This window comes from Ascaphus truei (assembly GCF_040206685.1).
Source record: "Ascaphus truei isolate aAscTru1 chromosome 12 unlocalized genomic scaffold, aAscTru1.hap1 SUPER_12_unloc_1, whole genome shotgun sequence".
NCBI lineage: Eukaryota > Metazoa > Chordata > Amphibia > Anura > Ascaphidae > Ascaphus > Ascaphus truei.
Genome location: NW_027453837.1, coordinates 830891 through 902979, shown reverse-complemented (window position 1 = coordinate 902979; position 72089 = coordinate 830891). Strand labels below are relative to the sequence as shown.

General features: G+C 38.9%; 14 non-coding genes across 14 annotated transcripts; 11 read left to right on the top strand and 3 right to left on the bottom strand.

The window, feature by feature from the left end:
- The first annotated feature begins 5418 nt into the window (after nt 1-5418).
- TRNAS-UGA (transfer RNA serine (anticodon UGA)) lies at nt 5419-5500 on the top strand. Its single transcript has one exon. It is a non-coding gene; the product is annotated as a tRNA-Ser (tRNA).
- Nucleotides 5501-26007: 20507 nt separating this feature from the next.
- Nucleotides 26008-26089, top strand: TRNAS-AGA (transfer RNA serine (anticodon AGA)). The gene has a single exon. It is a non-coding gene; the product is annotated as a tRNA-Ser (tRNA).
- Nucleotides 26090-29073: 2984 nt separating this feature from the next.
- Nucleotides 29074-29155, top strand: TRNAS-UGA (transfer RNA serine (anticodon UGA)). The gene has a single exon. It is a non-coding gene; the product is annotated as a tRNA-Ser (tRNA).
- Nucleotides 29156-31596: 2441 nt separating this feature from the next.
- Nucleotides 31597-31689, bottom strand: TRNAI-UAU (transfer RNA isoleucine (anticodon UAU)). The gene is given in 2 exon segments: nt 31597-31632; nt 31652-31689. It is a non-coding gene; the product is annotated as a tRNA-Ile (tRNA).
- A 379-nt stretch (nt 31690-32068) lies between these two features.
- Nucleotides 32069-32150, top strand: TRNAS-UGA (transfer RNA serine (anticodon UGA)). Its single transcript has one exon. It is a non-coding gene; the product is annotated as a tRNA-Ser (tRNA).
- A 2990-nt stretch (nt 32151-35140) lies between these two features.
- On the top strand, nt 35141-35222 carry TRNAS-UGA (transfer RNA serine (anticodon UGA)). Its single transcript has one exon. It is a non-coding gene; the product is annotated as a tRNA-Ser (tRNA).
- An 8931-nt stretch (nt 35223-44153) lies between these two features.
- TRNAS-AGA (transfer RNA serine (anticodon AGA)) lies at nt 44154-44235 on the top strand. Its single transcript has one exon. It is a non-coding gene; the product is annotated as a tRNA-Ser (tRNA).
- An 11515-nt stretch (nt 44236-55750) lies between these two features.
- On the top strand, nt 55751-55832 carry TRNAS-AGA (transfer RNA serine (anticodon AGA)). Its single transcript has one exon. It is a non-coding gene; the product is annotated as a tRNA-Ser (tRNA).
- Nucleotides 55833-58816: 2984 nt separating this feature from the next.
- On the top strand, nt 58817-58898 carry TRNAS-UGA (transfer RNA serine (anticodon UGA)). Its single transcript has one exon. It is a non-coding gene; the product is annotated as a tRNA-Ser (tRNA).
- Nucleotides 58899-61339: 2441 nt separating this feature from the next.
- TRNAI-UAU (transfer RNA isoleucine (anticodon UAU)) lies at nt 61340-61432 on the bottom strand. The gene is given in 2 exon segments: nt 61340-61375; nt 61395-61432. It is a non-coding gene; the product is annotated as a tRNA-Ile (tRNA).
- Nucleotides 61433-61811: 379 nt separating this feature from the next.
- TRNAS-UGA (transfer RNA serine (anticodon UGA)) lies at nt 61812-61893 on the top strand. The gene has a single exon. It is a non-coding gene; the product is annotated as a tRNA-Ser (tRNA).
- A 2990-nt stretch (nt 61894-64883) lies between these two features.
- Nucleotides 64884-64965, top strand: TRNAS-UGA (transfer RNA serine (anticodon UGA)). Its single transcript has one exon. It is a non-coding gene; the product is annotated as a tRNA-Ser (tRNA).
- Nucleotides 64966-67406: 2441 nt separating this feature from the next.
- Nucleotides 67407-67499, bottom strand: TRNAI-UAU (transfer RNA isoleucine (anticodon UAU)). Its single transcript is given in 2 exon segments — nt 67407-67442; nt 67462-67499. It is a non-coding gene; the product is annotated as a tRNA-Ile (tRNA).
- Nucleotides 67500-67877: 378 nt separating this feature from the next.
- Nucleotides 67878-67959, top strand: TRNAS-UGA (transfer RNA serine (anticodon UGA)). The gene has a single exon. It is a non-coding gene; the product is annotated as a tRNA-Ser (tRNA).
- The last annotated feature ends 4130 nt before the right edge of the window (nt 67960-72089 follow it).

Below are 72089 nucleotides of genomic sequence, written 5' to 3'. Positions count from 1 at the left end.
TCCGTACACACCCAAGGTTATGGGTGTTGGATTAGCGCTACTGCGCAATCGCAGAGAAAGTTCGTTCACGTCCAGTGAACACACAAATCCAGGCTATGTTAGTCACCTGGATTACCCTATATATGTTGTTTTATTTTTGATGTTTACATGTTTGAATGTTGTCATTACTGTACGAGGTGCAAAGATACCCTCCGGGCCGACCCTCAAGGGACACCAGAAAACGAATCCACTAGAGGAGAAGACCTCACACCCAGGTAAATACAAATGACACTAACACTAATATCACATAACACCAAGGGATTGAACAATGTGGTAAAAAGGAAGCTAGCCATGACAGAATATAAGAGACTTTCAGGGGACATAATATTCCTACAAGAAACGCACTTCACTGCTGGCTCCACCCCCACGTATTGGGACAAATTATACCCCCAGACATACACAGCTTCGGCAAAGGACGAAAAGAAAAGAGGGGTGGCCATACTCCTAACAAGGAACTCTCCATTCAAGGTAGACAGGGTAAAAAGGGATCCAGAAGGACGATACCTAATAATCACGGGGAGCATAGAAGATACACAAATAACCCTAGTTAATGTCTATGCACCAAATGAAAATAAGAGAATATTTTTCACAAAATTGTTTCGATTGCTGGGCACAACCTCCCGGGGCCGCCTGGTCATGGCGGGAGACTTTAATATAGCCTTAAATGAAAAACAAGACAGATCTAAACCTGCCCTAGCTAAGACAATGGCTGCCCGAAAGGGGGAGAGAAAAACCCTCAGAGAGGGACTTAAAGAGTTTGATTTAAGGGATGCATGGAAGGAGATGAATCCGCAGAAAAGGGACTTCTCTTTCTATTCAGCCCCCCACAAAGTATACACAAGGATAGACTACATATTTGTAGATTCCTTACTGATCCCAAAAATTACAAAGGCTACAATACACCCTATTACTTGGTCAGATCATGGTCCTGTTGAAGTGCACATTGTCGACATACACAAACAAACAAGTAAAGGGACATGGAGACTAAACGAGTCTCTATTAAGGATGCCAGAAGTCATAGCTGAGATCAGTGACGAGGCCTCCAACTACTTCCAAATAAACGAAGGTAGCGTGAACTCACCCTATATCCTTTGGGAGGCCCATAAGGCGGTGGTGAGAGGAAAGCTTATCAGTGTCGCTTCGCATAGAAAGAGGGAGAGACAGAAACAAACAACAAGCCTGCAAGAAAAGATAACGACCCTAGAGGAGGCACATAAAGTAGACCATAGTATAGCCAGGGAGACTGAATTGCGGGACCTCAGAGGGAAACTAAATTTACTACTTACGGATAAAGCTGAGAAGGCCATAGCATGGACAAAACAAAAATTCTACGAGAAGGCCAATAAGGCCGACACAATGCTGGCCACAAGATTAAGGAAGGATAGAATTCAATCTAGAATACATAGCATCAGAAGAAAAGACGGAGTGTGCACAACAAACCCACAGACAATAGCTAATGAATTCACCACATATTACAAAGAGCTATACAATGGAGACAAAGTAGAAAAAGGGAACTCCACCATGAAAAAACAGAGAGCATTTCTCAGAAAAATAAATTTGCCTAAACTCACAGAACAGGATATAACAAAACTATCCCAGCCAATTACGTCGACAGAGGTATTAGATACAATAAAGGGGTTGAAGAACTCCAAGGCCCCGGGACCAGATGGCCTATCCAACATTTACTATAAAAAATTAGCCCACATATTAGTTCCCCAACTACTAAAGATATTTAACAAAGCTCTTGAGGGAGAGCAGTTTCCTCAAACGATGCTGGAATCAAAAATAATATTAATACATAAAGAGGGAAAAGACCCCACCCAATGCAAAAGCTACAGACCGATATCCTTGATCAATAACGATCTCAAAATATTTTCCAAAATATTAGCCACAAGATTGAATACGTATCTTCCGCAACTGATAGACGCAGACCAGGCAGGATTCATACGAGGTCGTCAGGCAGTGGATAACACACGAAGAACAATTGACTTAATCCAGATAGCCAAACACAATAAAACGCCTTCGATGCTACTATCTTTAGACGCGGAGAAGGCTTTTGATCGTGTTGACTGGGGATATATGTTTGAGACACTTCGAGCATTTGGGGTAAAAGGCAAATTTATGAATGCTGTTACATCACTATACGGCACACCCACAGCTAAAGTATCCTATATTAATATGCAGTCTGAGACAATCCACATAAGGAATGGCACAAGACAAGGATGCCCGCTGTCGCCCCTATTGTTCGCATTGGCGATAGAACCGCTAGCAGCCCAAATCAGGGCAAACCCAGATATCGGGGGGATTAAGGTCAAACAAAAAGAATACAAACTGGCATTGTTTGCCGATGACATATTGTTAACCATTTCAAAACCCTTCACCTCACTCCCAAACTTATTTAGTAACTTGTCAGAGTTCCAGAAACTATCGGGATTTAAAATAAACAACGAAAAATCCGAAGCCCCAAATATAAACCTCCCTCAGGAACAACTAAAGCTAATAAAAATAAACTTTGATTTCGCTTGGAAGACACAGGCCATAAAGTACTTGGGAATATGGTTGACTAACTCACCCGACACTATATACGAGACCAACTACCCATCACTAATAAAAACGCTGAAAAAAGAATTAGAAGAATGGTCCAGATATCATATATCATGGTTGGGTAGAATAAATGCCATAAAAATGAACTTACTGCCAAGAATATTGTACCTTTTCCACACACTTCCAGTACAGGTCAGAGCCAGGGACATGCATGAGCTGCAGAAAGCTATCACAAAATTTATATGGAATAACAAAAAAGCGAGAATACAGCTGCCCACATTATATAGATCCAAACAGTCAGGAGGGCTAGCTTTGCCACACTTGTGGCAATATTACCAAGCGGCGCATGTAGGCCAACTGGTTCACTGGCATGCACACAAACAGAGGAAAAAGTGGGTGGAAATTGAGTCCGATGTGATATCTGGGTCATCCATAGAAATGATACTGTGGTTAACAAAAAAAGAAAGACCAGCTCTGAGGGTGCCCCTGGAATCGATCACGCACTCGCTAACCATGTGGGATTCATTGAAACTTAAACACGGGCTAACCACCTACAAATCTCAGATGGCACCACTATTTGAAAATATTAGCTTTACCCCGGGCACGGAACCAACAGCGTTTAAAGACTGGAGCAAGGCAGATATCATAAGGGTAAAAGATCTATGGGCAAACAACGCTATAAAGACGTTTGAGGTAGTAAAGAGAGACTATGGCCTCCCTGACTCGGCCTTTTTTAGGTATCTCCAATTGAGAGATCACATACAGAGGTCAGGTCCGTATAGCGACTTCACAACATTTGAGGATTTGTGCCTCATGGGGGAGGACAAAAAGGGCCTAATCTCTAAAGTATACAGCATACTTGCAGAAGGCAAACAGGAATTGGGGATACAGACCAAATGGAGGACGAGGTGGGAAGAAGAGCTGGGAGAACTAGATCAAGAGCAGTGGGATAACATATTTGAAGGAATAGCAAAGAGCTCCACATGTGTATCAATAAAAGAAAATGCATATAAAATGCTCCACCAATGGTACTACACCCCACTACGATTGTCCAAATTTTTCAGCAACATGTCCCCAGTGTGTACAAGGGGGTGTGGCCAGCAGGGATCGTTTATACATATGTGGTGGACGTGCCCAAAGGTAACAAAGCTATGGAGGGCCACACATGATATGGCGCAGACAATTCTTGGGTATGACTTCCCCCTGGACCCCTGGAAGGTACTGCTATGCAGGCCAATTGAAAACATAGAAAAAACTGATGACAAACTCCTGACACACATATACACAGCTGCCAGATGCGAAATAGCCAAAGCCTGGAAACAGGAACAGCAGCCGGCCATACACGCTGTAAAAGCAAGATTATGGAGGATCTGTCTTATGGAAAAACTGACGGGGATACAAAACGACACAGTACAGAAATACATAGATGTCTGGGAACCGTGGAGAACCTATATAGGAAATAGATATCTTTCAAGGGCTACTCTCCAGTCCTGAAAATCAAGAAATGGGTGAGGCAAAAACACACTAGCTAGGGAAATTATAAAAAAAAAAAAAAAATATATAAAAAAAAAAAAAAAAAAAGAATCAAGAGCTTCGCTACTGAGACAACCTTGGTGTGATGGGAGTCGTAATGGTGTAGATTGCAGTGGTGGGCCTGGAGGGTATCCAGTATCCAGTATCCAGTGTCGGATGCTCTACAAATGCATGGAGGTTAAGCTGGTATGACAACAAAAGAAATGAATATTATAAAAGCAATGACAATTCCTTCTTTTTCTTTTTCCCCTTTTAAGTCTTTTGAGTTAATTTTCTGTATTCATTACTTTAAACACTGTAATAACAGTGATGTCATTATTGTCTCCCCATTGAATGTGTTATCCATATGATACAACTGTATGTGACTCGCAAGTAACATGTTCCCCTTTTTGTGTTTTGTACCCCACTCCCACTTTTCTTAACAAAACAAAAAAAAAAACAAATAAAGAATAAGTTTACAAAAAAAAAAGATTGCCTTTTTAGGATATATAAATCTGGAAATATATGTATCCTCTAGACCCAAATAATGAGTAACATTGGCTCCACTGGTGTATTTTGATTTGAAAAAAGGAAGAATGTGCTTGGACAGCTCTCATTTTTTTATTTTTTTAAATCATACATCATCAATTACCAATATCTTCTTACCCACATTGAGACACCTATTGAATTTGACTGCTTTACATGCGCTCCAATGTAAGCCAAATAGCAAAATGCGGAAATGTTGTTTTTAATGTAAAAGATTACATTTTACAATTTACATCCATAGGCCTTTTATTTAACATTGTATACATTCAAACAATGCTATTGGTTGATGAAACAAAAAAAGGGTTTGCTTCAGGTGAGGCTTGAACTCACAACTTCGGCATAGCTTAGCATATACTGACATATAAGTACCGTGCGCTAACCGATTACGCCACTGGAGCATGTTCCTGTAATGATCCATCTTCTCTTGCCCCAATTGCCCTCCACCTCTGCTCTTTTAATCTCTGACATCCAAGTTAGATCATTTTCCCATTACTCCTTTTAATCCCTTTTCTTTTTTTTCTGCCTCAGATCTGTTTCATTCTGTACATTGAATGTGGTTAACAAAAAGTATTTCTCGTCATTGTTCAAAAACCCAATAGAAGCAACATTTTACAAAGATAATGTTGTTTAAACAATGTGTACAAACAAGTCATGTATTTCTCTTTATGAAAATGTTCTCATGGTTATTTAGTTCATATTGGTCATCATTCATTAGTGAGTGTTACCCATATCCGCTCAAGAGCTATCTGTGTGACTGTATTCAGTACTACCAGCTATGTTGTCATGGCCGAGTGGTTAAGGCGATGGACTTGAAATCCATTGGGGTTTCCCCGCGCAGGTTCAAATCCTGCTGACTACGTTGACTTTTTCAGTGGTAACGTGTTATTAAAAACTTCACTGCGCTTTGCATTTTGTTTGTATCTGCTTGGCAAAGCAATCTTTACTTACTGGAATATGTGGCACACTAAAGAAGAAAACACTCTGAATTCTTCAAACATTTTCCAAGTTATACATTTTAGGGTGCTGCTGGCTGTAAAACATTTAATAAAGAACTCAATTTCAATAAATGCATTGTCTTCTATTGATAAGTATCTCTATGCTGCAACATAGTGCTAAGAGGTCATTTGTGTGCAATACTTTGCACAACATAAAATAGAGGAGAAACGGCTTACCCCTACAGAAATAACTTAAGGTGACAAAGGATAATGAGCACTTTAGTGTGAGAGTGAGGGAATTCTTCCACTTTATAATTACAGATAATATTTGAATTCTTCTTAAGGACTGTGCTAAGTACTGCATGTATTGAGATTTGTACATTCTTTACAGTCTGCCAAAACTATATTGTTTAAATATAATGGGAATAATCAATGTTATAGTTCAACTGCTTATCACACTTCAGCACAAATAGCTTTTTTGTTATGAAAAAGCATTTGTAATGTTTTATTGTTATCATTCACAAAAGATAAGCAGTGCTTTCTAAACCTGTTGAAGAAATAAACAACTTAGCTTGAATTTTACTGAAAAATTGTCATTAATGTACTGTAATAATTGTACTGTAACTTCCTGAAGTTTACAGAAAATTAAGAAATTAATCAAATGTAAACTTTATGGAATCTTTTGTGAAACAGAATGATTCTCATTAAGAACAAATGTACTTTGTACTTTGATATTAAATTCAGAGACAGAACATTTTATATTAAAATCAGATTTAATTTTTGGGGGGGTTCAATATGATCTTATAGGGGTTCTGTATGTTTTTGTCTTGCAGATTAACAAAATTGAATACCTAATTCTTGGACATGTTTATTTTGTTGATACTTTTGCCATAGTCTGCATATTGATAGTTCCCTCTAGATACCCAAGAGATCAATGTTGGTATCCCTCCACCCTTTGTATGTCAAAATTGATCAAAAGCAGAAAAAAACAAGATAAATGCTGCACACCAAAAACTGAAAACTGTAACTGATACTTGTTGTTACTGGTGCTCTTGATCCAGGGGAGTCCCTGTGAATGACAGACTCCAAAGTCAGCAAAAAAAACCAGAGGGTTCAGGGATCTAGGGATTTAAAGAATTTATTAAATCAAATACACAACGTTTCAACCATCAAAAAGTGGTCTTTCTCACTTGAGAAAGACCACTTTTTGATGGTTGAAACGTTGTGTATTTGATATAATAAATTCTTTAAATCCGTAGAGCCCTGAACCCTCTGTTTAAAATTGATCAAAAGACATGATTTTTTGAGTGAGTTGCAAAGTTCAAATGTGTTGGAATATTTTATTCTATGCTTAAGGCATTTAAAATATCTTTAATATTAACATCAAGCCTTGTTCCTTCATATTTACTTTAACTGTGTTACTCAAATCTTCAATGTGGTTTTAGCATGTTTTCCTTTAGCTTGCTATGTAATTGGCAAAAAAAAGAAGATTCTTTATTCCTCTTCTATGTTGTCATTTATGATTGCCCACTCTGATAAAGCATAAAGCATAAAGCAAGTAAAACTGAAAGAAAAGGTGGTCGTACATGCAAAACTTCTTTCAGCACTCTTGATTTCTACCACATACAAGATCCACTCTGCTATAGCAGTAAGAGAATTTATTCAATTGAAGACTCTGGTGAAATAGCATGGGGTTGTACTACAGTGAGGATTAACTCTTAAGAGGGATTTAAAAACAAAACGTAGAAAGCTTTTGTTCCAGCACCGCTATTCAGGTGCAAATTGTGTTTGAAAAAAAATTTCAGGCTTGATTGAAAGGTAGAATGTCACTTTGCTAGGGTGAATTTTAACTCTTAATGAGGTTTTGTATTGAGTTTAGATTTGTTTATTAATCATTCTCAGGCGGTAGGTGGAGGAAATGTAATAACAACAGATTATGAGAGAGGTGAGAAGTGGTTTACATATGGTGAGCAAGATACGAATGTGAGAGGTGAATAGTTGGGTTAAGAAGGGGGGATAGGCTGACCCCTACTTAGTACAGATAGACAGGATGCTCATTAAAGATTGCCTTTTTAGGATATATACATCTGGAAATATATGTATCCTCTAGACCCAAATAATGGGTAGCATTGGCTCCACTGGTGTATTTTGGTTTGAAAAAAGGAAGAATTTGCTTGGACAGCTCTCATTTTTTATTTTTTTAAATCATACATCATCAATTACCAATATCTTCTTGCCCACATTGAGACACCTATTGAATTTAAAAAACAATGGGATGTGGGGAAAGGTGAAGGGGATGGGTGGGGAAGTGGATTGGGCGCTCCCAAGTGAACCAATAATGTTGTTGGGAATACAACTAATATCACACAATAAACACCAATAGTGAAAAATAAATAAGTGTAAAGTGCAGCTCAACTTCCTCTGATGGGACAGTTCCGGGTCCCAGAAGGGTAGATTGTTTCTTGGAGATGAGGAGGAGCGCAGGCAGGTGTAGCAAAATATGCACAAGAAAATAACATATATAGTGCAGATGGTAAACACTGTGCAGATAGGTGTAATCTATAGTATAGAACTCACATAGATCGCAGAAAATATCACATGTCAGAGATCCTTCTCTCTCTGACTGGAGCCCTTTGAATGGTAGCAGGGAAATCCCTCAAGGCACGGATATGTATGGATAAGAAGAAAAGCCACAATAGTGCATACTATTCCAATATTGTATTATTCAAACAAATAACACGAGTATATTACACTCACATTCGCCATGTAAAAATCAGGTGGAGGAGAGAACCGCAGCTCGTTGTATGGTGGTGCAGGTGTAGGCAGCTTCACAGTATCCAGGATTCTCTTCCGCGTGTGTCACAGCCGTCGCGTCACTTCCGCTATCGCGTCACGGCTGAGGGCGGAAGTTCCCAATGGAAGAGACCTTAGATCGAGTTCTGCCAGTCCTTCAGAGCTTGTTCCCTCACTGTAAACTCTACGTGTTTCGCCAGATGCTTCGTCAGGAGTTCTAATTAGATGGGGGATGTCTCTAGGGTATTTATAGGGCCATCAATTACGGAATATCACAGTTTTAACCCCCTCAGCGCTCACACATAGCGCGAGGTGCAAAAAACCCAGTGCTGTTCACAGACAGACATATACAAAACATTCATCTTTATTAAACATAATTATTAAGTTAAAATCAATGTATCTCTATACAACATATAATATAATATAATGCAATATTGGCTAACATATAAATAATTAATAATTAATATAAATAATTAATTAATTCAAAGGAGAAGAAATTCAAAGGAGAAGAAATTGTGGACTGGAGGAAGAGAGGAGATAAAAAAACGTTAATTACTAGTAAAATAATGGTTCATAATTAAATCTAAGATTACAGAAATTAGTAATAGATAATGGTATTATAATATAATGGTATAATAGCCAACATAAGAACTGACTGTGCAATAAAAACACAAATGTGCAGTATAAAGTTAAAAGGTTAAAAAGCAGAAAGAAAACAGTACTAGAAATCTAAGATGAAAAGGCACCAATATCAATATCTATATTAAGTCCTAGGGGGCCGAGAGTTTGCATTTTGTGAATCCAATAGGTCTCTCTTTTGGCTAAACTATTTATTCTATTGCCCCCCCTCCAATGTCTGGATACCTGTTCTATAGCCATATACCTTAATGATTTTGGGTCTGAATTATGATAATTTAAAAAATGCTTTGATAAATTGTGTGTTAAAAGACCCTTTTTTATATTCCGTATATGTTCTAAAATTCTAATGTTCAATGGTCTTGAGGTGCGCCCTATGTACTGCAATCCACACGAGCATTGTAATAGATATATGGTAAAATCTGATTTACAATTAATAAAATGTTCTACCTTAAAAGCCTCGCCTGTTGTTTTACTTTTAAAATTCAGTTTTTCAGTCATTTTATATTTACAAGCAGTACATGAGTAGCACCCATAAAACCCTACAGGTTTTTCCAGCCATGTAGTGGGTTTCTCTTTGGGACTAACTTTAAATGTCGTAGGTGCCAGTTTACTTTTGAGATTAGGTGCTTTTTTAAATAAAACATTAGGGGTGTCAGGGATGTGGTCTTTTAAAATGGGGTCGTTCTTTAAAATATGCCAATGTTTACATATAACATTCCTAATTTCATTGGCATCTTTATTGTACGGAGTGAGGAACGACATATTAAAATTAGTATTATTATTTGAATTTTTATTTTTATTTACCAATAGATCTTTTCTCGGGACAGAGTGTGTTTTATCAATGGCTCTTTTAAGTGTGTTTTCATTATAGTTTCTATCTTTAAATCTGTTGATTAAAATTTCAGACTGTTCTTGGAACATTGATTCATCGCTACAGTTCCGTTTTATCCTTCTTAGTTGTCCATAGGGAATATTTTTTATCCATTGAGGATGGTGACAGCTATCTTGTAGTATAAAATTATTGCTGTCCACCTTTTTAAAAAAGGTTTTTGTTTTTAAAACCATGTCCTCAATAAAAATAACTAAATCTAAAAATTCAATTTCATGCCTACTCCATTTATGAGTGAATTTAATGTTAAGATTGTTATCCTCCAAGGCATTTAAAAATTGTATTAGTTGTTCTTCATTCCCCTTCCAAATGAACAGCACATCATCGATGAATCTATGCCAGGAGACAAGATTTGCACCCAGTCCATGGGGGGGTTCTATGAACTCCTCCTCCCAAATCCCCATGAAGATGTTTGCATAACTGGGTGCAAATCTCGTCCCCATGGCAGTACCACACTTCTGTAAATAAAATTTGTCATTGAACCAAAAATAATTTTTCTCTAAAATAAATCTTATAGCTTCTAATATAAAATCCGTCTGTTCTTTTTCTATATCTGTATCCCTTTCCAGGACTTTTCGAACCGATTCTATCCCATCCTGATGGTTTATTGAAGTATATAAGGCCGAGACATCAGCCGTGACCAAAATATAATGTTCTTCCCATGTGATATCATTTAAAATTTTTAAAATATCAGTTGTGTCTTTAATATAGCTCTTAAAAGATGGCACATATTTAGATAAAAAACAATCTATATATTGGGAAAGATTATTGGTCAGCGAGTCTATGCCCGATATGATGGGTCTGCCTGGGGGGTTTAAAATATCCTTATGGATCTTTGGTAAAAAATAAAACAATGGTAATTTAGAATTCTCTTTGCATAAAAATTTGAATTCATTATAATTTAAAATACCTAAAATTTTCCCTTTTAAAAGAAGTTCTTGTAGCTGTTTAAAAAAGGGATTAGTGGGATTGTGGTCAAGGATCTGGTATGTCTTATCATCATTTAATATTCTATTAGCTTCTGTCAAATACCAGGAACGGTCCATGACCACCACCCCACTAATCCCTTTTTTAAACAGCTACAAGAACTTCTTTTAAAAGGGAAAATTTTAGGTATTTTAAATGATAATGAATTCAAATTTTTATGCAAAGAGAATTCTAAATTACCATTGTTTTATTTTTTACCAAAGATCCATAAGGATATTTTTAACCCCCCAGGCAGACCCATCATATCGGGCATAGACTCGCTGACCAATAATCTTTCCCAATTTATAGATTGTTTTTTATCTAAATATGTGCCATCTTTTAAGAGCTATATTAAAGACACAACTGATATTTTAAAAATTTTAAATGATATCACATGGGAAGAACATTATATTTTGGTCACGGCTGATGTCTCGGCCTTATATACTTCAATAAACCATCAGGATGGGATAGAATCGGTTCGAAAAGTCCTGGAAAGGGATACAGATATAGAAAAAGAACAGACGGATTTTATATTAGAAGCTATAAGATTTATTTTAGTGAAAAATTATTTTTGGTTCAATGACAAATTTTATTTACAGAAGTGTGGTACTGCCATGGGGACGAGATTTGCACCCAGTTATGCAAACATCTTCATGGGGATTTGGGAGGAGGAGTTCATAGAACCCCCCCATGGACTGGGTGCAAATCTTGTCTCCTGGCATAGATTCATCGATGATGTGCTGTTCATTTGGAAGGGGAATGAAGAACAACTAATACAATTTTTAAATGCCTTGGAGGATAACAATCTTAACATTAAATTCACTCATAAATGGAGTAGGCATGAAATTGAATTTTTAGATTTAGTTATTTTTATTGAGGACATGGTTTTAAAAACAAAAACCTTTTTTAAAAAGGTGGACAGCAATAATTTTATACTACAAGATAGCTGTCACCATCCTCAATGGATAAAAAATATTCCCTATGGACAACTAAGAAGGATAAAACGGAACTGTAGCGATGAATCAATGTTCCAAGAACAGTCTGAAATTTTAATCAACAGATTTAAAGATAGAAACTATAATGAAAACACACTTAAAAGAGCCATTGATAAAACACACTCTGTCCCGAGAAAAGATCTATTGGTAAATAAAAATAAAAATAAAAATTCAAATAATAATACTAATTTTAATATGTCGTTCCTCACTCCGTACAATAAAGATGCCAATGAAATTAGGAATGTTATATGTAAACATTGGCATATTTTAAAGAACGACCCCATTTTAAAAGACCACATCCCTGACACCCCTAATGTTTTATTTTAAAAAGCACCTAATCTCAAAAGTAAACTGGCACCTACGACATTTAAAGTTAGTCCCAAAGAGAAACCCACTACATGGCTGGAAAAACCTGTAGGGTTTTATGGGTGCTACTCATGTACTGCTTGTAAATATAAAATGACTGAAAAACTGAATTTTAAAAGTAAAACAACAGGCGAGGCTTTTAAGGTAGAACATTTTATTAATTGTAAATCAGATTTTACCATATATCTATTACAATGCTCGTGTGGATTGCAGTACATAGGGCGCACCTCAAGACCATTGAACATTAGAATTTTAGAACATATACGGAATATAAAAAAGGGGCTTTTAACACACAATTTATCAAAGCATTTTTTAAATTATCATAATTCAGACCCAAAATCATTAAGGTATATGGCTATAGAACAGGTATCCAGACATTGGAGGGGGGGCAATAGAATAAATAGTTTAGCCAAAAGAGAGACCTATTGGATTCACAAAATGCAAACTCTCGCCCCCCTAGGACTTAATATAGATATTGATATTGGTGCCTTTTTATCTTAGATTTCTAGTACTGTTTTCTTTCTGCTTTTTAACCTTTTAACTTTATACTGCACATTTGTGTTTTTATTGCACAGTCAGTTCTTATGTTGGCTATTATACCATTATATTATAATACCATTATCTATTACTAATTTCTGTAATCTTAGATTTAATTATGAACCATTATTTTACTAGTAATTAACGTTTTTTATTTTCTCTCTTCCTCCAGTCCACAATTTCTTCTCCTTTGAATTTCTTCTCCTTTGAATTAATTAATTATTTATATTAATTATTAATTATTTATATGTTAGCCAATATTGCATTATATTATATTATATGTTGTATAGAGATACATTGATTTTAACTTAATAATTATGTTTAATAAAGATGAATGTTTTGTATATGTCTGTCTGTGAACAGCACTGGGTTTTTTGCACCTCGCGCTATGTGTGAGCGCTGAGGGGGTTAAAACTGTGATATTCCGTAATTGATGGCCCTATAAATACCCTAGAGACATCCCCCATCTAATTAGAACTCCTGACGAAGCATCTGGCGAAACGCGTAGAGTTTACAGTGAGGGAACAAGCTCTGAAGGACTGGCAGAACTCGATCTAAGGTCTCTTCCATTGGGAACTTCCGCCCTCAGCCGTGACGCGATAGCGGAAGTGACGCGACGGCTGTGACACACGCGGAAGAGAATCCTGGATACTGTGAAGCTGCCTACACCTGCACCACCATACAACGAGCTGCGGTTCTCTCCTCCACCTGATTTTTACATGGCGAATGTGAGTGTAATATACTCGTGTTATTTGTTTGAATAATACAATATTGGAATAGTATGCACTATTGTGGCTTTTCTTCTTATCCATACATATCCGTGCCTTGAGGGATTTCCCTGCTACCATTCAAAGGGCTCTAGTCAGAGAGAGAAGGATCTCTGACATGTGATATTTTCTGCGATCTATGTGAGTTCTATACTATAGATTACACCTATCTGCACAGTGTTTACCATCTGCACTATATATGTTATTTTCTTTTGCATATTTTGCTACACCTGCCTGCGCTCCTCCTCATCTCCAAGAAACAACCTTTTGAATTTGACTGCTTTACATGCGCTCCAATGTAAGCCAAATAGCAAAATGCGGAAATGTTGTTTTTAATGTAAAAGATTACATTTTACAATTTACATCCATAGGCCTTTTATTTAACATTGTATACATTCAAACAATGCTATTGGTTGATGAAACAAAAAAAGGGTTTGTTTCAGGTGAGGCTTGAACTCACAACCTCAGCATAGCTTAGCATATACTGACATATAAGTACCGTGCGCTAACCGATTACGCCACTGGAGCATGTTCCTGTAATGATCCATCTTCTTCTTGCCCCAATTGCCCTCCAACTCTGCTCTTTTAATCTCTGACATCCAAGTTAGATCATTTTCCCATTACTCCTTTTAACACCTTTTCTTTTTTTTCTGCCTCAGATCTGTTTCATACTGTACATTGAATGTGGTTAACAAAAATTATTTCTCGTCATTGTGCAAAAACCCAATAGAAGCAACATTTTACAAAGATAATGTTGTTTAAACAATGTGTACAAACAAGTCATGTATTTCTCTTTATGAAAATGTTCTCATGGTTATTTAGTTCATATTGGTCATCATTCATTAGTGAGTGTTACCCATATCCGCTCAAGAGCTATCTGTGTGACTGTATTCAGTCTTACCAGCTATGTAGTCATGGCCGAGTGGTTAAGGCGATGGACTAGAAATCCCCGCGCAGGTTCGAATCCTGCTGACAACATAGACTTTTTCAGTGGTAACGTGTTATTAAAAACTTCACTGCACTTTGCATTTTGTTAGTATCTGCTTGGCAAAGCAATCTTTACTTACTGGAATATGTGGCACACTAAAGAAGAAAACACTCTGAATTCTTCAAACATTTTCCAAGTTATACATTTTAGGGTGCTGCTGGCTATAAAACATTTAATAAAGAACTCCATTTCAATAAATGCATTGTCTTCTATTGATAAGTATCTCTATGCTGCAACATAGTGCTAAGAGGTCGTTTGTGTGCAATACTTTGCACAACATAAAATAGAGGAGAAACGGCTTACCCCTACAGAAATAACTTAAGGTGACAAAGGATAATGAGCACTTTAGTGTGAGAGTGAGGGAATTCTTCCACTTTATAATTACAGATAATATTTGAATTCTTCTTAATGACTGTGCTAAGTACTGCATGTATTGAGATGTGTACATTCTTTACAGTCTGCCAAAACTATATTGTTTAAATATAATGGGAATAATCAATGTTATAGTTCAACTGCTTATCACACTTCAGCACAAATAGCTTTTTGTTATGAAAAAGCATTTGTAATGTTTTATTGTTATCATTCACAAAAGCTAAGCAGGGCTTTCTAAACCTGTTGAAGAAATAAACAACTTAGCTTGAATTTTACTGAAAAATGGTCATTAATGTACTGTAATAATTGTACTGTAACTTCCTGAAGTTTACAGAAAATTAAGAAATTAATCAAATGTAAACTTTATGGAATCTTTTTTGAAACAGAATGATTCGCATTAAGAACAAATGTACTTTGTACTTTGATATTAAATTCAGAGACAGAACATGTTATATTAAAATCAGATTTATTTTTTGGGGGGGTTCAATATGATCTTATAGGGGTTCTGTATGTTTTTGTCTTGCAGATTAACAATATTGAATACCTAATTCTTGGACATGTTTATTTTGTTGATACTTTTGCCATAGTCTGCATATTGATAGTTCCCTCTAGATACCCAAGAGATCAATGTTGGTATCCCTCCACCCTTTGTATGTCAAAATTGATCAAAAGCCGAAAAAAACAAGATAAATGCTTCACACCAAAAACTGAAAACTCTAACTGATACTTGCTGTTACTGGTGCTCCTGATCCAGGGGAGTCCCTGTGAATGACAGACTCCAAAGTCAGCAAAAGAAACGGAGGATTCAGGGCTCTACGGATTTAAAGAATTTATTATATCAAATGCACAACGTTTCAACCATCAAAAAGTGGTCTTTCTCAAGTGAGAACCCTCTGTTTAAAATTGATCAAAAGACATGATTTTTTGAGTGAGTTGCAATGTTCAAATGTGTTGGAATATTTTATTCTATGCTTAAGGCATTTAAAATCTCTTTAATATTAACATCAAGCTTTGTTCCTTCATATTTACTTTAACTGTGTTACTCAAATCTTCAATGTGGTTTTAGCATGTTTTCCTTTAGCTTGCTATGTAATTGGCAAAAAAAGAAGATTCTTTATTCCTCTTCTATGTTGTCATTTATGATTGCCCACTCTGATAAAGCATAAAGCATAAAGCAAGTAAAACTGAAAGAAAAGGTGGTCGTACATGCAAAACTTCTTTCAGCACTCTTGGTTTCTACCACATATAAGATCCACTCGCCTTTAGCAATAAGATAATTTATTAAATTGAAGACTGGTGAAATAGCATGGGGTTGTGCTACAGTGAGGATTAACACTTAAGAGGGATTTATACTTGTTTGGATTTAAAAGCAAAACATAGAAAGCTTTTGTTCCACCACCGCCATTCAGGTGCAAATTGTGTTTTAGGCTTGATTGAAAGGTAGAATGTGGCTTTGCTAGGGTGAATTTTAACTCTTAATGGGGTTTTGTATTGAGTTTAAATTTGTTTATTAATCATTCTCAGGAGGTAGGTGGAGGTAATGTAATAACAACCGATTATGAGAGAGGTGACATGTGGTTTACATATGATGAGCAAGATACGAATGTGAGAGGTGAATAGTTGGGTTAAGAAGGGGGGATATGCTGACCCTTACATAGTACAGATTGACAGGATGCTCATTAAAGATTGCCTTTTTAGGATATATAAATCTGGAAATATATGTATCCTCTAGACCCAAATAATGGGTAGCATTGGCTCCACTGGTGTATTTTGGTTTGAAAAAAGGAAGAATGTGCTTGGACAGCTCTCATTTTTTTATTTTTTTAAATCATACATCATCAATTACCAATATCTTCTTGTCCACATTGAGACACCTATTGAATTTGACTGCTTTACATGCGCTCCAATGTAAGCCAAATAGGAATATGAGGAAATGTTTTTTTTTTTTTTTTTTTTTTTTATAACTTTGGTTTTATTGAGTTTTTCAGCAAAGAACATGTACAACAAAATCTTCACCATACATTGTACAAAGAAATTGTGTTACAAACTGACATTTCTCACAAACAGGTATTGGGATACAGCTAACAGAAAAATAAAAATAAAAAAAAAAAGGGGGGGGGTGTAGGGGAGAGAGGGGATAGGGAAGGGGGGGGAGGGTGGTGTTGTGCGGGAGTCAATCCCACTAGAACCAATAGAATCGTGTAGTTTCAACTCCTAAGGGTTGTTATATCCTTAGCACCTCCAGGTGAACCTATCCACCCGAAGCCTTAGGTACCCACTTCGCGAGCCTGCCGAGGATATTCTTGGCACTATGTGTTCTGCGTGATTCTTACGCTCAGCGTTATTCAAGGGAAAACGCATCTATTACTATCAAAGCAGGATAGTATCTCTTCCTACTCCCGGGATGTCCCTCTGGTCCAACCAAGGTGTCCAGGTTTTTAGATAAATTTCGCCAGTGTCATTAACTAGACTTGTTAATTTCTCCATCTGGCATACAAACCAAATTCTGTTCCGAATCTTGGGAATTAGGGGAATTTCGGGTTGCTTCCATAGTGCTGCGATCTCGCACCGAGTAGCTGTTGCGAAATAAGCAACTAGTTTATTACTTGATTTAGTCCACCCCAAGGACGGTCTGTTCAGCAGAAACCGCCACGGGTCCATGGAAATTTTAAGATTTAGAATCTTCTCAAGCCAATCTCTGATTTTTCGCCAAAGCGGTTTAATCCTCGGGCAAGACCACAGCATATGTAGCAAATCAGCCGTTGCTCCGCACTGCCTAGGGCACAGGGGGGAGTACCCTGGTACGAATTTAGATAATTTCAAGGGAGTGTGATACCATCGCATTAAAACGTATATGCGTTTTCCCTTAAAGTTGTGCATATAGAGCTCTTGGCAGATGCCATAATTATTCTATTCCACTCTTCAGTCTCTAGGACTTCACCCAGATCTCTCTCCCACTGATCCATGTACCTCAGTTTGTGGCCAGCTTGTACTCCTGAACCGATCACCTCTTTGTACAACAGCGATATGAGTCTCCTGGTATCCGTCTCAACTAGACAGAGCTTTTCAAACTTGGTTAGTGGGGGTCGTGGGGTAACGCTAATGTAAAATGCTCGCAATTGGAGAAATCTAAATATTTCTGAGGGGGGGACATTTGATTCCTCTCTAATTTGTGCAAAGGGCTTTATATCTTTGCTCCCCTCTAGATCTCGGAGTCTATGTATGCCTAATTGCTTCCAAATTGAAAATTCCTTTCTGTACAAGCCTGGAGCAAAATCTGGGTTGCCCCACAATGGAGTCATCAGAGATCCTTTAGATAGCAGATTACATTTACTTTTATTGGCCTCCCAGATAGCCAGCGAGTTCGCCACTGAGGCCAGCGGCTTCTTCAGCAGCTTCAAGGCTGTTTTGGGTAACCATATCAAGCTTTTTAACTCGATTGGGGAGCAAGCTTCACTTTCCAATACAACCCACCTTTTCGAATCCGGGTTTACATGCCATTGGGAGATTTGGCTTAATTGTGCCGCTTTGTAATAAGATAACAGACAAGGTACCGCCAGACCCCCTTCCAATGTTGGCTTTTTTAGAATCATACCCTTTACTCTCGGTTTTTTTCCTTCCCATATGAATTTGGATATAGCAGACTGAAGTGAGAGTATATCCGTCAGTCTGAGTGGCACCGGTAATGTCTGGAACAAATATAGTATACGTGAGAGGAGATTCATCTTTATACTATGTATCCGTCCGATCCATGAGATTTTAAAAGACGCCCACTTTCTCAGCTCTTCCTTCAGATCGCGGATCAGTTTGGGGAAGTTTGCCTGGTAGATACTATTGTAATCTTTGGGGACTATAACCCCTAGGTATTTCACCCCTTTTTTCGGCCAATTAAAGTTGAAATTGAGCTGTATCAACTTTTCTGTCTCTTTCAGGAGGCTTATATTCAGGGCTTCAGACTTAGATTGGTTGATCTTAAAGCCTGATATATCATTAAATTTCCCTAGCAAGTTGAATAGGTTCGGCAAGGAAGTGAGCGGCCTTGAGATTGTGAGCAAGACATCGTCTGCGTAAAGAGCTATTTTATGCGTTTGTGTGCCCGTCTCTATGCCTCCCACATCTGGATTATTTCTAATCTGTGCTGCTAAGGGCTCTATACACATTGCGAATAGAAGGGGGGATAATGGGCACCCCTGTCTGGTGCCGCTTCTGATTTGGAGCGGGTCCGACGGAAATCCCTGGTGGATCACCCTGGCTGCCGGTCCCTGGTATAGTGACAGGATAGCATTGATCACCCGCGCTCCCATCCCAAACTCTCCAAGCATGGCCCTCAGATATGGCCAGTCAATCCTGTCGAAGGCTTTTTCAGCATCCAGACTCAACATCATAACTGGGATCTTACGTGTATTGGCTATATCTATCAGATCAATGATCCGTCGGGTGTTATCTGCAGCTTGTCGACCCATAATAAACCCGACTTGATCTGGATGTATGAGTCTGGGCAGGATGTGACTTAATCGGTTGGCCAGCAATTTAGCATATATTTTGATATCGGTGTTAATGAGCGAAATGGGCCTGTAACTTGAGCAGTCTAATGGGTCTCTCCCAGGCTTATAGATTACTGAGATGGACGCTTGGAGCATCTGTTCCGGGAATGCAGCCCCGTCTAGCACCGCATTGAACATTCTGAGGAGGTGAGGCCCCAGGAGCTCAATGTATTTTTTATAATAAAGGTTGGAGAACCCGTCAGGTCCAGGTGCCTTGGCGGGTTTGAGGCTCTGAATAACCTGGGTAAGTTCCTGTAAAGTAAAATCTGCTCCTAAAACTTCCCTTTCCGAACCACTCAATCTTGGTAGGTGTGCGCCCTTCAGGAAGTCCTTCATGGCCCTTTTGGTTTTACCATTATGTGCCACCTTTTCACCATTATAGAGGTTCTCATAGAAACTCCTGAATTCCTCCACTATCAGTTTTGGGTTGGCTGTTTTGGCTCCTGTTTTTAGCCGTAACTCCCGGATACTATAATTTGGCTGTCTATTCCTCAATTTGTTGGCCAGTAAGGTATCTGGTTTGTTTGACTTATCATAGAATAGCCTTTTGGACCAACTCACCGTGTTATCTGCCTGGGAGGTCAAGACTAAGTTAAGCTCGACTCTAGTGTCTTGAATTTCTTTGAGAAGGGCCGAACTCTGGTCTCGTTTATGTTTGAGTAGTAATTCTCTAAGCTTATTTTGTAAGGTATTGATTTTCCAATTCCTTTCTCTTTTTTTTTAGCCGCTAATTTAATTAGGGTCCCCCTCAAGGTTGCCTTGTGTGCTTCCCACGGTACAAGGTGGGATTGAACACTACCCGTATTAATTTGGAAAAATTGATCTATTTCTTTACTAATTATTTGTTCGGACCCTGGGACCTTCAACAGTGCCTCATTAAGTTTCCAATTTGCTCCCGGCCTGTCCAGAAATTTTTGTGTGCACCGTAGCTCTATAGGTGCGTGATCCGACCATGAAATATCATGGATCCCTGAGTGGGGGATCTTCGGGACCAGTCTGCTAGAGACAAAGAAGTAATCGATTCTGCTATAGGATAAATGGGGGTGCGAGAAAAAGGTGTAATCTCTTTCTAACGGGTGCATCTCCCTCCAAATGTCTATTAGTTGGCTATCCCTAAGACCTTTCAGGAGGGCATCTATATATGACTTTTTGTTAGCCTTCTGGGGGCCTGACCTGTCCATCCCTGGGTTGATCGCTACATTGAAATCCCCTGCCACAATTAAATCCCCCTTGGCTACTGATCTCAGTGTGTCAAAGAACCCGTTAATGAATGAGGGGTCTTGCTCACATGGAGCGTATATTGTAGCCAGCGTTATAGGCTGGGTTTGTATAGTGCCTACTAAGACTAGGTATCTACCTTCTTTATCTCTCTTAACTACCTCTTCTATAAATGGGACGTTGTTATGAAGCAAGATTGCCACTCCTCTCTTCTTTTCCGTCCTTGCAGAGGAAAGGTAAAACCGCTTGAAGCTCTTATCCCAGAATTTGGGGGCGCTTTTGCCGCTAAAGTGCGTCTCTTGTAGAAACACTACGTCGGCCCGCTTGCGTTTGTAATCCGCTATAGCTATTCGGCGTTTGCCCGGGCTATTTAAACCTTTAGTGTTGTGGGATATCATAGTCAACGACATGGTGTAGTGGGGTTGTTGTTATCGCTGTAAGTGCTGTCTATATTGTAGGCCCCTTTAGCCTCTGAGCTCTCTGGTCCATCTACTTCAGTCGGGGGTTGCGCCCGCACCACAGGGGAAGGGGGTGGAAGGGGGGGGGTGGAAGGGGGGGTGGGGACGGGTAGGGGGTAACAAAACAATTGAGAGGCCGAAGCTGACCTTGGTCAGCAATGGTCCCTTGGCCCTCAGGCGAACCTTGCGCCCTGGAATGCCCGGTGGGGGCTTCCTAACTCCCAACCACATCTCGTGGCCGGGTGCCCGAGGGACTTGTCTGTGCATGATGGAGTGACCCATTCGTGCACAGCTTGAGTCGCAGGTGGCCGGCCCAGGTGGTCCCGAACCCGGCACCATCTACACATTATATGTAAACAATATAGAGAGAGAAAGAGAAAAAAGGAAGCAATGCTTCTCCCCCTCCTCTCCCTCTCCCTTAGGCATACATTGTGTGTCATAGCAAACCGACGTGTAAATCACAAAAACTATTTACAGTGAAACAGTAGAACTAGTTAAGTCCTTTTCGTCTTCCCCAGCCTTCTTTGTGTCGTCTCCCAATACGACTGGTGGCGATCATAGTGTCCCAATAGAGTGTGCAGTGTGTGGCCCCCTCTCCTCCCATCCGTGGGCTAAACCCGGGGGGGTCTCCCCCTTACGCTAAGTGTGACCTAGGGTTAACATTTATGAGAGACAGAGTAGTGAAAAGTCTCGGACTGTAGCCTCCATCATCTCTCCTGTGCGTATCGTTTATTCACGTCATCCCTCCCCCCCCCTCCCCTCCCTTCCCTTGCTACCGGGCTCTTTGACTCCATAAAGGGGGTGCTGATTGTTCTGGAGTCCTCGGGTAAATGGTGTCCGGTCTCGGAGCAGCGACCATGTGTGGCGATGTCCACCTTGATGCTACCCCTCTCGTCGAAACAGCCCCGAACTCCCCGCTCCTCCTCTCAGGAGCTCCCGACTGTAAGGGTTGGAGAGAGATGTTAATTATATGACAATGGATAGTGGCATTCCACCCTGAGAGGGAACCACCTTCAGCCTATTCTTTCTATCTCACCTACATCCAAGCTCTCTCACCTGAGATTATCATCCTCCCTCCCTCTCCTACCTCCCTTCCAGAAGCAGGGCCCTTTCTCTTGTTTACGAGGGTGTTCTCTCGTCTTTGCAGATCCCCTTTCTAGATTCTCTATTCGTTCTCTCCCTCTTCCCTCTCCCGCTCTTTCTTACCCCCCTCCTGCTTATCCTCTCCCTGTTCTCTCCTCCTTCCTCCATACTCTTCGTCCCTTCTACCTGTCATCCTTCACCTCTCTGACCCCTTCTTGCTCTCTCTGAATGCCTTACCAACCTCCCTCCTCATTCCTCTTGCCACCTTCTGCACTTCCCTCTGGTCCCCCCTACCCCCCTCCCTTCCCCCTTCTTGCTCTCTCTGAATGCCTTACCAACCTCCCTCCTCATTCCTCTTGCCACCTTCTGCACTTCCCTCTGGTCCCCCCTACCCCCCTCCCTTCCCCCCCCTTTCCCCACCCCTCCCTACTATAGAGATCAACTTATGTCGTGCTGCTGGAGTCTGTGTTGCTCATCCTCCCGAACCAGTCCGGCTTCTGCTTCCTCCGTCGCCAAGGTTCCTTCTGTTAGATGGGTCCCCCGGATCTGTTCGCTGCTTTAGGTCATCTTTTCACCACACGGGGGTGCCCTCCGCCAGTCTATCGATCGACTAACCTTCAGTCGAAATACCGCCGTCATCCCCTAGGTATCTCTCTCCGGTCGGACCCCCAATGCCAGAAGCAAGATAGCCGCGACTCCAGATCCCCCTACCAGAGGATCCCTGTGACAGCCTTCTTAACTAGCTTTAAGAACATGGCCGCATCACTCTCTTCTCGTCACCCGAGGGGATCAGATCACAAAGTACTTCTCTCTGTTAGATTTTGGGCCGGGGAAGGCTCCTTTAACTCCTGGCACGGGGGTAGAGAGCCACAAGGCAGCCCTCAGTCCTTGCGTTTGCTCCCTGACGGCTCCACACGCTGCCAGGACGCCGCCGGAATAGGAGCTTCAGCGGTGACCTGTCGTTCGGGGCTCGGGGGAGAGACCGGTAAGTCCAACTTTTTTAAGAATTCTGCTCCTCCCTCCAGCTGTTTCAGGGTAATGGCCACTCCGTTTTTGATTACCATTAAGCCGAAGGAAAAAAGCCAGCGGTAGCGAATTTCATGATCCCTTAGGACTCTGGTGACAGCTCCGAGGGCTCTTCTTTTTAACAGGGTTTGTGGGGCTAGATCCTGGAAGACCTGCAGTCTCACCCCTTCAAATTCCAGGGTCTTGGCAGTTCGGGCAATTTGGCACACCTTATCTTTAATTTTGAAATAATGAAGCCTAATGATGATGTCCCTTGGGGGGTCACCCTGTTGTGGTTTAGACCGTAGGGCCCAGTGACATCTGTCGAATTGCAGTTCAGCCTCACATTTATCCGGCAGTATATGTTGGAGCCAGTTTGAGGTGAAGTCCTCTGGATCTGACACGGATTCCGGGACTCCTCGCAGGCTTATGTTGTTACGCCTGTCCCGGTTCTCTGCGTCCTCCTGTCGGTCCTGCAAGTCAGCAATCTGTCTGTGTAGTTGGGCCATGGACTTGTCATTTTTTTGATGGTAAGTAGCATGTGCGTCCACTTTATTCTCAAGTGTGTTTGTTCTTTCCCCTATGCTATCTATGTCCTGCCTAAGCTTCCATAATTCTTTCTGGAAGAAGGACTTCATGTCCGAGCAAAATGCCTTCATATCAGTTCTCGTGACCCAGTCCTGATCTGTGGCCCCCGCTCTGCTTGCAGGTCTGCTCGTGGACCTGTCGCTTTCAGAGTCTGAGCCCGCCATTTGCCCGCTGTCTTCCCCTCCACTCACTAGCGTCGGCTCTCCTTTTTGGAAATAGTCGGTAACCACGGAGGTTCTTTTGCGTGTAGCCACTTTCTTTGGCATCTTTGGGTGTTCCGATTTCTAGGCTGCTGTGTTTCACTGTTGATCGTCGGTTTTTTATGCTTTTATTATTTAATATTGGTGCCGGCTGGGACGGAGCCTCTCACTTAGGCATCCATAACCCTAGTCGCCGCGCATGCGCCCTTTTCTTTCTTTTTTAATCTGAGGTGGCCATGCATTGGGGAGCTCAACATCAGCGGAGGCGTTTCTGCACAGTGGCCGTATGATTCTGACAGCAATTTAGTGAGGCAAGATGATCTCTCCTCTCTCACCCCAAGCCGCAGCACCCAGCTCCTCAAATCTGCCTTTCTTGAATTCAGGGAACCAATTTGTTATTGCAAACAGTGTAGAGTCATATAAACCTGCTTTTGCAAGTGATATTACAGCCTCTACAATCCCTTAGTGTGGTTAGGCTGCTTTTTTTTTTTTAAAATGTATATTTATTTATTTACTGTCTTGTGGGGAACTGATTCTTTAAATCAGCCCTGCGGCGGCCATTTTGGATTTGGCTGACACGCAGGCTGGAACGCATGGAGCTCGGCTGCTCCAGCCCCTGCAGCAGCTCTGCACAGACTTCACCTCGGAGGCACCAGGAGGCGGAGGTAAGCGGAGGGAGCGCAGGTAAACAGGGGGAGATCGGCATGGCCCATGGCTCACCCCGCGCGGCCGCTGGTCAGGAGAAGGTAGATCTTGTACCGAGCCCCCTCTCCCTCACTATGCGGCCATTTTAGACTGCCAGAAGCCGCGCCAGAGCCCCGCACCACCTCGGCCAGAACCCCCAGAAGCCCCAATCACCCCCACAGCGGAGTGGAGCAGGCAGAGGAAGGGGGAGCAGGCAGAGGAAGGGGGATATATAGAGGCGCTCTCCGGCTGGGGACAGGTATGCCCGGGGCTCCGCTCCGCTCACCCACCGCTACAGGGCAGTGACGGCCATTTTGGGTGATATTCAGCCTCTCCTAAGCCTCGTGCTGCCCCAGGCTGGAATATTTATGGGATAATTATGGGTTACTCACCCAGTTTTCCCTCTTGTGAGCCTGCCCTTATTATAGCTCTTGCTCTCTGCGGGCAGGGGAAGCCAGGGGAGAGTTTGACACCGGGTCACGATCCTTGAAGGAGCTCTGCTCTGGGGCTGCAACTGCTGTTCTGCACAGTAGGCCCCAGTACCCAGGTTATTCATAAGATATCCAAATTAATGTCTTATATATGTATTTATGTCCTTGAAATGATCAGCGCGTCTTGGGTTATTCAGATTTGAACAGTATCACTTAGTTTGGTGTAGTATGAGCTAGGATGGTTATAGATGTTTAATCACACTTTTGTGGAGCTACAGCATCACACAGCCATCTTGTTTCGGCTCCAAGCCCCGCCTCCGGAAATGTTGTTTTTAATGTAAAAGATTAAATTTTACAATTTACATTCATAGGCCTTTTATTTAACATTGTATACATTCAAACAATGCTATTGGTTGATGAAACAAAAAAAGGGTTTGCTTCAGGTGAGGCTTGAACTCACAACCTCAGCATAGCTTAGCATATACTGACATATAAGTACCGTGCGCTAACCGATTACGCCACTGGAGCATGTTCCTGAAATGATCAATGTTCTTCTTGCCCCAATTGCCCTCCAACTCTGCTCTTTTAATCTCTGACATCCAAGTTAGATCATTTTCCCATTACTCCTTTTAACCCCTTTTCTTTTTTTTATGCCTCAGATCTGTTTCATACTGTACATTGAATGTGGTTAACAAAAAGTATTTCTCGTCATTGTTCAAAAACCCAATAGAAGCAACATTTTACAAAGATAATGTTGTTTAAACAATGTGTACAAACAAGTCATGTATTTCTCTTTATGAAAATGTTCTCATGGTTATTTAGTTCATATTGGTCATCATTCATTAGTGAGTGTTCCCCATATCCGCTCAAGAGCCATCTGTGTGACTGTATTCAGTACTACCAGCTATGTAGTCATGGCCGAGTGGTTAAAGCGATGGACTAGAAATCCATTGGGGTTTTCCCGCGCAGGTTCAAATCCTGCTGACTACGTTGAATTTTTCAGTGGTAACGTGTTATTAAAAACTTCACTGCACTTTGCATTTTGTTTGTATCTGCTTGGCAAAGCAATCTTTACTTACTGGAATATGTGGCACACTAAAGAAGAAAACACTCTGAATTCTTCAAACATTTTCCAAGTTATACATTTTAGGGTGCTGCTGGCTGTAAAACATTTAATAAAGAACTCCATTTCAATAAATGCATTGTCTTCTATTGATAAGTATCTCTATGCTGCAACATAGTGCTAAGAGGTCATTTGTGTGCAATACTTTGCACAACATAAAATAGAAGAGAAACGGCTTACCCCTACAGAAATAACTTAAGGTGACAAAGGATAATGAGCACTTTAGTGTGAGAGTGAGGGAATTCTTCCACTTTATAATTACAGATAATATTTGAATTCTTCTTAAGGACTGTGCTAAGTACTGCATGTATTGATATGTGTACATTCTTTACAGTCTGCCAAAACTATATTGTTTAAATATAATGGGAATAATCAATGCTATAGTTCAACTGCTTATCACACTTCAGCACAAATAGCTTTTTGGTATGAAAAAGCATTTGTAATGTTTTATTGTTATCATTCACAAAAGATAAGCAGGGCTTTCTAAACCTGTTGAAGAAATAAACAACTTAGCTTGAATTTTACTGAAAAATGGTCATTAATGTACTATAATAATTGTACTGTAACTTCCTGAAGTTTACAGAAAATTAAGAAATTAATCAAATGTAAACTTTATGGAATCTTTTGTGAAACAGAATGATTCGCATTAAGAACAAATGTACTTTGTACTTTGATATTAAATTCAGAGACAGAACATTTTATATTAAAATCAAATTTAATTTTTTGGGGGGTTCAATATGATCTTTTAGGGGTTCTGTATGTTTTTGTCTTGCAGATTAACAATATTGAATACCTAAATCTTGGACATGTTTATTTTGTTGATAATTTTGCCATAGTCTGCATATTGATAGTTCCTTCTAGATACACAAGAGATCAATGTTGGTATCCCTCCACCCTTTGTATGTCAAAATTGATCAAAAGCAGAAAAAAACAAGATAAATGCTGCACACCAAAAACTGAAAACTGTAACTGATACTTGTTGTTACTGGTGCTCTTGATCCAGGGGAGTCCCTGTGAATGACAGACTCCAAAGTCAGCAAAAAAAACAGAGGGTTCAGGGAACTACGGATTTAAAGAATTTATTAAATCAAATACACAACGTTTCAACCATCAAAAAGTGGTCTTTCTCACTTGAGAAAGGCCACTTTTTGATGGTTGAAACGTTGTGTATTTGATATAATAAATTCTTTAAATCCGTAGAGCCCTGAACCCTCTGTTTAAAATTGATCAAAAGACATGATTTTTTGAGTGAGTTGCAAAGTTCAAATGTGTTGGAATATTTTATTCTATGCTTAAGGCATTTAAAATATCTTTAATATTAACATCAAGCCTTGTTACTTCATATTTACTTTAACTGTGTTACTCAAATCTTCAATGTGGTTTTAGCATGTTTTCCTTTAGCTTGCTATGTAATTGGCAAAAAAAAGAAGATTCTTTATTCCTCTTCTATGTTGTCATTTATGATTGCCCACTCTGATAAAGCATAAAGCATAAAGCAAGTAAAACTGAAAGAAAAGGTGGTCGTACATGCAAAACTTCTTACAGCACTCTTGGTTTCTACCACATACAAGATCCACTCGCCTATAGCAATAAGAGAATTTATTCAATTGAAGACTCTGGTGAAATAGCATGGGGTTGTGCTACAGTGAGGATTAACTCTTAAGAGGGATTTATACTAGTTTGGATTTAAAAACAAAACGTAGAAAGCTTTTGTTCCACCACCGCCATTCAGGTGCAAATTGTGTTTGAAAAAATATTTCAGGCTTGATTGAAAGGTAGAATGTGACTTTGCTAGGGTGAATTTTAACTCTTAATGAGGTTTTGTATTGAGTTTAGATTTGTTTATTAATCATTCTCAGGGGGTAGGTGGAGGAAATGTAAAACAACAGATTATGAGAGAGGTGAGAAGTGGTTTACATATGGTGAGAAAGATACAAATGTGAGAGGTGAATAGTTGGGTTAAGAAGGGGGGATAGGCTGACCCCTACTTAGTACAGATAGACAGGATGCTCATTAAAGATTGCCTTTTTAGGATATATACATCTGGAAATATATGTATCCTCTAGACACAAATAATGAGTAGCATTGGCTCCACTGGTGTATTTTGATTTGAAAAAAGGAAGAATGTGCTTGGACAGCTCTCATTTTTTTATTTTTTTAAATCATACATCATCAATTACCAATATCTTCTTACCCACATTGAGACACCTATTGAATTTGACTGCTTTACATGCGCTCCAATGTAAGCCAAATAGCAAAATGCGGAAATGTTGTTTTTAATGTAAAAGATTACATTTTACAATTTACATCCATAGGTCTTTTATTTAACATTGTATACATTCAAACAATGCTATCGGTTGATGAAACAAAAAAAGGGTTTGCTTCAGGTTAGGCTTGAACTCACAACTTCTGCATAGCTTAGCATATACTGACATATAAGTACCGTGCGCTAACCGATTACGCCACTGGAGCATGTTCCTGTAATGATCCATCTTCTCTTGCCCCAATTGCCCTCCACCTCTGCTCTTTTAATCTCTGACATCCAAGTTAGATCATTTTCCCATTACTCCTTTTAATCCCTTTTCTTTTTTTTCTGCCTCAGATCTGTTTCATTCTGTACATTGAATGTGGTTAACAAAAAGTATTTCTCGTCATTGTTCAAAAACCCAATAGAAGCAACATTTTACAAAGATAATGTTGTTTAAACAATGTGTACAAACAAGTCATGTATTTCTCTTTATGAAAATGTTCTCATGGTTATTTAGTTCATATTGGTCATCATTCATTAGTGAGTGTTACCCATATCCGCTCAAGAGCTATCTGTGTGACTGTATTCAGTACTACCAGCTATGTAGTCATGGCCGAGTGGTTAAGGCGATGGACTTGAAATCCATTGGGGTTTCCCCGCGCAGGTTCAAATCCTGCTGACTACGTTGACTTTTTCAGTGGTAACGTGTTATTAAAAACTTCACTGCACTTTGCATTTTGTTTGTATCTGATTGGCAAAGCAATCTTTACTTACTGGAATATGTGGCACACTAAAGAAGAAAACACTCTGAATTCTTCAAACATTTTCCAAGTTATACATTTTAGGGTGCTGCTGGCTGTAAAACATTTAATAAAGAACTCCATTTCAATAAATGCATTGTCTTCTATTGATAAGTATCTCTATGTTGCAACATAGTGCTAAGAGGTAATTTGTGTGCAATACTTTGCACAACATAAAATAGAGGAGAAACGGCTTACCCCTACAGAAATAACTTAAGGTGACAAAGGATAATGAGCACTTTAGTGTGAGAGTGAGGGAATTCTTCCACTTTATAATTACAGATAATATTTGAATTCTTCTTAAGGACTGTGCTAAGTACTGCATGTATTGAGATGTGTACATTCTTTACAGTCTGCCAAAACTATATTGTTTAAATATAATGGGAATAATCAATGTTATAGTTCAACTGCTTATTACACTTCAGCACAAATAGCTTTTTGTTATGAAAAAGCATTTGTAATGTTTTATTGTTATCATTCACAAAAGCTAAGCAGGGCTTTCTAAACCTGTTGAAGAAATAACCAACTTAGCATGAATTTTACTGAAAAATGGTCATTAATGTACTGTAATAATTGTACTGTAACTTCCTGAAGTTTACAGAAAATTAAGAAATTAATCAAATGTAAACTTTATGGAATCTTTTGTGAAACAGAATGATTTTCATTAAGAACAAATGTACTTTGTACTTTGATATTAAATTCAGAGACAGAACATGTTATATTAAAATCAGATTTATTATTTGGGGGGGTTCAATATGATCTTATAGGGGTTCTGTATGTTTTTGTCTTGCAGATTAACAATATTGAATACCTAATTCTTGGACATGTTTATTTTGTTGATACTTTTGCCATAGTCTGCATATTGATAGTTCCCTCTAGATACCCAAGAGATCAATGTTGGTATACCTCCACCCTTTGTATGTCAATATTGATCAAAAGCAGAAAAAAACAAGATAAATGCTGCACAGCAAAAACTGAAAACTCTAACTGATACTTGCTGTTACTGGTGCTCCTGATCCAGGGGAGTCCCTGTGAATGACAGACTCCAAAGTCAGCAAAAGAAACGGAGGATTCAGGGCTCTACGGATTAAATTTTTTTATTATATCAAATGCACAACGTTTCAACCATCAAAAAGTGGTCTTTCTCAAGTGAGAACCCTCTGTTTAAAATTGATCAAAAGACATGATTTTTTGAGTGAGTTGCAAAGTTCAAATGTGTTGGAATATTTTATTCTATGCTTAAGGCATTTAAAATATCTTTAATATTAACATCAAGCCTTGTTCCTTCATATTTACTTTAACTGTGTTACTCAAATCTTCAATGTGGTTTTAGCATGTTTTCCTTTAGCTTGCTATGTAATTGGCAAAAAAAGAAGATTCTTTATTCCTCTTCTATGTTGTCATTTATGATTGCCCACTCTGATAAAGCATAAAGCATAAAGCAAGTAAAACTGAAAGAAAAGGTGGTCGTACATGCAAAATTTCTTTTAGCACTCTTGGTTTCTACCACATACAAGATCCACTCGCCTATAGCAATAAGAGAATTTATTCAATTGAAAACTCTGGTGAAATAGCATGGGGTTGTGCTACAGTGAGGATTAACTCTTAAGAGGGATTTATACTTGTTTGGATTTAAAAACATAACGTAGAAAGCTTTTGTTCCACCACCGCCATTCAGGTGCAAATTGTGTTTGAAAAAATATTTCAGGCTTGATTGAAAGGTGGAATGTGACTTTGCTAGGGTGAATTTTAACTCTTAATGGGGTTTTGTATTGAGTTTAGATTTGTTTATTAATCATTCTCAGGGGGTAGGTGGAGGAAATGTAATAACAAAAGATTATGAGAGAGGTGAGAAGTGGTTTACATATGATGAACAAGATACGAATGTGAGAGGTGAATAATTGGGTTAAGAAGGGGGGATAGGCTGACCTAGGCTTAGTACAGATAGACAGGATGCTCATTAAAGATTGCCTTTTTAGGATATATAAATCTGGAAATATATGTATCCTCTAGACCCAAATAATGAGTAGCATTGTCTCCACTGGTGTATTTTGATTTGAAAAAAGGAAGAATGTGCTTGGACAGCTCTCATTTTTTTATTTTTTTAAATCATACATCATCAATTACCAATATCTTCTTGCCCACATTGAGACACCTATTGAATTTGACTGCTTTACATGCGCTCCAATATAAGCCAAATAGCAAAATGTGGATATGTTGTTTTTAATGTAAAAGATTACATTTTGCAATTTACATCCATAGGCCTTTTATTTAACATTGTATACATTCAAACAATGCTATTGGTTGATGAAACAAAAAAAGGGTTTGCTTCAGGTGAGGCTTGAACTCACAACCTCGGTATAGCTTAGCATATACTGACATATAAGTACCGTGCGCTAACCGATTACGCCACTGGAGCATGTTCCTGTAATGATCCATGTTCTTCTTGCCCCAATTACCCTCCAACTCTGCTCTTTTAATCTCTGACATCCAAGTTAGATCATTGTCCCATTACTCCTTTTAACCCCTTTTCTTGTTTTCTGCCTCAGATCTGTTTCATACTATACATTGAATGTGGTTAACAAAAAGTATTTTTCGTCATTGTTCAAAAACCCAATAGAAGCAACATTTTGCAAACATAATGTTGTTTAAACAATGTGTACAAACAAGTCATGTATTTCTCTTTATGAAAATGTTCTCATGGTTATTTAGTTCATATTGGTCATCATTCATTAGTGAGTGTTACCCATATCCGCTCAAGAGCTATCTGTGTGACTGTATTCAGTACTACCAGCTATGTAGTCATGGCCGAGTGGTTAAGGCGATGGACTTGAAATCCATTGGGGTTTCCCCGCGCAGGTTCAAATCCTGCTGACTAAGTTGACTTTTTCAGTGGTAACGTGTTATTAAAAACTTCACTGCACTTTTCATTTTGTTTGTATCTGCTTGGCAAAGCAATCTTTACTTACTGGAATATGTGGCACACTAAAGAAGAAAACACTCTGAATTCTTCAAACATTTTCCAAGTTATACATTTTAGGGTGCTGCTGGCTGTAAAACATTTAATAAAGAACTCAATTTCAATAAATGCATTGTCTTCTATTGATAAGTATCTCTATGCTGCAACATAGTGCTAAGAGGTCATTTGTGTGCAATACTTTGCACAACATAAAATAGAAGAGAAACGGCTTACCCCTACAGAAATAACTTAAGGTGACAAAGGATAATGAGCACTTTAGTGTGAGAGTAAGGGAATTCTTCCACTTTATAATTACAGATAATATTTGAATTCTTCTTAAGGACTGTGCTAAGTACTGCATGTATTGAGATGTGTACATTCTTTACAGTCTGCCAAAACTATATTGTTTAAATATAATGGGAATAATCAATGTTATAGTTCAACTGCTTATCACACTTCAGCACAAATAGCTTTTTGTTATGAAAAAGCATTTGTAATGTTTTATTGTTATCATTCACAAAAGATAAGCAGGGCTTTCTAAACCTGTTGAAGAAATAAACAACTTAGCTTGAATTTTACTGAAAAATGGTCATTAATGTACTGTAATAATTGTACTGTAACTTCCTGAAGTTTACAGAAAATTAAGAAATTAATCAAATGTAAACTTTATGGAATCTTTTGTGAAACAGAATGATTCTCATTAAGAACAAATGTACTTTGTACTATGATATTAAATTCAGAGACAGAACATTTTATATTAAAATCAGATTTAATTTTTTGGGGGGTTCAATATGATCTTATAGGGGTTCTGTATGTTTTTGTCTTGCAGATTAACAATATTGAATACCTAATTCTTGGACATGTTTATTTTGTTGATACTTTTGCCATAGTCTGCATATTGATAGTTCCTTCTAGATACCCAAGAGATCAATGTTGGTATCCCTCCAACCTTTGTATGTCAAAATTGATCAAAAGCAGAAAAAAACAAGATACTGTAAATGCTGCACACCAAAAACTGAAAACTGTAACTGATACTTGTTGTTACTGGTGCTCTTGATCCAGGGGAGTCCCTGTGAATGACAGACTCCAAAGTCAGCAAATAAAAACAGAGGTTTCAGGGCTCTACGGATTTAAAGAATTTATTAAATCAAATACACAACGTTTCAACCATCAAAAAGTGGTCATTCTCACTTGAGAGAGACCATTTTTTGATGGTTGAAACGTTGTGTATTTGATATAATAAGTTCTTTAAATCCGTAGAGCCCTGAACCCTCTGTTTAAAATTGATCAAAAGACATGATTTTTTGAGTGAGTTGCAAAGTTCAAATGTTTTGGAATATTTTATTCTATGCTTAAGGCATTTAAAATCTCTTTAATATTAACATCAAGCTTTGTTCCTTCATATTTAATTTAACTGTGTTACTCAAATCTTCAATGTGGTTTTAGCATGTTTTCCTTTAGCTTGCTATGTAATTGGCAAAAAAAGAAGATTCTTTATTCCTCTTCTATGTTGTCATTTATGATTGCCCACTCTAATAAAGCATAAAGCATAAAGCAAGTAAAACTGAAAGAAAAGGTGGTCGTACATGCAAAACTTCTTTCAGCACTCTTGGTTTCTACCACATACAAGATCCACTCGCCTATAGCAATAAGAGAATTTATTCAATTGAAGACTCTGGTGAAATAGCATGGGGTTGTGCTACAGTGAGGATTAACTCTTAAGAGGGATTTATACTTGTTTGGATTTAAAAACAAAACGTAGAAAGCTTTTGTTCCACCACCGCCATTCAGGTGCAAATTGTGTTTGAAAAAATATTTCAGGCTTGATTGAAAGGTAGAATGTGACTTTGCTAGGGTGAATTTTAACTCTTAATGGGGTTTTGTATTGAGTTTAGATTTGTTTATTAATCATTCTCAGGGGGTAGGAGGAGGAAATGTAATAACAACAGATTATGAGAGAGGTGAGAAGTGGTTTACATATGATGAACAAGATACGAATGTGAGAGGTGAATAATTGGGTTAAGAAGGGGGGATAGGCTGACCCTTACTTAGTACAGATAGACAGGATGCTCATTAAAGATTGCCTTTTTAGGATATATAAATCTGGAAATATATGTATCCTCTAGACCCAAATAATGAGTAACATTGGCTCCACTGGTGTATTTTGATTTGAAAAAAGGAAGAATGTGCTTGGACAGCTCTCATTTTTTTATTTTTTTAAATCATACATCATCAATTACCAATATCTTCTTACCCACATTGAGACACCTATTGAATTTGACTGCTTTACATGCGCTCCAATGTAAGCCAAATAGCAAAATGCGGAAATGTTGTTTTTAATGTAAAAGATTACATTTTACAATTTACATCCATAGGCCTTTTATTTAACATTGTATACATTCAAACAATGCTATTGGTTGATGAAACAAAAAAAGGGTTTGTTTCAGGTGAGGCTTGAACTCACAACTTCGGCATAGCTTAGCATATACTGACATATAAGTACCGTGCGCTAACCGATTACGCCACTGGAGCATGTTCCTGTAATGATCCATCTTCTCTTGCCCCAATTGCCCTCCACCTCTGCTCTTTTAATCTCTGACATCCAAGTTAGATCATTTTCCCATTACTCCTTTTAATCCCTTTTCTTTTTTTTCTGCCTCAGATCTGTTTCATTCTGTACATTGAATGTGGTTAACAAAAAGTATTTCTCGTCATTGTTCAAAAACCCAATAGAAGCAACATTTTACAAAGATAATGTTGTTTAAACAATGTGTACAAACAAGTCATGTATTTCTCTTTATGAAAATGTTCTCATGGTTATTTAGTTCATATTGGTCATCATTCATTAGTGAGTGTTACCCATATCCGCTCAAGAGCTATCTGTGTGACTGTATTCAGTACTACCAGCTATGTTGTCATGGCCGAGTGGTTAAGGCGATGGACTTGAAATCCATTGGGGTTTCCCCGCGCAGGTTCAAATCCTGCTGACTACGTTGACTTTTTCAGTGGTAACGTGTTATTAAAAACTTCACTGCGCTTTGCATTTTGTTTGTATCTGCTTGGCAAAGCAATCTTTACTTACTGGAATATGTGGCACACTAAAGAAGAAAACACTCTGAATTCTTCAAACATTTTCCAAGTTATACATTTTAGGGTGCTGCTGGCTGTAAAACATTTAATAAAGAACTCAATTTCAATAAATGCATTGTCTTCTATTGATAAGTATCTCTATGCTGCAACATAGTACTAAGAGGTCATTTGTGTGCAATACTTTGCACAACATAAAATAGAGGAGAAACGGCTTACCCCTACAGAAATAACTTAAGGTGACAAAGGATAATGAGCACTTTAGTGTGAGAGTGAGGGAATTCTTCCACTTTATAATTACAGATAATATTTGAATTCTTCTTAAGGACTGTGCTAAGTACTGCATGTATTGAGATTTGTACATTCTTTACAGTCTGCCAAAACTATATTGTTTAAATATAATGGGAATAATCAATGTTATAGTTCAACTGCTTATCACACTTCAGCACAAATAGCTTTTTTGTTATGAAAAAGCATTTGTAATGTTTTATTGTTATCATTCACAAAAGATAAGCAGTGCTTTCTAAACCTGTTGAAGAAATAAACAACTTAGCTTGAATTTTACTGAAAAATTGTCATTAATGTACTGTAATAATTGTACTGTAACTTCCTGAAGTTTACAGAAAATTAAGAAATTAATCAAATGTAAACTTTATGGAATCTTTTGTGAAACAGAATGATTCTCATTAAGAACAAATGTACTTTGTACTTTGATATTAAATTCAGAGACAGAACATTTTATATTAAAATCAGATTTAATTTTTGGGGGGGTTCAATATGATCTTATAGGGGTTCTGTATGTTTTTGTCTTGCAGATTAACAAAATTGAATACCTAATTCTTGGACATGTTTATTTTGTTGATACTTTTGCCATAGTCTGCATATTGATAGTTCCCTCTAGATACCCAAGAGATCAATGTTGGTATCCCTCCACCCTTTGTATGTCAAAATTGATCAAAAGCAGAAAAAAACAAGATAAATGCTGCACACCAAAAACTGAAAACTGTAACTGATACTTGTTGTTACTGGTGCTCTTGATCCAGGGGAGTCCCTGTGAATGACAGACTCCAAAGTCAGCAAAAAAAAACAGAGGGTTCAGGGATCTAGGGATTTAAAGAATTTATTAAATCAAATACACAACGTTTCAACCATCAAAAAGTGGTCTTTCTCACTTGAGAAAGACCACTTTTTGATGGTTGAAACGTTGTGTATTTGATATAATAAATTCTTTAAATCCGTAGAGCCCTGAACCCTCTGTTTAAAATTGATCAAAAGACATGATTTTTTGAGTGAGTTGCAAAGTTCAAATGTGTTGGAATATTTTATTCTATGCTTAAGGCATTTAAAATATCTTTAATATTAACATCAAGCCTTGTTCCTTCATATTTACTTTAACTGTGTTACTCAAATCTTCAATGTGGTTTTAGCATGTTTTCCTTTAGCTTGCTATGTAATTGGCAAAAAAAAGAAGATTCTTTATTCCTCTTCTATGTTGTCATTTATGATTGCCCACTCTGATAAAGCATAAAGCATAAAGCAAGTAAAACTGAAAGAAAAGGTGGTCGTACATGCAAAACTTCTTTCAGCACTCTTGATTTCTACCACATACAAGATCCACTCTGCTATAGCAGTAAGAGAATTTATTCAATTGAAGACTCTGGTGAAATAGCATGGGGTTGTACTACAGTGAGGATTAACTCTTAAGAGGGATTTAAAAACAAAACGTAGAAAGCTTTTGTTCCAGCACCGCTATTCAGGTGCAAATTGTGTTTGAAAAAAAATTTCAGGCTTGATTGAAAGGTAGAATGTCACTTTGCTAGGGTGAATTTTAACTCTTAATGAGGTTTTGTATTGAGTTTAGATTTGTTTATTAATCATTCTCAGGCGGTAGGTGGAGGAAATGTAATAACAACAGATTATGAGAGAGGTGAGAAGTGGTTTACATATGGTGAGCAAGATACGAATGTGAGAGGTGAATAGTTGGGTTAAGAAGGGGGGATAGGCTGACCCCTACTTAGTACAGATAGACAGGATGCTCATTAAAGATTGCCTTTTTAGGATATATACATCTGGAAATATATGTATCCTCTAGACCCAAATAATGGGTAGCATTGGCTCCACTGGTGTATTTTGGTTTGAAAAAAGGAAGAATTTGCTTGGACAGCTCTCATTTTTTATTTTTTTAAATCATACATCATCAATTACCAATATCTTCTTGCCCACATTGAGACACCTATTGAATTTAAAAAACAATGGGATGTGGGGAAAGGTGAAGGGGATGGGTGGGGAAGTGGATTGGGCGCTCCCAAGTGAACCAATAATGTTGTTGGGAATACAACTAATATCACACAATAAACACCAATAGTGAAAAATAAATAAGTGTAAAGTGCAGCTCAACTTCCTCTGATGGGACAGTTCCGGGTCCCAGAAGGGTAGATTGTTTCTTGGAGATGAGGAGGAGCGCAGGCAGGTGTAGCAAAATATGCACAAGAAAATAACATATATAGTGCAGATGGTAAACACTGTGCAGATAGGTGTAATCTATAGTATAGAACTCACATAGATCGCAGAAAATATCACATGTCAGAGATCCTTCTCTCTCTGACTGGAGCCCTTTGAATGGTAGCAGGGAAATCCCTCAAGGCACGGATATGTATGGATAAGAAGAAAAGCCACAATAGTGCATACTATTCCAATATTGTATTATTCAAACAAATAACACGAGTATATTACACTCACATTCGCCATGTAAAAATCAGGTGGAGGAGAGAACCGCAGCTCGTTGTATGGTGGTGCAGGTGTAGGCAGCTTCACAGTATCCAGGATTCTCTTCCGCGTGTGTCACAGCCGTCGCATCACTTCCGCTATCGCGTCACGGCTGAGGGCGGAAGTTCCCAATGGAAGAGACCTTAGATCGAGTTCTGCCAGTCCTTCAGAGCTTGTTCCCTCACTGTAAACTCTACGTGTTTCGCCAGATGCTTCGTCAGGAGTTCTAATTAGATGGGGGATGTCTCTAGGGTATTTATAGGGCCATCAATTACGGAATATCACAGTTTTAACCCCCTCAGCGCTCACACATAGCGCGAGGTGCAAAAAACCCAGTGCTGTTCACAGACAGACATATACAAAACATTCATCTTTATTAAACATAATTATTAAGTTAAAATCAATGTATCTCTATACAACATATAATATAATATAATGCAATATTGGCTAACATATAAATAATTAATAATTAATATAAATAATTAATTAATTCAAAGGAGAAGAAATTCAAAGGAGAAGAAATTGTGGACTGGAGGAAGAGAGGAGATAAAAAAACGTTAATTACTAGTAAAATAATGGTTCATAATTAAATCTAAGATTACAGAAATTAGTAATAGATAATGGTATTATAATATAATGGTATAATAGCCAACATAAGAACTGACTGTGCAATAAAAACACAAATGTGCAGTATAAAGTTAAAAGGTTAAAAAGCAGAAAGAAAACAGTACTAGAAATCTAAGATGAAAAGGCACCAATATCAATATCTATATTAAGTCCTAGGGGGGCGAGAGTTTGCATTTTGTGAATCCAATAGGTCTCTCTTTTGGCTAAACTATTTATTCTATTGCCCCCCCTCCAATGTCTGGATACCTGTTCTATAGCCATATACCTTAATGATTTTGGGTCTGAATTATGATAATTTAAAAAATGCTTTGATAAATTGTGTGTTAAAAGACCCTTTTTTATATTCCGTATATGTTCTAAAATTCTAATGTTCAATGGTCTTGAGGTGCGCCCTATGTACTGCAATCCACACGAGCATTGTAATAGATATATGGTAAAATCTGATTTACAATTAATAAAATGTTCTACCTTAAAAGCCTCGCCTGTTGTTTTACTTTTAAAATTCAGTTTTTCAGTCATTTTATATTTACAAGCAGTACATGAGTAGCACCCATAAAACCCTACAGGTTTTTCCAGCCATGTAGTGGGTTTCTCTTTGGGACTAACTTTAAATGTCGTAGGTGCCAGTTTACTTTTGAGATTAGGTGCTTTTTTAAATAAAACATTAGGGGTGTCAGGGATGTGGTCTTTTAAAATGGGGTCGTTCTTTAAAATATGCCAATGTTTACATATAACATTCCTAATTTCATTGGCATCTTTATTGTACGGAGTGAGGAACGACATATTAAAATTAGTATTATTATTTGAATTTTTATTTTTATTTACCAATAGATCTTTTCTCGGGACAGAGTGTGTTTTATCAATGGCTCTTTTAAGTGTGTTTTCATTATAGTTTCTATCTTTAAATCTGTTGATTAAAATTTCAGACTGTTCTTGGAACATTGATTCATCGCTACAGTTCCGTTTTATCCTTCTTAGTTGTCCATAGGGAATATTTTTTATCCATTGAGGATGGTGACAGCTATCTTGTAGTATAAAATTATTGCTGTCCACCTTTTTAAAAAAGGTTTTTGTTTTTAAAACCATGTCCTCAATAAAAATAACTAAATCTAAAAATTCAATTTCATGCCTACTCCATTTATGAGTGAATTTAATGTTAAGATTGTTATCCTCCAAGGCATTTAAAAATTGTATTAGTTGTTCTTCATTCCCCTTCCAAATGAACAGCACATCATCGATGAATCTATGCCAGGAGACAAGATTTGCACCCAGTCCATGGGGGGGTTCTATGAACTCCTCCTCCCAAATCCCCATGAAGATGTTTGCATAACTGGGTGCAAATCTCGTCCCCATGGCAGTACCACACTTCTGTAAATAAAATTTGTCATTGAACCAAAAATAATTTTTCTCTAAAATAAATCTTATAGCTTCTAATATAAAATCCGTCTGTTCTTTTTCTATATCTGTATCCCTTTCCAGGACTTTTCGAACCGATTCTATCCCATCCTGATGGTTTATTGAAGTATATAAGGCCGAGACATCAGCCGTGACCAAAATATAATGTTCTTCCCATGTGATATCATTTAAAATTTTTAAAATATCAGTTGTGTCTTTAATATAGCTCTTAAAAGATGGCACATATTTAGATAAAAAACAATCTATATATTGGGAAAGATTATTGGTCAGCGAGTCTATGCCCGATATGATGGGTCTGCCTGGGGGGTTTAAAATATCCTTATGGATCTTTGGTAAAAAATAAAACAATGGTAATTTAGAATTCTCTTTGCATAAAAATTTGAATTCATTATCATTTAAAATACCTAAAATTTTCCCTTTTAAAAGAAGTTCTTGTAGCTGTTTAAAAAAGGGATTAGTGGGATTGTGGTCAAGGATCTGGTATGTCTTATCATCATTTAATATTCTATTAGCTTCTGTCAAATACCAGGAACGGTCCATGACCACCACCCCACTAATCCCTTTTTTAAACAGCTACAAGAACTTCTTTTAAAAGGGAAAATTTTAGGTATTTTAAATGATAATGAATTCAAATTTTTATGCAAAGAGAATTCTAAATTACCATTGTTTTATTTTTTACCAAAGATCCATAAGGATATTTTAAACCCCCCAGGCAGACCCATCATATCGGGCATAGACTCGCTGACCAATAATCTTTCCCAATATATAGATTGTTTTTTATCTAAATATGTGCCATCTTTTAAGAGCTATATTAAAGACACAACTGATATTTTAAAAATTTTAAATGATATCACATGGGAAGAACATTATATTTTGGTCACGGCTGATGTCTCGGCCTTATATACTTCAATAAACCATCAGGATGGGATAGAATCGGTTCGAAAAGTCCTGGAAAGGGATACAGATATAGAAAAAGAACAGACGGATTTTATATTAGAAGCTATAAGATTTATTTTAGAGAAAAATTATTTTTGGTTCAATGACAAATTTTATTTACAGAAGTGTGGTACTGCCATGGGGACGAGATTTGCACCCAGTTATGCAAACATCTTCATGGGGATTTGGGAGGAGGAGTTCATAGAACCCCCCCATGGACTGGGTGCAAATCTTGTCTCCTGGCATAGATTCATCGATGATGTGCTGTTCATTTGGAAGGGGAATGAAGAACAACTAATACAATTTTTAAATGCCTTGGAGGATAACAATCTTAACATTAAATTCACTCATAAATGGAGTAGGCATGAAATTGAATTTTTAGATTTAGTTATTTTTATTGAGGACATGGTTTTAAAAACAAAAACCTTTTTTAAAAAGGTGGACAGCAATAATTTTATACTACAAGATAGCTGTCACCATCCTCAATGGATAAAAAATATTCCCTATGGACAACTAAGAAGGATAAAACGGAACTGTAGCGATGAATCAATGTTCCAAGAACAGTCTGAAATTTTAATCAACAGATTTAAAGATAGAAACTATAATGAAAACACACTTAAAAGAGCCATTGATAAAACACACTCTGTCCCGAGAAAAGATCTATTGGTAAATAAAAATAAAAATTCAAATAATAATACTAATTTTAATATGTCGTTCCTCACTCCGTACAATAAAGATGCCAATGAAATTAGGAATGTTATATGTAAACATTGGCATATTTTAAAGAACGACCCCATTTTAAAAGACCACATCCCTGACACCCCTAATGTTTTATTTAAAAAAGCACCTAATCTCAAAAGTAAACTGGCACCTACGACATTTAAAGTTAGTCCCAAAGAGAAACCCACTACATGGCTGGAAAAACCTGTAGGGTTTTATGGGTGCTACTCATGTACTGCTTGTAAATATAAAATGACTGAAAAACTGAATTTTAAAAGTAAAACAACAGGCGAGGCTTTTAAGGTAGAACATTTTATTAATTGTAAATCAGATTTTACCATATATCTATTACAATGCTCGTGTGGATTGCAGTACATAGGGCGCACCTCAAGACCATTGAACATTAGAATTTTAGAACATATACGGAATATAAAAAAGGGTCTTTTAACACACAATTTATCAAAGCATTTTTTAAATTATCATAATTCAGACCCAAAATCATTAAGGTATATGGCTATAGAACAGGTATCCAGACATTGGAGGGGGGGCAATAGAATAAATAGTTTAGCCAAAAGAGAGACCTATTGGATTCACAAAATGCAAACTCTCGCCCCCCTAGGACTTAATATAGATATTGATATTGGTGCCTTTTCATCTTAGATTTCTAGTACTGTTTTCTTTCTGCTTTTTAACCTTTTAACTTTATACTGCACATTTGTGTTTTTATTGCACAGTCAGTTCTTATGTTGGCTATTATACCATTATATTATAATACCATTATCTATTACTAATTTCTGTAATCTTAGATTTAATTATGAACCATTATTTTACTAGTAATTAACGTTTTTTTATCTCCTCTCTTCCTCCAGTCCACAATTTCTTCTCCTTTGAATTTCTTCTCCTTTGAATTAATTAATTATTTATATTAATTATTAATTATTTATATGTTAGCCAATATTGCATTATATTATATTATATGTTGTATAGAGATACATTGATTTTAACTTAATAATTATGTTTAATAAAGATGAATGTTTTGTATATGTCTGTCTGTGAACAGCACTGGGTTTTTTGCACCTCGCGCTATGTGTGAGCGCTGAGGGGGTTAAAACTGTGATATTCCGTAATTGATGGCCCTATAAATACCCTAGAGACATCCCCCATCTAATTAGAACTCCTGACGAAGCATCTGGCGAAACACGTAGAGTTTACAGTGAGGGAACAAGCTCTGAAGGACTGGCAGAACTCGATCTAAGGTCTCTTCCATTGGGAACTTCCGCCCTCAGCCGTGACGCGATAGCGGAAGTGACGCGACGGCTGTGACACACGCGGAAGAGAATCCTGGATACTGTGAAGCTGCCTACACCTGCACCACCATACAACGAGCTGCGGTTCTCTCCTCCACCTGATTTTTACATGGCGAATGTGAGTGTAATATACTCGTGTTATTTGTTTGAATAATACAATATTGGAATAGTATGCACTATTGTGGCTTTTCTTCTTATCCATACATATCCGTGCCTTGAGGGATTTCCCTGCTACCATTCAAAGGGCTCTAGTCAGAGAGAGAAGGATCTCTGACATGTGATATTTTCTGCGATCTATGTGAGTTCTATACTATAGATTACACCTATCTGCACAGTGTTTACCATCTGCACTATATATGTTATTTTCTTTTGCATATTTTGCTACACCTGCCTGCGCTCCTCCTCATCTCCAAGAAACAACCTTTTGAATTTGACTGCTTTACATGCGCTCCAATGTAAGCCAAATAGCAAAATGCGGAAATGTTGTTTTTAATGTAAAAGATTACATTTTACAATTTACATCCATAGGCCTTTTATTTAACATTGTATACATTCAAACAATGCTATTGGTTGATGAAACAAAAAAAGGGTTTGTTTCAGGTGAGGCTTGAACTCACAACCTCAGCATAGCTTAGCATATACTGACATATAAGTACCGTGCGCTAACCGATTACGCCACTGGAGCATGTTCCTGTAATGATCCATCTTCTTCTTGCCCCAATTGCCCTCCAACTCTGCTCTTTTAATCTCTGACATCCAAGTTAGATCATTTTCCCATTACTCCTTTTAACACCTTTTCTTTTTTTTCTGCCTCAGATCTGTTTCATACTGTACATTGAATGTGGTTAACAAAAATTATTTCTCGTCATTGTGCAAAAACCCAATAGAAGCAACATTTTACAAAGATAATGTTGTTTAAACAATGTGTACAAACAAGTCATGTATTTCTCTTTATGAAAATGTTCTCATGGTTATTTAGTTCATATTGGTCATCATTCATTAGTGAGTGTTACCCATATCCGCTCAAGAGCTATCTGTGTGACTGTATTCAGTCTTACCAGCTATGTAGTCATGGCCGAGTGGTTAAGGCGATGGACTAGAAATCCATTGGGGTTTCCCCGCGCAGGTTCGAATCCTGCTGACAACATAGACTTTTTCAGTGGTAACGTGTTATTAAAAACTTCACTGCACTTTGCATTTTGTTAGTATCTGCTTGGCAAAGCAATCTTTACTTACTGGAATATGTGGCACACTAAAGAAGAAAACACTCTGAATTCTTCAAACATTTTCCAAGTTATACATTTTAGGGTGCTGCTGGCTATAAAACATTTAATAAAGAACTCCATTTCAATAAATGCATTGTCTTCTATTGATAAGTATCTCTATGCTGCAACATAGTGCTAAGAGGTCGTTTGTGTGCAATACTTTGCACAACATAAAATAGAGGAGAAACGGCTTACCCCTACAGAAATAACTTAAGGTGACAAAGGATAATGAGCACTTTAGTGTGAGAGTGAGGGAATTCTTCCACTTTATAATTACAGATAATATTTGAATTCTTCTTAATGACTGTGCTAAGTACTGCATGTATTGAGATGTGTACATTCTTTACAGTCTGCCAAAACTATATTGTTTAAATATAATGGGAATAATCAATGTTATAGTTCAACTGCTTATCACACTTCAGCACAAATAGCTTTTTGTTATGAAAAAGCATTTGTAATGTTTTATTGTTATCATTCACAAAAGCTAAGCAGGGCTTTCTAAACCTGTTGAAGAAATAAACAACTTAGCTTGAATTTTACTGAAAAATGGTGATTAATGTACTGTAATAATTGTACTGTAACTTCCTGAAGTTTACAGAAAATTAAGAAATTAATCAAATGTAAACTTTATGGAATCTTTTTTGAAACAGAATGATTCGCATTAAGAACAAATGTACTTTGTACTTTGATATTAAATTCAGAGACAGAACATGTTATATTAAAATCAGATTTATTTTTTGGGGGGGTTCAATATGATCTTATAGGGGTTCTGTATGTTTTTGTCTTGCAGATTAACAATATTGAATACCTAATTCTTGGACATGTTTATTTTGTTGATACTTTTGCCATAGTCTGCATATTGATAGTCCCTCTAGATACCCAAGAGATCAATGTTGGTATCCCTCCACCCTTTGTATGTCAAAATTGATCAAAAGCAGAAAAAAACAAGATAAATGCTGCACACCAAAAACTGAAAACTCTAACTGATACTTGCTGTTACTGGTGCTCCTGATCCAGGGGAGTCCCTGTGAATGACAGACTCCAAAGTCAGCAAAAGAAACGGAGGATTCAGGGCTCTACGGATTTAAAGAATTTATTATATCAAATGCACAACGTTTCAACCATCAAAAAGTGGTCTTTCTCAAGTGAGAACCCTCTGTTTAAAATTGATCAAAAGACATGATTTTTTGAGTGAGTTGCAATGTTCAAATGTGTTGGAATATTTTATTCTATGCTTAAGGCATTTAAAATCTCTTTAATATTAACATCAAGCTTTGTTCCTTCATATTTACTTTAACTGTGTTACTCAAATCTTCAATGTGGTTTTAGCATGTTTTCCTTTAGCTTGCTATGTAATTGGCAAAAAAAGAAGATTCTTTATTCCTCTTCTATGTTGTCATTTATGATTGCCCACTCTGATAAAGCATAAAGCATAAAGCAAGTAAAACTGAAAGAAAAGGTGGTCGTACATGCAAAACTTCTTTCAGCACTCTTGGTTTCTACCACATATAAGATCCACTCGCCTATAGCAATAAGATAATTTATTAAATTGAAGACTGGTGAAATAGCATGGGGTTGTGCTACAGTGAGGATTAACACTTAAGAGGGATTTATACTTGTTTGGATTTAAAAGCAAAACATAGAAAGCTTTTGTTCCACCACCGCCATTCAGGTGCAAATTGTGTTTTAGGCTTGATTGAAAGGTAGAATGTGGCTTTGCTAGGGTGAATTTTAACTCTTAATGGGGTTTTGTATTGAGTTTAAATTTGTTTATTAATCATTCTCAGGAGGTAGGTGGAGGTAATGTAATAACAACCGATTATGAGAGAGGTGACATGTGGTTTACATATGATGAGCAAGATACGAATGTGAGAGGTGAATAGTTGGGTTAAGAAGGGGGGATATGCTGACCCTTACATAGTACAGATTGACAGGATGCTCATTAAAGATTGCCTTTTTAGGATATATAAATCTGGAAATATATGTATCCTCTAGACCCAAATAATGGGTAGCATTGGCTCCACTGGTGTATTTTGGTTTGAAAAAAGGAAGAATGTGCTTGGACAGCTCTCATTTTTTTATTTTTTTAAATCATACATCATCAATTACCAATATCTTCTTGTCCACATTGAGACACCTATTGAATTTGACTGCTTTACATGCGCTCCAATGTAAGCCAAATAGGAATATGAGGAAATGTTTTTTTTTTTTTTTTTTTTTTTTATAACTTTGGTTTTATTGAGTTTTTCAGCAAAGAACATGTACAACAAAATCTTCACCATACATTGTACAAAGAAATTGTGTTACAAACTGACATTTCTCACAAACAGGTATTGGGATACAGCTAACAGAAAAATAAAAATAAAAAAAAAAAGGGGGGGGGGTGTAGGGGAGAGAGGGGATAGGGAAGGGGGGGGAGGGTGGTGTTGTGCGGGAGTCAATCCCACTAGAACCAATAGAATCGTGTAGTTTCAACTCCTAAGGGTTGTTATATCCTTAGCACCTCCAGGTGAACCTATCCACCCGAAGCCTTAGGTACCCACTTCGCGAGCCTGCCGAGGATATTCTTGGCACTATGTGTTCTGCGTGATTCTTACGCTCAGCGTTATTCAAGGGAAAACGCATCTATTACTATCAAAGCAGGATAGTATCTCTTCCTACTCCCAGGATGTCCCTCTGGTCCAACCAAGGTGTCCAGGTTTTTAGATAAATTTCGCCAGTGTCATTAACTAGACTTGTTAATTTCTCCATCTGGCATACAAACCAAATTCTGTTCCGAATCTTGGGAATTAGGGGAATTTCGGGTTGCTTCCATAGTGCTGCGATCTCGCACCGAGTAGCTGTTGCGAAATAAGCAACTAGTTTATTACTTGATTTAGTCCACCCCAAGGACGGTCTGTTCAGCAGAAACCGCCACGGGTCCATGGAAATTTTAAGATTTAGAATCTTCTCAAGCCAATCTCTGATTTTTCGCCAAAGCGGTTTAATCCTCGGGCAAGACCACAGCATATGTAGCAAATCAGCCGTTGCTCCGCACTGCCTAGGGCACAGGGGGGAGTACCCTGGTACGAATTTAGATAATTTCAAGGGAGTGTGATACCATCGCATTAAAACGTATATGCGTTTTCCCTTAAAGTTGTGCATATAGAGCTCTTGGCAGATGCCATAATTATTCTATTCCACTCTTCAGTCTCTAGGACTTCACCCAGATCTCTCTCCCACTGATCCATGTACCTCAGTTTGTGGCCAGCTTGTACTCCTGAACCGATCACCTCTTTGTACAACAGCGATATGAGTCTCCTGGTATCCGTCTCAACTAGACAGAGCTTTTCAAACTTGGTTAGTGGGGGTCGTGGGGTAACGCTAATGTAAAATGCTCGCAATTGGAGAAATCTAAATATTTCTGAGGGGGGGACATTTGATTCCTCTCTAATTTGTGCAAAGGGCTTTATATCTTTGCTCCCCTCTAGATCTCGGAGTCTATGTATGCCTAATTGCTTCCAAATTGAAAATTCCTTTCTGTACAAGCCTGGAGCAAAATCTGGGTTGCCCCACAATGGAGTCATCAGAGATCCTTTAGATAGCAGATTACATTTACTTTTATTGGCCTCCCAGATAGCCAGCGAGTTCGCCACTGAGGCCAGCGGCTTCTTCAGCAGCTTCAAGGCTGTTTTGGGTAACCATATCAAGCTTTTTAACTCGATTGGGGAGCAAGCTTCACTTTCCAATACAACCCACCTTTTCGAATCCGGGTTTACATGCCATTGGGAGATTTGGCTTAATTGTGCCGCTTTGTAATAAGATAACAGACAAGGTACCGCCAGACCCCCTTCCAATGTTGGCTTTTTTAGAATCATACCCTTTACTCTCGGTTTTTTTCCTTCCCATATGAATTTGGATATAGCAGACTGAAGTGAGAGTATATCCGTCAGTCTGAGTGGCACCGGTAATGTCTGGAACAAATATAGTATACGTGAGAGGAGATTCATCTTTATACTATGTATCCGTCCGATCCATGAGATTTTAAAAGACGCCCACTTTCTCAGCTCTTCCTTCAGATCGCGGATCAGTTTGGGGAAGTTTGCCTGGTAGATACTATTGTAATCTTTGGGGACTATAACCCCTAGGTATTTCACCCCTTTTTTCGGCCAATTAAAGTTGAAATTGAGCTGTATCAACTTTTCTGTCTCTTTCAGGAGGCTTATATTCAGGGCTTCAGACTTAGATTGGTTGATCTTAAAGCCTGATATATCATTAAATTTCCCTAGCAAGTTGAATAGGTTCGGCAAGGAAGTGAGCGGCCTTGAGATTGTGAGCAAGACATCGTCTGCGTAAAGAGCTATTTTATGCGTTTGTGTGCCCGTCTCTATGCCTCCCACATCTGGATTATTTCTAATCTGTGCTGCTAAGGGCTCTATACACATTGCGAATAGAAGGGGGGATAATGGGCACCCCTGTCTGGTGCCGCTTCTGATTTGGAGCGGGTCCGACGGAAATCCCTGGTGGATCACCCTGGCTGCCGGTCCCTGGTATAGTGACAGGATAGCATTGATCACCCGCGCTCCCATCCCAAACTCTCCAAGCATGGCCCTCAGATATGGCCAGTCAATCCTGTCGAAGGCTTTTTCAGCATCCAGACTCAACATCATAACTGGGATCTTACGTGTATTGGCTATATCTATCAGATCAATGATCCGTCGGGTGTTATCTGCAGCTTGTCGACCCATAATAAACCCGACTTGATCTGGATGTATGAGTCTGGGCAGGATGTGACTTAATCGGTTGGCCAGCAATTTAGCATATATTTTGATATCGGTGTTAATGAGCGAAATGGGCCTGTAACTTGAGCAGTCTAATGGGTCTCTCCCAGGCTTATAGATTACTGAGATGGACGCTTGGAGCATCTGTTCCGGGAATGCAGCCCCGTCTAGCACCGCATTGAACATTCTGAGGAGGTGAGGCCCCAGGAGCTCAATGTATTTTTTATAATAAAGGTTGGAGAACCCGTCAGGTCCAGGTGCCTTGGCGGGTTTGAGGCTCTGAATAACCTGGGTAAGTTCCTGTAAAGTAAAATCTGCTCCTAAAACTTCCCTTTCCGAACCACTCAATCTTGGTAGGTGTGCGCCCTTCAGGAAGTCCTTCATGGCCCTTTTGGTTTTACCATTATGTGCCACCTTTTCACCATTATAGAGGTTCTCATAGAAACTCCTGAATTCCTCCACTATCAGTTTTGGGTTGGCTGTTTTGGCTCCTGTTTTTAGCCGTAACTCCCGGATACTATAATTTGGCTGTCTATTCCTCAATTTGTTGGCCAGTAAGGTATCTGGTTTGTTTGACTTATCATAGAATAGCCTTTTGGACCAACTCACCGTGTTATCTGCCTGGGAGGTCAAGACTAAGTTAAGCTCGACTCTAGTGTCTTGAATTTCTTTGAGAAGGGCCGAACTCTGGTCTCGTTTATGTTTGAGTAGTAATTCTCTAAGCTTATTTTGTAAGGTATTGATTTTCCAATTCCTTTCTCTTTTTTTTTAGCCGCTAATTTAATTAGGGTCCCCCTCAAGGTTGCCTTGTGTGCTTCCCACGGTACAAGGTGGGATTGAACACTACCCGTATTAATTTGGAAAAATTGATCTATTTCTTTACTAATTATTTGTTCGGACCCTGGGACCTTCAACAGTGCCTCATTAAGTTTCCAATTTGCTCCCGGCCTGTCCAGAAATTTTTGTGTGCACCGTAGCTCTATAGGTGCGTGATCCGACCATGAAATATCATGGATCCCTGAGTGGGGGATCTTCGGGACCAGTCTGCTAGAGACAAAGAAGTAATCGATTCTGCTATAGGATAAATGGGGGTGCGAGAAAAAGGTGTAATCTCTTTCTAACGGGTGCATCTCCCTCCAAATGTCTATTAGTTGGCTATCCCTAAGACCTTTCAGGAGGGCATCTATATATGACTTTTTGTTAGCCTTCTGGGGGCCTGACCTGTCCATCCCTGGGTTGATCGCTACATTGAAATCCCCTGCCACAATTAAATCCCCCTTGGCTACTGATCTCAGTGTGTCAAAGAACCCGTTAATGAATGAGGGGTCTTGCTCACATGGAGCGTATATTGTAGCCAGCGTTATAGGCTGGGTTTGTATAGTGCCTACTAAGACTAGGTATCTACCTTCTTTATCTCTCTTAACTACCTCTTCTATAAATGGGACGTTGTTATGAAGCAAGATTGCCACTCCTCTCTTCTTTTCCGTCCTTGCAGAGGAAAGGTAAAACCGCTTGAAGCTCTTATCCCAGAATTTGGGGGCGCTTTTGCCGCTAAAGTGCGTCTCTTGTAGAAACACTACGTCGGCCCGCTTGCGTTTGTAATCCGCTATAGCTATTCGGCGTTTGCCCGGGCTATTTAAACCTTTAGTGTTGTGGGATATCATAGTCAACGACATGGTGTAGTGGGGTTGTTGTTATCGCTGTAAGTGCTGTCTATATTGTAGGCCCCTTTAGCCTCTGAGCTCTCTGGTCCATCTACTTCAGTCGGGGGTTGCGCCCGCACCACAGGGGAAGGGGGTGGAAGGGGGGGGGTGGAAGGGGGGGGGTGGAAGGGGGGGGGGGGACGGGTAGGGGGTAACAAAACAATTGAGAGGCCGAAGCTGACCTTGGTCAGCAATGGTCCCTTGGCCCTCAGGCGAACCTTGCGCCCTGGAATGCCCGGTGGGGGCTTCCTAACTCCCAACCACATCTCGTGGCCGGGTGCCCGAGGGACTTGTCTGTGCATGATGGAGTGACCCATTCGTGCACAGCTTGAGTCGCAGGTGGCCGGCCCAGGTGGTCCCGAACCCGGCACCATCTACACATTATATGTAAACAATATAGAGAGAGAAAGAGAAAAAAGGAAGCAATGCTTCTCCCCCTCCTCTCCCTCTCCCTTAGGCATACATTGTGTGTCATAGCAAACCGACGTGTAAATCACAAAAACTATTTACAGTGAAACAGTAGAACTAGTTAAGTCCTTTTCGTCTTCCCCAGCCTTCTTTGTGTCGTCTCCCAATACGACTGGTGGCGATCATAGTGTCCCAATAGAGTGTGCAGTGTGTGGCCCCCTCTCCTCCCATCCGTGGGCTAAACCCGGGGGGGTCTCCCCCTTACGCTAAGTGTGACCTAGGGTTAACATTTATGAGAGACAGAGTAGTGAAAAGTCTCGGACTGTAGCCTCCATCATCTCTCCTGTGCGTATCGTTTATTCACGTCATCCCTCCCCCCCCCTCCCCTCCCTTCCCTTGCTACCGGGCTCTTTGACTCCATAAAGGGGGTGCTGATTGTTCTGGAGTCCTCGGGTAAATGGTGTCCGGTCTCGGAGCAGCGACCATGTGTGGCGATGTCCACCTTGATGCTACCCCTCTCGTCGAAACAGCCCCGAACTCCCCGCTCCTCCTCTCAGGAGCTCCCGACTGTAAGGGTTGGAGAGAGATGTTAATTATATGACAATGGATAGTGGCATTCCACCCTGAGAGGGAACCACCTTCAGCCTATTCTTTCTATCTCACCTACATCCAAGCTCTCTCACCTGAGATTATCATCCTCCCTCCCTCTCCTACCTCCCTTCCAGAAGCAGGGCCCTTTCTCTTGTTTACGAGGGTGTTCTCTCGTCTTTGCAGATCCCCTTTCTAGATTCTCTATTCGTTCTCTCCCTCTTCCCTCTCCCGCTCTTTCTTACCCCCCTCCTGCTTATCCTCTCCCTGTTCTCTCCTCCTTCCTCCATACTCTTCGTCCCTTCTACCTGTCATCCTTCCCCTCTCTGACCCCTTCTTGCTCTCTCTGAATGCCTTACCAACCTCCCTCCTCATTCCTCTTGCCACCTTCTGCACTTCCCTCTGGTCCCCCCTACCCCCCTCCCTTCCCCCTTCTTGCTCTCTCTGAATGCCTTACCAACCTCCCTCCTCATTCCTCTTGCCACCTTCTGCACTTCCCTCTGGTCCCCCCTACCCCCCTCCCTTCCCCCCCCTTTCCCCACCCCTCCCTACTATAGAGATCAACTTATGTCGTGCTGCTGGAGTCTGTGTTGCTCATCCTCCCGAACCAGTCCGGCTTCTGCTTCCTCCGTCGCCAAGGTTCCTTCTGTTAGATGGGTCCCCCGGATCTGTTCGCTGCTTTAGGTCATCTTTTCACCACACGGGGGTGCCCTCCGCCAGTCTATCGATCGACTAACCTTCAGTCGAAATACCGCCGTCATCCCCTAGGTATCTCTCTCCGGTCGGACCCCCAATGCCAGAAGCAAGATAGCCGCGACTCCAGATCCCCCTACCAGAGGATCCCTGTGACAGCCTTCTTAACTAGCTTTAAGAACATGGCCGCATCACTCTCTTCTCGTCACCCGAGGGGATCAGATCACAAAGTACTTCTCTCTGTTAGATTTTGGGCCGGGGAAGGCTCCTTTAACTCCTGGCACGGGGGTAGAGAGCCACAAGGCAGCCCTCAGTCCTTGCGTTTGCTCCCTGACGGCTCCACACGCTGCCAGGACGCCGCCGGAATAGGAGCTTCAGCGGGGACCTGTCGTTCGGGGCTCGGGGGAGAGACCGGTAAGTCCAACTTTTTTAAGAATTCTGCTCCTCCCTCCAGCTGTTTCAGGGTAATGGCCACTCCGTTTTTGATTACCATTAAGCCGAAGGAAAAAAGCCAGCGGTAGCGAATTTCATGATCCCTTAGGACTCTGGTGACAGCTCCGAGGGCTCTTCTTTTTAACAGGGTTTGTGGGGCTAGATCCTGGAAGACCTGCAGTCTCACCCCTTCAAATTCCAGGGTCTTGGCAGTTCGGGCAATTTGGCACACCTTATCTTTAATTTTGAAATAATGAAGCCTAATGATGATGTCCCTTGGGGGGTCACCCTGTTGTGGTTTAGACCGTAGGGCCCAGTGACATCTGTCGAATTGCAGTTCAGCCTCACATTTATCCGGCAGTATATGTTGGAGCCAGTTTGAGGTGAAGTCCTCTGGATCTGACACGGATTCCGGGACTCCTCGCAGGCTTATGTTGTTACGCCTGTCCCGGTTCTCTGCGTCCTCCTGTCGGTCCTGCAAGTCAGCAATCTGTCTGTGTAGTTGGGCCATGGACTTGTCATTTTTTTGATGGTAAGTAGCATGTGCGTCCACTTTATTCTCAAGTGTGTTTGTTCTTTCCCCTATGCTATCTATGTCCTGCCTAAGCTTCCATAATTCTTTCTGGAAGAAGGACTTCATGTCCGAGCAAAATGCCTTCATATCAGTTCTCGTGACCCAGTCCTGATCTGTGGCCCCCGCTCTGCTTGCAGGTCTGCTCGTGGACCTGTCGCTTTCAGAGTCTGAGCCCACCATTTGCCCGCTGTCTTCCCCTCCACTCACTAGCGTCGGCTCTCCTTTTTGGAAATAGTCGGTAACCACGGAGGTTCTTTTGCGTGTAGCCACTTTCTTTGGCATCTTTGGGTGTTCCGATTTCTAGGCTGCGGTGTTTCACTGTTGATCGTCGGTTTTTTATGCTTTTATTATTTAATATTGGTGCCGGCTGGGACGGAGCCTCTCACTTAGGCATCCATAACCCTAGTCGCCGCGCATGCGCCCTTTTCTTTCTTTTTTAATCTGAGGTGGCCATGCATTGGGGAGCTCAACATCAGCGGAGGCGTTTCTGCACAGTGGCCGTATGATTCTGACAGCAATTTAGTGAGGCAAGATGATCTCTCCTCTCTCACCCCAAGCCGCAGCACCCAGCTCCTCAAATCTGCCTTTCTTGAATTCAGGGAACCAATTTGTTATTGCAAACAGTGTAGAGTCATATAAACCTGCTTTTGCAAGTGATATTACAGCCTCTACAATCCCTTAGTGTGGTTAGGCTGCTTTTTTTTTTTTTAAATGTATATTTATTTATTTACTGTCTTGTGGGGAACTGATTCTTTAAATCAGCCCTGCGGCGGCCATTTTGGATTTGGCTGACACACAGGCTGGAACGCATGGAGCTCGGCTGCTCCAGCCCCTGCAGCAGCTCTGCACAGACTTCACCTCGGAGGCACCAGGAGGCGGAGGTAAGCGGAGGGAGCGCAGGTAAACAGGGGGAGATCGGCATGGCCCATGGCTCACCCCGCGCGGCCGCTGGTCAGGAGAAGGTAGATCTTGTACCGAGCCCCCTCTCCCTCACTATGCGGCCATTTTAGACTGCCAGAAGCCGCGCCAGAGCCCCGCACCACCTCGGCCAGCACCCCCAGAAGCCCCAATCACCCCCACAGCGGAGTGGAGCAGGCAGAGGAAGGGGGAGCAGGCAGAGGAAGGGGGATATATAGAGGCGCTCTCCGGCTGGGGACAGGTATGCCCGGGGCTCCGCTCCGCTCACCCACCGCTACAGGGCAGTGACGGCCATTTTGGGTGATATTCAGCCTCTCCTAAGCCTCGTGCTGCCCCAGGCTGGAATATTTATGGGATAATTATGGGTTACTCACCCAGTTCTCCCTCTTGTGAGCCTGCCCTTATTATAGCTCTTGCTCTCTGCGGGCAGGGGAAGCCAGGGGAGAGTTTGACACCGGGTCACGGTCCTTGAAGGAGCTCTGCTCTGGGGCTGCAACTGCTGTTCTGCACAGTAGGCCCCAGTACCCAGGTTATTCATAAGATATCCAAATTAATGTCTTATATATGTATTTATGTCCTTGAAATGATCAGCGCGTCTTGGGTTATTCAGATTTGAACAGTATCACTTAGTTTGGTGTAGTATGAGCTAGGATGGTTATAGATGTTTAATCACACTTTTGTGGAGCTACAGCATCACACAGCCATCTTGTTTCGGCTCCAAGCCCCGCCTCCGGAAATGTTGTTTTTAATGTAAAAGATTAAATTTTACAATTTACATTCATAGGCCTTTTATTTAACATTGTATACATTCAAACAATGCTATTGGTTGATGAAACAAAAAAAGGGTTTGCTTCAGGTGAGGCTTGAACTCACAACCTCAGCATAGCTTAGCATATACTGACATATAAGTACCGTGCGCTAACCGATTACGCCACTGGAGCATGTTCCTGAAATGATCAATGTTCTTCTTGCCCCAATTGCCCTCCAACTCTGCTCTTTTAATCTCTGACATCCAAGTTAGATCATTTTCCCATTACTCCTTTTAACCCCTTTTCTTTTTTTTATGCCTCAGATCTGTTTCATACTGTACATTGAATGTGGTTAACAAAAAGTATTTCTCGTCATTGTTCAAAAACCCAATAGAAGCAACATTTTACAAAGATAATGTTGTTTAAACAATGTGTACAAACAAGTCATGTATTTCTCTTTATGAAAATGTTCTCATGGTTATTTAGTTCATATTGGTCATCATTCATTAGTGAGTGTTCCCCATATCCGCTCAAGAGCCATCTGTGTGACTGTATTCAGTACTACCAGCTATGTAGTCATGGCCGAGTGGTTAAAGCGATGGACTAGAAATCCATTGGGGTTTTCCCGCGCAGGTTCAAATCCTGCTGACTACGTTGAATTTTTCAGTGGTAACGTGTTATTAAAAACTTCACTGCACTTTGCATTTTGTTTGTATCTGCTTGGCAAAGCAATCTTTACTTACTGGAATATGTGGCACACTAAAGAAGAAAACACTCTGAATTCTTCAAACATTTTCCAAGTTATACATTTTAGGGTGCTGCTGGCTGTAAAACATTTAATAAAGAACTCCATTTCAATAAATGCATTGTCTTCTATTGATAAGTATCTCTATGCTGCAACATAGTGCTAAGAGGTCATTTGTGTGCAATACTTTGCACAACATAAAATAGAAGAGAAACGGCTTACCCCTACAGAAATAACTTAAGGTGACAAAGGATAATGAGCACTTTAGTGTGAGAGTGAGGGAATTCTTCCACTTTATAATTACAGATAATATTTGAATTCTTCTTAAGGACTGTGCTAAGTACTGCATGTATTGATATGTGTACATTCTTTACAGTCTGCCAAAACTATATTGTTTAAATATAATGGGAATAATCAATGCTATAGTTCAACTGCTTATCACACTTCAGCACAAATAGCTTTTTGGTATGAAAAAGCATTTGTAATGTTTTATTGTTATCATTCACAAAAGATAAGCAGGGCTTTCTAAACCTGTTGAAGAAATAAACAACTTAGCTTGAATTTTACTGAAAAATGGTCATTAATGTACTATAATAATTGTACTGTAACTTCCTGAAGTTTACAGAAAATTAAGAAATTAATCAAATGTAAACTTTATGGAATCTTTTGTGAAACAGAATGATTCGCATTAAGAACAAATGTACTTTGTACTTTGATATTAAATTCAGAGACAGAACATTTTATATTAAAATCAAATTTAATTTTTTGGGGGGTTCAATATGATCTTTTAGGGGTTCTGTATGTTTTTGTCTTGCAGATTAACAATATTGAATACCTAAATCTTGGACATGTTTATTTTGTTGATAATTTTGCCATAGTCTGCATATTGATAGTTCCTTCTAGATACACAAGAGATCAATGTTGGTATCCCTCCACCCTTTGTATGTCAAAATTGATCAAAAGCAGAAAAAAACAAGATAAATGCTGCACACCAAAAACTGAAAACTGTAACTGATACTTGTTGTTACTGGTGCTCTTGATCCAGGGGAGTCCCTGTGAATGACAGACTCCAAAGTCAGCAAAAAAAACAGAGGGTTCAGGGAACTACGGATTTAAAGAATTTATTAAATCAAATACACAACGTTTCAACCATCAAAAAGTGGTCTTTCTCACTTGAGAAAGGCCACTTTTTGATGGTTGAAATGTTGTGTATTTGATATAATAAATTCTTTAAATCCGTAGAGCCCTGAACCCTCTGTTTAAAATTGATCAAAAGACATGATTTTTTGAGTGAGTTGCAAAGTTCAAATGTGTTGGAATATTTTATTCTATGCTTAAGGCATTTAAAATAGCTTTAATATTAACATCAAGCCTTGTTACTTCATATTTACTTTAACTGTGTTACTCAAATCTTCAATGTGGTTTTAGCATGTTTTCCTTTAGCTTGCTATGTAATTGGCAAAAAAAAGAAGATTCTTTATTCCTCTTCTATGTTGTCATTTATGATTGCCCACTCTGATAAAGCATAAAGCATAAAGCAAGTAAAACTGAAAGAAAAGGTGGTCGTACATGCAAAACTTCTTACAGCACTCTTGGTTTCTACCACATACAAGATCCACTCGCCTATAGCAATAAGAGAATTTATTCAATTGAAGACTCTGGTGAAATAGCATGGGGTTGTGCTACAGTGAGGATTAACTCTTAAGAGGGATTTATACTTGTTTGGATTTAAAAACAAAACGTAGAAAGCTTTTGTTCCACCACCGCCATTCAGGTGCAAATTGTGTTTGAAAAAATATTTCAGGCTTGATTGAAAGGTAGAATGTGACTTTGCTAGGGTGAATTTTAACTCTTAATGAGGTTTTGTATTGAGTTTAGATTTGTTTATTAATCATTCTCAGGGGGTAGGTGGAGGAAATGTAAAACAACAGATTATGAGAGAGGTGAGAAGTGGTTTACATATGGTGAGAAAGATACAAATGTGAGAGGTGAATAGTTGGGTTAAGAAGGGGGGATAGGCTGACCCCTACTTAGTACAGATAGACAGGATGCTCATTAAAGATTGCCTTTTTAGGATATATACATCTGGAAATATATGTATCCTCTAGACACAAATAATGAGTAGCATTGGCTCCACTGGTGTATTTTGATTTGAAAAAAGGAAGAATGTGCTTGGACAGCTCTCATTTTTTTATTTTTTTAAATCATACATCATCAATTACCAATATCTTCTTACCCACATTGAGACACCTATTGAATTTGACTGCTTTACATGCGCTCCAATGTAAGCCAAATAGCAAAATGCGGAAATGTTGTTTTTAATGTAAAAGATTACATTTTACAATTTACATCCATAGGTCTTTTATTTAACATTGTATACATTCAAACAATGCTATCGGTTGATGAAACAAAAAAAGGGTTTGCTTCAGGTTAGGCTTGAACTCACAACTTCTGCATAGCTTAGCATATACTGACATATAAGTACCGTGCGCTAACCGATTACGCCACTGGAGCATGTTCCTGTAATGATCCATCTTCTCTTGCCCCAATTGCCCTCCACCTCTGCTCTTTTAATCTCTGACATCCAAGTTAGATCATTTTCCCATTACTCCTTTTAATCCCTTTTCTTTTTTTTCTGCCTCAGATCTGTTTCATTCTGTACATTGAATGTGGTTAACAAAAAGTATTTCTCGTCATTGTTCAAAAACCCAATAGAAGCAACATTTTACAAAGATAATGTTGTTTAAACAATGTGTACAAACAAGTCATGTATTTCTCTTTATGAAAATGTTCTCATGGTTATTTAGTTCATATTGGTCATCATTCATTAGTGAGTGTTACCCATATCCGCTCAAGAGCTATCTGTGTGACTGTATTCAGTACTACCAGCTATGTAGTCATGGCCGAGTGGTTAAGGCGATGGACTTGAAATCCATTGGGGTTTCCCCGCGCAGGTTCAAATCCTGCTGACTACGTTGACTTTTTCAGTGGTAACGTGTTATTAAAAACTTCACTGCACTTTGCATTTTGTTTGTATCTGATTGGCAAAGCAATCTTTACTTACTGGAATATGTGGCACACTAAAGAAGAAAACACTCTGAATTCTTCAAACATTTTCCAAGTTATACATTTTAGGGTGCTGCTGGCTGTAAAACATTTAATAAAGAACTCCATTTCAATAAATGCATTGTCTTCTATTGATAAGTATCTCTATGTTGCAACATAGTGCTAAGAGGTCATTTGTGTGCAATACTTTGCACAACATAAAATAGAGGAGAAACGGCTTACCCCTACAGAAATAACTTAAGGTGACAAAGGATAATGAGCACTTTAGTGTGAGAGTGAGGGAATTCTTCCACTTTATAATTACAGATAATATTTGAATTCTTCTTAAGGACTGTGCTAAGTACTGCATGTATTGAGATGTGTACATTCTTTACAGTCTGCCAAAACTATATTGTTTAAATATAATGGGAATAATCAATGTTATAGTTCAACTGCTTATTACACTTCAGCACAAATAGCTTTTTGTTATGAAAAAGCATTTGTAATGTTTTATTGTTATCATTCACAAAAGCTAAGCAGGGCTTTCTAAACCTGTTGAAGAAATAACCAACTTAGCATGAATTTTACTGAAAAATGGTCATTAATGTACTGTAATAATTGTACTGTAACTTCCTGAAGTTTACAGAAAATTAAGAAATTAATCAAATGTAAACTTTATGGAATCTTTTGTGAAACAGAATGATTTTCATTAAGAACAAATGTACTTTGTACTTTGATATTAAATTCAGAGACAGAACATGTTATATTAAAATCAGATTTATTATTTGGGGGGGTTCAATATGATCTTATAGGGGTTCTGTATGTTTTTGTCTTGCAGATTAACAATATTGAATACCTAATTCTTGGACATGTTTATTTTGTTGATACTTTTGCCATAGTCTGCATATTGATAGTTCCCTCTAGATACCCAAGAGATCAATGTTGGTATACCTCCACCCTTTGTATGTCAATATTGATCAAAAGCAGAAAAAAACAAGATAAATGCTGCACAGCAAAAACTGAAAACTCTAACTGATACTTGCTGTTACTGGTGCTCCTGATCCAGGGGAGTCCCTGTGAATGACAGACTCCAAAGTCAGCAAAAGAAACGGAGGATTCAGGGCTCTACGGATTAAATTTTTTTATTATATCAAATGCACAACGTTTCAACCATCAAAAAGTGGTCTTTCTCAAGTGAGAACCCTCTGTTTAAAATTGATCAAAAGACATGATTTTTTGAGTGAGTTGCAAAGTTCAAATGTGTTGGAATATTTTATTCTATGCTTAAGGCATTTAAAATATCTTTAATATTAACATCAAGCCTTGTTCCTTCATATTTACTTTAACTGTGTTACTCAAATCTTCAATGTGGTTTTAGCATGTTTTCCTTTAGCTTGCTATGTAATTGGCAAAAAAAGAAGATTCTTTATTCCTCTTCTATGTTGTCATTTATGATTGCCCACTCTGATAAAGCATAAAGCATAAAGCAAGTAAAACTGAAAGAAAAGGTGGTCGTACATGCAAAATTTCTTTTAGCACTCTTGGTTTCTACCACATACAAGATCCACTCGCCTATAGCAATAAGAGAATTTATTCAATTGAAAACTCTGGTGAAATAGCATGGGGTTGTGCTACAGTGAGGATTAACTCTTAAGAGGGATTTATACTTGTTTGGATTTAAAAACATAACGTAGAAAGCTTTTGTTCCACCACCGCCATTCAGGTGCAAATTGTGTTTGAAAAAATATTTCAGGCTTGATTGAAAGGTGGAATGTGACTTTGCTAGGGTGAATTTTAACTCTTAATGGGGTTTTGTATTGAGTTTAGATTTGTTTATTAATCATTCTCAGGGGGTAGGTGGAGGAAATGTAATAACAAAAGATTATGAGAGAGGTGAGAAGTGGTTTACATATGATGAACAAGATACGAATGTGAGAGGTGAATAATTGGGTTAAGAAGGGGGGATAGGCTGACCCTTACTTAGTACAGATAGACAGGATGCTCATTAAAGATTGCCTTTTTAGGATATATAAATCTGGAAATATATGTATCCTCTAGACCCAAATAATGAGTAGCATTGTCTCCACTGGTGTATTTTGATTTGAAAAAAGGAAGAATGTGCTTGGACAGCTCTCATTTTTTTATTTTTTTAAATCATACATCATCAATTACCAATATCTTCTTGCCCACATTGAGACACCTATTGAATTTGACTGCTTTACATGCGCTCCAATATAAGCCAAATAGCAAAATGTGGATATGTTGTTTTTAATGTAAAAGATTACATTTTGCAATTTACATCCATAGGCCTTTTATTTAACATTGTATACATTCAAACAATGCTATTGGTTGATGAAACAAAAAAAGGGTTTGCTTCAGGTGAGGCTTGAACTCACAACCTCGGTATAGCTTAGCATATACTGACATATAAGTACCGTGCGCTAACCGATTACGCCACTGGAGCATGTTCCTGTAATGATCCATGTTCTTCTTGCCCCAATTACCCTCCAACTCTGCTCTTTTAATCTCTGACATCCAAGTTAGATCATTGTCCCATTACTCCTTTTAACCCCTTTTCTTGTTTTCTGCCTCAGATCTGTTTCATACTATACATTGAATGTGGTTAACAAAAAGTATTTTTCGTCATTGTTCAAAAACCCAATAGAAGCAACATTTTGCAAACATAATGTTGTTTAAACAATGTGTACAAACAAGTCATGTATTTCTCTTTATGAAAATGTTCTCATGGTTATTTAGTTCATATTGGTCATCATTCATTAGTGAGTGTTACCCATATCCGCTCAAGAGCTATCTGTGTGACTGTATTCGGTACTACCAGCTATGTAGTCATGGCCGAGTGGTTAAGGCGATGGACTTGAAATCCATTGGGGTTTCCCCGCGCAGGTTCAAATCCTGCTGACTAAGTTGACTTTTTCAGTGGTAACGTGTTATTAAAAACTTCACTGCACTTTTCATTTTGTTTGTATCTGCTTGGCAAAGCAATCTTTACTTACTGGAATATGTGGCACACTAAAGAAGAAAACACTCTGAATTCTTCAAACATTTTCCAAGTTATACATTTTAGGGTGCTGCTGGCTGTAAAACATTTAATAAAGAACTCAATTTCAATAAATGCATTGTCTTCTATTGATAAGTATCTCTATGCTGCAACATAGTGCTAAGAGGTCATTTGTGTGCAATACTTTGCACAACATAAAATAGAAGAGAAACGGCTTACCCCTACAGAAATAACTTAAGGTGACAAAGGATAATGAGCACTTTAGTGTGAGAGTAAGGGAATTCTTCCACTTTATAATTACAGATAATATTTGAATTCTTCTTAAGGACTGTGCTAAGTACTGCATGTATTGAGATGTGTACATTCTTTACAGTCTGCCAAAACTATATTGTTTAAATATAATGGGAATAATCAATGTTATAGTTCAACTGCTTATCACACTTCAGCACAAATAGCTTTTTGTTATGAAAAAGCATTTGTAATGTTTTATTGTTATCATTCACAAAAGATAAGCAGGGCTTTCTAAACCTGTTGAAGAAATAAACAACTTAGCTTGAATTTTACTGAAAAATGGTCATTAATGTACTGTAATAATTGTACTGTAACTTCCTGAAGTTTACATAAAATTAAGAAATTAATCAAATGTAAACTTTATGGAATCTTTTGTGAAACAGAATGATTCTCATTAAGAACAAATGTACTTTGTACTATGATATTAAATTCAGAGACAGAACATTTTATATTAAAATCAGATTTAATTTTTTGGGGGGTTCAATATGATCTTATAGGGGTTCTGTATGTTTTTGTCTTGCAGATTAACAATATTGAATACCTAATTCTTGGACATGTTTATTTTGTTGATACTTTTGCCATAGTCTGCATATTGATAGTTCCTTCTAGATACCCAAGAGATCAATGTTGGTATCCCTCCAACCTTTGTATGTCAAAATTGATCAAAAGCAGAAAAAAACAAGATACTGTAAATGCTGCACACCAAAAACTGAAAACTGTAACTGATACTTGTTGTTACTGGTGCTCTTGATCCAGGGGAGTCCCTGTGAATGACAGACTCCAAAGTCAGCAAATAAAAACAGAGGTTTCAGGGCTCTACGGATTTAAAGAATTTATTAAATCAAATACACAACGTTTCAACCATCAAAAAGTGGTCATTCTCACTTGAGAGAGACCATTTTTTGATGGTTGAAACGTTGTGTATTTGATATAATAAGTTCTTTAAATCCGTAGAGCCCTGAACCCTCTGTTTAAAATTGATCAAAAGACATGATTTTTTGAGTGAGTTGCAAAGTTCAAATGTTTTGGAATATTTTATTCTATGCTTAAGGCATTTAAAATCTCTTTAATATTAACATCAAGCTTTGTTCCTTCATATTTAATTTAACTGTGTTACTCAAATCTTCAATGTGGTTTTAGCATGTTTTCCTTTAGCTTGCTATGTAATTGGCAAAAAAAGAAGATTCTTTATTCCTCTTCTATGTTGTCATTTATGATTGCCCACTCTAATAAAGCATAAAGCATAAAGCAAGTAAAACTGAAAGAAAAGGTGGTCGTACATGCAAAACTTCTTTCAGCACTCTTGGTTTCTACCACATACAAGATCCACTCGCCTATAGCAATAAGAGAATTTATTCAATTGAAGACTCTGGTGAAATAGCATGGGGTTGTGCTACAGTGAGGATTAACTCTTAAGAGGGATTTATACTTGTTTGGATTTAAAAACAAAACGTAGAAAGCTTTTGTTCCACCACCGCCATTCAGGTGCAAATTGTGTTTGAAAAAATATTTCAGGCTTGATTGAAAGGTAGAATGTGACTTTGCTAGGGTGAATTTTAACTCTTAATGGGGTTTTGTATTGAGTTTAGATTTGTTTATTAATCATTCTCAGGGGGTAGGAGGAGGAAATGTAATAACAACAGATTATGAGAGAGGTGAGAAGTGGTTTACATATGATGAACAAGATACGAATGTGAGAGGTGAATAATTGGGTTAAGAAGGGGGGATAGGCTGACCCTTACTTAGTACAGATAGACAGGATGCTCATTAAAGATTGCCTTTTTAGGATATATACATCTGGAAATATATGTATCCTCTAGACCCAAATAATGAGTAACATTGGCTCCACTGGTGTATTTTGATTTGAAAAAAGGAAGAATGTGCTTGGACAGCTCTCATTTTTTTATTTTTTTAAATCATACATCATCAATTACCAATATCTTCTTACCCACATTGAGACACCTATTGAATTTGACTGCTTTACATGCGCTCCAATGTAAGCCAAATAGCAAAATGCGGAAATGTTGTTTTTAATGTAAAAGATTACATTTTACAATTTACATCCATAGGCCTTTTATTTAACATTGTATACATTCAAACAATGCTATTGGTTGATGAAACAAAAAAAGGGTTTGCTTCAGGTGAGGCTTGAACTCACAACTTCGGCATAGCTTAGCATATACTGACATATAAGTACCGTGCGCTAACCGATTACGCCACTGGAGCATGTTCCTGTAATGATCCATCTTCTCTTGCCCCAATTGCCCTCCACCTCTGCTCTTTTAATCTCTGACATCCAAGTTAGATCATTTTCCCATTACTCCTTTTAATCCCTTTTCTTTTTTTTCTGCCTCAGATCTGTTTCATTCTGTACATTGAATGTGGTTAACAAAAAGTATTTCTCGTCATTGTTCAAAAACCCAATAGAAGCAACATTTTACAAAGATAATGTTGTTTAAACAATGTGTACAAACAAGTCATGTATTTCTCTTTATGAAAATGTTCTCATGGTTATTTAGTTCATATTGGTCATCATTCATTAGTGAGTGTTACCCATATCCGCTCAAGAGCTATCTGTGTGACTGTATTCAGTACTACCAGCTATGTTGTCATGGCCGAGTGGTTAAGGCGATGGACTTGAAATCCATTGGGGTTTCCCCGCGCAGGTTCAAATCCTGCTGACTACGTTGACTTTTTCAGTGGTAACGTGTTATTAAAAACTTCACTGCGCTTTGCATTTTGTTTGTATCTGATTGGCAAAGCAATCTTTACTTACTGGAATATGTGGCACACTAAAGAAGAAAACACTCTGAATTCTTCAAACATTTTCCAAGTTATACATTTTAGGGTGCTGCTGGCTGTAAAACATTTAATAAAGAACTCCATTTCAATAAATGCATTGTCTTCTATTGATAAGTATCTCTATGTTGCAACATAGTGCTAAGAGGTCATTTGTGTGCAATACTTTGCACAACATAAAATAGAGGAGAAACGGCTTACCCCTACAGAAATAACTTAAGGTGACAAAGGATAATGAGCACTTTAGTGTGAGAGTGAGGGAATTCTTCCACTTTATAATTACAGATAATATTTGAATTCTTCTTAAGGACTGTGCTAAGTACTGCATGTATTGAGATGTGTACATTCTTTACAGTCTGCCAAAACTATATTGTTTAAATATAATGGGAATAATCAATGTTATAGTTCAACTGCTTATTACACTTCAGCACAAATAGCTTTTTGTTATGAAAAAGCATTTGTAATGTTTTATTGTTATCATTCACAAAAGCTAAGCAGGGCTTTCTAAACCTGTTGAAGAAATAACCAACTTAGCATGAATTTTACTGAAAAATGGTCATTAATGTACTGTAATAATTGTACTGTAACTTCCTGAAGTTTACAGAAAATTAAGAAATTAATCAAATGTAAACTTTATGGAATCTTTTGTGAAACAGAATGATTTTCATTAAGAACAAATGTACTTTGTACTTTGATATTAAATTCAGAGACAGAACATGTTATATTAAAATCAGATTTATTATTTGGGGGGGTTCAATATGATCTTATAGGGGTTCTGTATGTTTTTGTCTTGCAGATTAACAATATTGAATACCTAATTCTTGGACATGTTTATTTTGTTGATACTTTTGCCATAGTCTGCATATTGATAGTTCCCTCTAGATACCCAAGAGATCAATGTTGGTATCCCTCCACCCTTTGTATGTCAATATTGATCAAAAGCAGAAAAAAACAAGATAAATGCTGCACAGCAAAAACTGAAAACTCTAACTGATACTTGCTGTTACTGTTGCTCCTGATCCAGGGGAGTCCCTGTGAATGACAGACTCCAAAGTCAGCAAAACAAACGGAGGATTCAGGGCTCTACGGATTAAAATTTTTTATTATATCAAATGCACAACGTTTCAACCATCAAAAAGTGGTCTTTCTCAAGTGAGAACCCTCTGTTTAAAATTGATCAAAAGACATGATTTTTTGAGTGAGTTGCAAAGTTCAAATGTGTTGGAATATTTTATTCTATGCTTAAGGCATTTAAAATATCTTTAATATTAACATCAAGCCTTGTTCCTTCATATTTACTTTAACTGTGTTACTCAAATCTTCAATGTGGTTTTAGCATGTTTTCCTTTAGCTTGCTATGTAATTGGCAAAAAAAGAAGATTCTTTATTCCTCTTCTATGTTGTCATTTATGATTGCCCACTCTGATAAAGCATAAAGCATAAAGCAAGTAAAATTGAAAGAAAAGGTGGTCGTACATGCAAAATTTCTTTTAGCACTCTTGGTTTCTACCACATACAAGATCCACTCGCCTATAGCAATAAGAGAATTTATTCAATTGAAAACTCTGGTGAAATAGCATGGGGTTGTGCTACAGTGAGGATTAACTCTTAAGAGGGATTTATACTTGTTTGGATTTAAAAACATAACGTAGAAAGCTTTTGTTCCACCACCGCCATTCAGGTGCAAATTGTGTTTGAAAAAATATTTCAGGCTTGATTGAAAGGTGGAATGTGACTTTGCTAGGGTGAATTTTAACTCTTAATGGGGTTTTGTATTGAGTTTAGATTTGTTTATTAATCATTCTCAGGGGGTAGGTGGAGGAAATGTAATAACAAAAGATTATGAGAGAGGTGAGAAGTGGTTTACATATGATGAACAAGATACGAATGTGAGAGGTGAATAATTGGGTTAAGAAGGGGGGATAGGCTGACCCTTACTTAGTACAGATAGACAGGATGCTCATTAAAGATTGCCTTTTTAGGATATATAAATCTGGAAATATATGTATCCTCTAGACCCAAATAATGAGTAGCATTGTCTCCACTGGTGTATTTTGATTTGAAAAAAGGAAGAATGTGCTTGGACAGCTCTCATTTTTTTATTTTTTTAAATCATACATCATCAATTACCAATATCTTCTTGCCCACATTGAGACACCTATTGAATTTGACTGCTTTACATGCGCTCCAATATAAGCCAAATAGCAAAATGTGGATATGTTGTTTTTAATGTAAAAGATTACATTTTGCAATTTACATCCATAGGCCTTTTATTTAACATTGTATACATTCAAACAATGCTATTGGTTGATGAAACAAAAAAAGGGTTTGCTTCAGGTGAGGATTGAACTCACAACCTCGGCATAGCTTAGCATATACTGACATATAAGTACCGTGCGCTAACCGATTACGCCACTGGAGCATGTTCCTGTAATGATCCATCTTCTCTTGCCCCAATTGCCCTCCACCTCTGCTCTTTTAATCTCTGACATCCAAGTTAGATCATTTTCCCATTACTCCTTTTAACCCCTTTTCTTGTTTTCTGCCTCAGATCTGTTTCATACTATACATTGAATGTGGTTAACAAAAAGTATTTTTCGTCATTGTTCAAAAACCCAATAGAAGCAACATTTTGCAAACATAATGTTGTTTAAACAATGTGTACAAACAAGTCATGTATTTCTCTTTATGAAAATGTTCTCATGGTTATTTAGTTCATATTGGTCATCATTCATTAGTGAGTGTTACCCATATCCGCTGAAGAGCCATCTGTGTGACTGTATTCAGTAATACCAGCTATGTAGTCATGGCCGAGAGGTTAAGGTGATGGACTTGAAATCCATTGGGGTTTCCCCGCGCAGGTTCAAATCCTGCTGACTACATTGACTTTTTCAGTGGTAACGTGTTATTAAAAACTTCACTGCACTTTGCATTTTGTTTGTATCTGCTTGGCAAAGCAATCTTTACTTACTGGAATATGAGGAACACTAAAGAAGAAAACACTCTGAATTCTTCAAACATTTTCCAAGTTATATATTTTAGGGTGCTGCTGGCTGTAAAACATTTAATAAAGAACTCCATTTCAATAAATGCATTGTCTTTTATTGATAAGTATCTCTATGCTGCAACATAGTGCTAAGAGGTCATTTGTGTGCAATACTTTGCACAACATAAAATAGAGGAGAAACGGCTTACCCCTATAGAAATAACTTAAGGTGACAAAGGATAATGAGCACTTTAGTGTGAGAGTGAGGGAATTCTTCCACTTTATAATTACAGATAATATTTGAATTCTTCTTAATGACTGTGCTAAGTACTGCATGTATTGAGATGTGTACATTCTTTACAGTCTACCAAAACTATATTGTTTAAATATAATGGGAATAATCAATGTTATAGTTCAACTGCTTATCACACTTCAGCACAAATAGCTTTTTGTTATGAAAAAGCATTTGTAATGTTTTATTGTTATCATTCACAAAAGCTAAGCAGGGCTTTCTAAACCTGTTGAAGAAATAACCAACTTAGCATGAATTTTACTGAAAAATGGTCATTAATGTACTGTAATAATTGTACTGTAACTTCCTGAAGTTTACAGACAATTAAGAAATTAATCAAATGTAAACTTTATGGAATCTTTTGTGAAACAGAATGATTCTCATTAAGAACAAATGTACTTTGTACTTTGATATTAAATTCAGAGACAGAACATGTTATATTAAAATCAGATTTATTTTTTGTTGAGGTTCAATATGATCTTATAGGGGTTCTGTATGTTTTTGTCTTGCAGATTAACAATATTGAATACCTAATTCTTGGACATGTTTATTTTGTTGATACTTTTGCCATAGTCTGCATATTGATAGTTCCCTCTAGATACCCAAGAGATCAATGTTGGTATCCCTCCACCCTTTGTATGTCAAAATTGATCAAAAGCAGAAAAAAACAAGATAAATGCTGCACACCAAAAACTGAAAACTCTAACTGATACTTGCTGTTACTGTTGCTCCTGATCCAGGGGAGTCCCTGTGAATGACAGACTCCAAAGTCAGCAAAAGAAACGGAGGATTCAGGGCTCTACGGATTTAAAGAATTTATTATATCAAATGCACAACGTTTCAACCATCAAAAAGTGGTCTTTCTCAAGTGAGAACCCTCTGTTTAAAATTGATCAAAAGACATGATTTTTTGAGTGAGTTGCAAAGTTCAAATGTTTTGGAATATTTTATTCTATGCTTAAGGCATTTAAAATCTCTTTAATATTAACATCAAGCTTTGTTCCTTCATATTTAATTTAACTGTGTTACTCAAATCTTCAATGTGGTTTTAGCATGTTTTCCTTTAGCTTGCTATGTAATTGGCAAAAAAAGAAGATTCTTTATTCCTCTTCTATGTTGTCATTTATGATTGCCCACTCTGATAAAGCATAAAGCATAAAGCAAGTAAAACTGAAAGAAAAGGTGGTCGTACATGCAAAACTTCTTTCAGCACTCTTGGTTTCTACCACATACAAGATCCACTCGCCCGAAATCTGATGATGGAGAGGCGTGCACGACAAGGAGGTGAATGGCAGCTTAGAGTGTGAGCTCCATCCCCTCCGGCGTTTCAAATCGATCTAACTCCAGCAAAAACACAGCATCTGCATAATCCAGTATCTGCAGAACGTGTCTAAATATACAGACATGGCATCAACTAAGACTTTAAGAAAAAAAACACAGCCGGTGTCTACTTATTTTAAGATCAAAGAGGATGCCAGGGCTGACATACCTGAGTCTCCACTGCAGACAGCTTCAGCAGACCCAGAATTGGACCCCTCACCTGAGGAACCAGACGATATGGATATAATGAGACGTAAAGACATGAAGGAGTTTTGCAGTAATATGCAACAATTCTTTAAGTCTGAACTTTGGGCACTTCGGAAGGATATGGACGCAATAGGGGAGCGTACGGCCGCTTTGGAATCCAGGGCAGATGAGACAGCTACATCCACAGCACTAACACAGACTCAAATATCCGCCTTAAAAGCACAGGTCACTTCCCTAGAGGATAAAATTTAGGACGCAGAGAACCACGACCGACGCTGTAACATACGGCTGAGAGGGGTCCCAGAAGCTATAACTGACCCAGAGGAATTCACCTCGAGGTGGCTGGAACATATATTCCCAGACATGGCTGCCAGAGACCTGGTTCTGGACAGATGCCACCGGGCGCTGAGGGGAAGACCTCAGCAAGGAGACCCCCCGAGGGATGTAGTAATTAGATTCCACTGTTACCGCACCAAAGAAGAAACATGCCGGATAGCAAGGGAACTGAAGGTAGTGGAGTTTGAGAAAATAAAATTCCAAGTGTATCAGGATCTGTCACCTGCCACGCTAGCAAAAAGGAGAGCAATGGCCCCAGTTACCAGAACGCTACGAGATAAAGAGATTAGATATCGCTGGCTGTTCCCATGTGCCCTCATGGTCTTTAAAAACGGAGTGGCACATATCCTCAAAAATGTGGAGGACACTGAGGGATTCCTTAGGAGGGTCCTGGGTTCAACACAGAGCCCCCCTCGCCATGCGGCGGCTAAATATGGCGCCCCCGCGCAGCCATGAGCTAACCCAGGACTGATGCACTGAGCCCTGCATGAAAGACCATCCACTAGCCACAACCACCGGAATCTACTATTTGGACCAACCCCAATACTGCCCCTCATGCCCTCGGGACCGCTTGTGACCCCTTCCGCAGCCCTCACCAGTCCCTAGAGAGTAGAATCAGCGCCCTACATCGCAGCAGGTCCTACTCCCGTTTTTTGGCCGGCAGCCATCTTCCCTTGCTCCTTCCCTTGCTCCTTCCGCGAGGCGTGCGGGAACTTCACTGATCTTCGCGGGCTTGTCCAGTGACGTCATCACCCCGTGCCATCTTCCCGCGAGAGCTGGATCCCTGGCGCCTGCGCAGTAGAGTGAGGAAGCGGAGGCACCTGCTGCCCTCACCAAGATGGCCGCCGAGGAGTGCTGCCACGCGCGGGACCTCCGGCGCCTGCGCAGAAGAGGGAGGAAGCGAGGGCGCTTACTGCCCTTACCAAGATGGCCGCCGAGGAGCGCTGCCACACGCGGGATCCCGGCGCCTGCGCAGAAGAGGGGAGAGGCGGAGACGCTTGCTGCCCTCACCAAGATGGGTGCCGAGGAGCGCTGCCACACAGAACAAGGAAGCTGGCAGGGGCACAGATGCGGAGAAGCTCTAGACATGCTACAAGGGAGTGTGCATAGCAGCCTCCGCTCGTGCCCATGCCCCAGAACTGTGGTCCCCCATATACATAAATACACACAATAAAAAGGATCTAAGGGAAAGGGAGGGGGGTGGGAGGAGGAGGAAAGGGGGCGAGGGGGGTAGGAAGAGGAGGAGAGGGGGGGAAGGAGGAGAGGGGGCGGGAGGAGAGGGGGGGGAGGAGGAGAGGGGGGGGAGAAGGAGAGGGGGGGGAGAAGGACAGGGGGGGAGAAGGAGAGGGGGGGGAGAAGGAGAGGGGGGAGGAGAAGGGGAGGGGGATGAAGAGAGGGGAGTAGGGGAGGAAGGAGGAGTGGGGATGCATATGTACACACTAAATAAAAAGGATCTAAGGGAAAGGGGGGTGGAGGAGGTAGGAGGAGAGGGGGGTGGAGGGGGAAGAGGACAGGGGGGTGGAGGGGGAAGAGGAGAGGGGATGGAGGAGGAGGAGAAGAGGGGGGGGTGGGTTAACATTCTCCAAGGAGCTAAGTAGATGGGCTACAAATAGGTGACGTGGTTCAGGGAGGGAGACAGAAGGTTAGACACAGGGCAAAGTTTTTCTTTATGTTTGGGAGGTGTTTATTGATATGCAGTTTCTGTTCCAGTTTCCATCGTTGAAGAGTTTAACGGAGTTACATATAGTAGCTGATTATGAAAAACACGCCGGCGGGATCCCCCGTATTGGCGTGCATGCGTTTCCACTTACGATCCCTGAGAAAGAGGGATCGCACACAAGTCCCAGGGAGGTCGGGTCCCAGCAAGACGG